This window comes from Pavona decussata, unplaced genomic scaffold, assembly GCF_977016875.1.
Source record: "Pavona decussata unplaced genomic scaffold, jaPavDecu1.1 SCAFFOLD_384, whole genome shotgun sequence".
NCBI lineage: Eukaryota > Metazoa > Cnidaria > Anthozoa > Scleractinia > Agariciidae > Pavona > Pavona decussata.
The window spans coordinates 174682-236363 of record NW_028145757.1 but is presented as its reverse complement, the minus strand read 5'-3'; the positions used below and the strand labels follow the sequence as shown (position 1 = coordinate 236363).

Genomic DNA, 61682 nt, shown 5'->3' with positions numbered 1-61682 from the left:
CTCGAGCTTCGCTCTCGGAAAACTGTTCGCTTCTCGGAACAGATAATGTCCGCGGACAAATATCTGAGCATATTTGTTGGCTTCACCGGCTACAAGCTAAGTTAGTTTCAAGTAAGCACTTGATACAAGTGCACTTGAAAATCTCAAGTCGCACTTTAGAAAACTTGGCTTCACACCTGGTGACAAAGTATACACTTGAAGCACAAGCTGTCAATCATCGTTCGCGGTAAAATCAGAAATGCAACTGCTCGCCGGAAAATCATGAAGCCTAGGCCTTTACAACGGAAAAACGTTTTGTGTTGTTTACTATTTATTTTGTCTTTAATTTTAACTCAGAGAGTTTTAACATTACAGGAAATGCATAGGTACTTCATTGTTTACGAGTACTTGGCGACAAAACAAAAGAACTGGCGACATCTTCTGAACTGAAAATTGATGGTTCAGGCTGTCCGTAAAGATGAAATTCAAATAAGATCGTAAGTTTAAATCGGCTTTTCCTTCTTTTTTATGTTTACTTACAAAAAAGACTGTTCCATGGAGTCCTCAAACTGCGAGGCGTATCTCCAACCATCCATTTTGATTTTTTTTTTAATTAATTTTAGTTCACGGCAAAATGTTTATCTGTCCTGGCACTGCAGCACGTGGCTTTCAATTGGTTTCCCTTTCCCTATTGGTCAAGTACGTTCTCAAGTGTGGTGTTGGCCTTACTTGGCGGCGTACTTCGGCTTCTTTGAACTGCGAAAGTTTCGATGGTCACTTAGTAAAGTTCAAGTTGGTAGGTTTTACCCCTTCACACTCAAAGTAGGTTTCAAGTGCACTTAGATTATACTTACAAGCTCTAGTGTGAAGCCCCCTATTTTCGCGCCAAATGGAGGCTATTGTTTATATATACCATGGCCGCTAAACCAATCAAATCCCTGGAATTGCATTATACAATGATCCAGTTTTTAATAATACTTATTATCAGTCTTAAATTGCAATTCGTGCTTTTAATTGTGCCTTTAGTAGTGGCCAACTCGAAAGTTTTGCTTCTTTAGCTGCTCCGCACTTTACAAATGCAATGCATAATTCAACATGGTATAAAGCTAGCTCTATTTCAATTCTATTCTTACTTACCATTGTTGTTTTTATGGTAATTTGAATAAGTGTGAATAAATGAACTTCGACTTGAACTTGAACTTAATTCTCTATCAAGTTAGCTTATACCTTCAAAAGATACTTTTCTGTTTCCAGCTTGGCACTTGTCCTCCAAAATGTCGTTCAGTTCCCTCTCGGACATTTTCTCCTCCAGCCTTCCGAACGCCTGCCTATGTTCGGAGGTGAGTACGTAACCGCGGTTATCTGGATCGAATATTCGGAAAGCTTCTTTTGCCTCGTTTGCATCCATTCCAAACTGAGTTTTCTTCGACATTAGCTGGACGAATTCCTGGAAATCCATCTTCCCATTTCCTGTTAAAAAGTCAAAACGAAAAAAAAAAAATTGGCACTAAAGTAGATCAATTCCTCGGCCTCGTTTTTTAAATAGCCAGATGGTCCGCCTCCTGCCAGCTGGGATTCTTAACCATGTTATGTTGTATTTGAAATATTTGTATTTTAGTTCCCATTTCGCCTGTCATTCTCAATTAATTCTGCAATGGGAATTTTAGTGGCACATCCACAGAGTGGCTATTCGTCCGCTGCTTCCTGATCGAAATGGAATTGGAAAATGTTGTTTATTTTGTGGAGGGAGGAAAACCGGACTACCCGGAGAAAACCCTCTTGGAAGAAGAACCAGAATTAACAACAAACTCAACCTATCTACCAACTCGAACACGGGCCACATTGGTGGGAAGAGAGTGCTCTCACCACTGCGACATCCCTGCTTCCCTCTTAATTACTCGTGTTTTATATCCAAGCATTTCGTCTAAGTTAAACAAGGAGATGACCAACAAACGTCCATGCCTGTCAACAAAACCGGCCAAAAGAGCGATATTTCAACTCGCAGGTGACAGGAAAAGGAGCGATGTCAAAGTATGAATACACATTCCACTCCCGCACGCGCTTTCCAAACTAGTTACCTCCACGCACACACACACGCATGACTATCAAGGTAGAAGGCGCGTATGATCCCCGCGCATGCGCATTCAAACGAGCGACCCACAGCATGCTTTCGAGACTTACCATCGATATCCACCTCGTTAATGATCTGTTGCAGATAGTATTCGGTAGGGTTCTCGCCGAGTGATCTCACAAGTTTCCCAAGCTCCTTGCTGGTAATAAAACTACTGTTGTCCCTATCATAATATCGAAAAGCGTCGAAATACTCTACATAAGAGTACAAAAAAAATTGATTTATGTTTTGCGATTAAAATATGTTACTGTAAAATGACTTCATGATTTATTCACAAAAACGGGTTGATTTCATCTTTTATCTTTTACCATTTTATTGCATAAATAAGTAATCGTTAAAATTGGATCACAACATGCCAACAATAGTTGATACAAACGCGAGGGCAATTGTCAGAATTGTGCACTACTGACCTTAACGTTTAATTTTGCTTACTATGGGTTAACTTTTGAATTTGTGTATGACATTCCAAAAAGTAAAACCGTTTAAAAACATTTAGCCTGAACATTTTTCTGTGGTGCTGTACAGGGAAGTTCTAGCTTTTAAATTTGTGAATTGAATCGGTGACAGTACGAAAGCTATCTATATATTGGTTATTACTTTAGGCCCGGTTCATACGTCGAACTTTACATGAGCGGAACCTAATACCTATTAAGGTCGACCCAAATAATTAAGTTCGGCAGTTGGTCGAACTTAATTAAAGCTCAAGTCAATCTCGTACCCAGAGTCTTCAGGCTTTTTGGTCAGCGGGGCAACGCCGGGAAGACTCTGGGGACATCGAAAAAATTCAATTTTTTTGATTGGCTGTTCCGTAACGGTTTCCATTGTTTTACCGCAGAAATCCTGCGGTGATAAAATTTGATGTCCCCAGAGTCTTCCCGGCGTTGCCCCGCTGACCAAAAAGCCTGAAGACTCTGGGTACGAGATTGAGCTCAAGTGAGAAAGTAGATTTTCGTGGTCAGCGGCTGTTGTTTTTTCTCAACAAGATTCAAAATGGCGGGAAAGATGAGTTGTGACATGGAAAAGCTTGTTTAGTAAAATGGAATTGGGGGTGGACAATAGTTTATTTTAATTTATTGATATTTCTTATAATTCTTTATAGTTATTATATTTTTATATAAAATTTTTAAATTCATGTAAAGCGCTTTTGATCATTTTAATGTTAAAAGGCGCTATATTAAATGAATAAATTATTATTATTATTATTATTATTATTATTAAGACAGGCCAAACATGGCTCCTATTGGTCGAATGAAGTCCTTTGCGCATGCCAAGTCGATGGAACGCGCAGACCTCTGGGATAGATATAATTTACATAATTTATACGTAACGTATGCATTTGATTCGGCACATGAAAAGCTAAGTTCAACGTCTGAATCGAAGTCGAACTTTTGCCGGTCTATTCGACTGGCGCAGTCGAATAGAACGGCGGGTCGACCCAAATACAAATCTGTCGATCCTAACTGCTTCATACGTCGATCTTTACATGCGCCGAACCAAATGATTAGGTTCGGCTCATGTAAAGTTCGACGTATGAATCGGGCCTTATACGCCCTCTGATTGAGTTTATAGTGAATATATTCAAGTGGATTTGTTTTTTGTTTCTTAAATGGCACGCTGGCCGATCTGGTCAAGGCAAGCTAGCCGTGACTGTGACACTGTCACTCGCCGTTTTCGAGTAGGCTCGATTACCAGCCGCTGTTCGGGAAAATGAGCCAGCGCTCATCCCCCCGAAGCGGCGGAAATCGAGGCTAGCATCTCCTGTTCGTGTTGGGCATTGTGCGACTTGCGAGGTGATCAATTACCAGGCAGGAAAAGGTGAGTTGAAATATTGATTTTATTCACTCCTGAGCGTTGTCTTCTTGCGTGCATTTTAATTAAGTGTTTTTGGATCCAGAGTGTCGCAAATCTAGCAACTAGCAGACTGAAAAATCGCCCAGCGAGGCAGTTATCGAGATCAGCTCTTCGGGGGGATGAGCGCGGGCTCATTTTCCCGAACAGCGGCTGGTAATCGAGCCTACGTTCCGGCGCGAAGAATTTTTTTTGCACTCTCGTCATGTGATCTCCTTGCGGGGGAGGGGAGCATTGCGCATATATAAACAGCAGCCCTGTTTCTAGACTTTCTCAAAGTCGCTCGTTCGCTTCTCGCGCTGCGCGCTCTCTAAGCTCGACTTATAAGCAAGTCTACCCTTTTTCATAAACCTTCTTCCAAATTACTACCATTTTTCAAATTAGCCCTTCCTGCATTGTTCAAGGTAAATAGGAAATTTGCAGAATAAGCGATCTCGTTGCTTTTTCGGGTATTTTTTGCCATTGCTAAAGAAAACATGAAAGATACTTCGAGTCTGCAGGTACAGCCTTAGCCTTCGTGTAGCCGTACCCACCCCCCGAAGAAAAACGTTTTCCTTCGGGGGTTGGGTACGGCTACACGTGGGCTAGTACAGCCTGCGTTGTGTCCTTTTGCACAGTGATGAGCTTGTGACTCCGCTCGTGACCTTAAGCAGGAAGAAGGAGGTTCCTTTGTAATGCTGTATTTGGATTTCCTCATGATGAAGTATAGACGAAAAGAAAATCAAAGAGATAACCAAAAATACTTAATCCAAGGTTTTGGCAATAAGCTTGTGGATGTAAAGGCCGAACTGATTTATCGACCTTGGGCGAGTACAAAACGTGGTCCCCCCCCTCCCCCCCGCCCATTTGGACCCCATCTGGACCCTCAGTTTTTTATAGAAAATGGGTAAAAATGAAGTATAAAGTAAAGGAAAAAAAATCGAAAACAGGGGAGCCTATTTTTAAATCCCTTCCAGCTCCCGCGGCACTCGTGACTCGCGGCTCGTACCCGATGTTTTTTTCGTTTTTCCAGGCGGATTTTCTAACAAAAGAGACACAGCTCGCAGTCCGGCTATACAGGTATGTGCGGCCCCAAAGGGTAAGGTTTTTCAGCCGTTTTGGTCATAAATAGGGTATCAATTCTAGCCATTTTGCTAATAAATAGGGTATCGATTTTTGCACTCTAGTCTTGAATTCGGTTTTTTTTTTTTTAAGAGGAAGCTACTTCTCCAGGTTCATCATGATGTTTACGGCAACTGTGTACGCGCCGCAACGGCTTGTAGACTGCAAGCAGTACCTTTCTGGTCGAGAGGTCGAGCGAAATAGCCGACCGCGAAAAAACTGTAGCAAACGAGCGGAGGGGGGCTTAGGGAGAGGCAGGAAAAAGAGGAAAGGAAAAGAAACTATCCAGTGGAGGAAATGTGCTCAAACCAATGCCTTTGCCAAGCTTTCCACATAATCCCATTCTTAAATTTGACATATGCTTCTACTCTATTGTCAAATTATAGGACTATCGGGAAAATCTTGGACATATATTAAAATTAATTTTATCTGCTGGATAGCGAACTATCCAGTGGACAAAATTATCCACCCTTTGAACTACTGAGGCCTGGATTCCAAGTATGCCAAGTAATCTATTTCTATCACTGTGGATCTGTGGTGCTGCTGTTAGGTTTTCATACATTCCTGGTGAAAACTTTTATTATTTTAATTAGTAAGTTGGAGGTTTATTTTTAAATTTTGTATTCACAGGTTCTGGAAGCTAAGTTTGCTTTGTGTCAGCACATTGCAAGAACAGTCTCTTCTCGTTTATTTCTCCTCGCTCCAGTCTCGCTGCGCTGTGAGCGCACCATCCCGACTGACCAGAAAGGGACTGCTTGCAGTCTAAACGGCTTGTCACGCGCTCCTCTCACGCGCCGGGCTCCAGGGATTTTAAACTGAAGTTGACTGACGGCCTCAGCTGGCTGCAATATTTCTCATAATGCCATGTGCCGAAGTAATTATCTATTATAATTATTGATCCCCATGAACTTCTGTTGTTGTGTGTCTGTGTTGGATCTTCGATTTTAGTCCCACGTATGTGCGAGTTTAGTCACAGGTATGTGTGATAATGGTAATGGTCATTGCTATTGTTCCTTGTTTGTGATGAATATATCTTCGATTTTAATGGTGCCGGGGGTTGTTATTAGGGGGCTTCACACTAGAGCTTGTAAGTATAATCTAAGTGCACTTGAAACCTACTTTGAGTGTGAAGGGGTAAAACCTACCAACTTGAACTTTACTTAGTGACCATGGAAACTTTCGCAGTTCAAAGAAGCCGAAGTACGCCGCCAAGTATGGCCAACACCACACTTGAGAACGTACTTGACCAATAGGGAAAGGGAAACCAATTGAAAGCCACGTGCTGCGGTGCCAGGACAGATAAACATTTTGCCGTGAACTAAAATTATTAAAAAAAAAAAAATCAAAATGGATGGTTGGAGATACGCCTCGCAGTTTGAGGACTACATGGAACAGTATTTTTTGTAAGTAAACATAAAAAAGAAGGAAAAGCCGATTTAAACTTACGATCTTATTTGAATTTCATCTTTACGGACAGCCTGAACCATCGATTTTCAGTTCAGAAGATGTCGCCTGTTCTTTTGTTTTGTCGCCAAGTACTCGTAAACAATGGAGTACCTATGCATTTCCTGTAATGTTAAAACTCTCTGAGTTAAAACTAAAGACAAAATAAAGAGTAAACAACACAAAACGTTTTTCCGTTGTAAAGGCTTCATGATTTTTCGGCGAGCAGTCGCATTTCTGATTTTACCGCGAACGATGATTGACAGCTTGTGCTTCAAGTGTATACTTTGTCACCAGGTGTGAAGCCAAGTTTTCTAAAGTGCGACTTGAGATTTTCAAGTGCACTTGAATCAAGTGCTTACTTGAAACTAACTTAGCTTGTAGTGTGAAGCCAACAATTGAAGCTCGCTGTTATAGTTGTTCAAAACAATTCTAACGATGGAATTAATTCGTGCAAGGCGTGCATACATACTTGCATACTTGCATACATACATACATACATACATACATACATACATACATACATACATACATACATACATACATACATACATACATACATACATACATACATACATACATACATACATACATACATACATACATACATACATACATATATACTCAGGGGCGTAGCGTGGGATTTTGAAGATGTACGCACAAGAATAAATTTTTCGTAAGCGCCAATGTCGCTTACAATTAGGGGGGTCTGGGGGTATGCTCCTGCAGAAAATTTTGAAATTTAGGGTCTCGGAAATGTTATCTCCTGGTTTTTGCGCGGGGCCTTTTCAATAAATAATGCAGCAAAAATGCAGTAAAAAGTTGTTTATTTTAACCATTTTCCTAGTGTTTTCTGTAAGCTACAGTGTCTCGAAAAGGAAAAAAAAAATACAAAAGCAATGAAGACAGGTCACAAGCAAAGGGCGAGGTGTCACCCTTAAGACGGGCAAATTCCGTTACCAACCTGCCAATATCCACGTTCTTATGTCTATGTATATGAAGGATTGCTAAGGAGCTTATTTTTCGTTCGTCATCGTACTTCGCAGAGGAGATTTTAGTCTCTTCATGCTACTGAAGCTACATTCGGCAGTGCATGTAGACGCAGAATAAGTAAACAATGTTACGAGAGCAACATATTCACCGGATTGAAATTGGGAGTTTGCGTGGTCAAGAGTCTCAACCAAAGTCTGTGGCGTCACATTCGGATCCATGCCACTCCATTTGTGCTTCCATCTTGTGAGGCGTTTTTCCTATTTTTGCTTAACACTCAAATGCACTTTGCAATTATTGTGTAATGTGAAAATATGAAATATAATGTGAAAATGTGAAATTATTACCCAGCAAATTTAATGAGAAAATTTTTCAGATCTCAGCTGTACGCACGGGCGCACGTGCGTGTATGGACGCTACGCCCCTGCATACATACATACTTGCATACAAACTTACTTACATACTTTGCCGACATACTTGCATACATACTTGCATATGCGTTGCATACTTTATAAGCCAGAGAATAGCCCTTTTCACGGTTGATTTTTCTCATTTACATTACAATGTTATCCAAGGTGGATGCGAGGCAATTTCGGGCTAAAACTACAAAATAGCCCGAAATTGCCTCACATACATGCTAGATTTCATTGTAATTCAAATGAGCACAGTTAACCGTGAAAAGGGCTATTCAGTCATTTTACTCAGTGGCAACGTGGGTTAGAAAGACGATGGATTCGTCGGAAGGAGAAAGATTATTTATTACACAGAGCTCTACCAAGGGAGATATTTCTGCAGAAATCGAAGGTAATGTCGTGTAACGTTTGGACGTTTCTGTCAGAGCTTAAATTCTTTATCGACTTCTAAAGGCGGAGTTTTCATTTTCTTTTTTTTAAATAGAGCAAAGATTTAGAACGCCAATTACAGCTTTAGAATGCGAGAAGTGGCACTTCGAAACAAAAAATTAAGTCGCAATGAACGAGAGTTAAACCCAAACGGTACTGTTGATAATGTTGTAAGCTATCAGTTTTTGTGCACTTTATACATTAAATTTCCTAAAACAAGCTGCAATATTTTTAATAATTGTAGCCTGCACACTGCAATATTTTTAATATTGCAGCCTGCACACTGCAATATTTCAGCATGCTTATTTAGCGCGTTTAATTATATTACCCCTGATATTTTCCCTGCTGACAAAAAGGACCGCCTCCGTTTTCCCCAGACAGTTGTTGGAGACTTTAAGCATCGACGACGGGAACGGCGACGTGAGATTGTGAGGGAAAACTCAAATGTCACATTGCGCATGTCTGGCGGGAAATATCTAGGCGTTCTGCTCCGGGGCCCGACGTAGAAAGCTTCGTTTGGCGTTGCCCGAAAACGTGAGTAACATTTCACACATTTTACCTCCGTTTCGCCCCGAAAAAATGATATTTTTAATATCGCTTGGCACTTAAGGATACCGTAGGAAAAGTACACGTTGAGTTTTTGTTTTATTTTTTCCGAAACTATAATAACTTCATCAGTCGGCTGTTTCAAAACAGAAAGCTAGTGACGAGATGCCTGCAAAATTAGAAATGACTTGCAAGTCTGACACTAAATATCGATGTTTCTCTCTAACATCAGTGTATTAAACATTACTTTTCTTATTCAAAAAAAGACACACTGGAACTTTTAATTTACATTTAAGCTGGAGAAACATAAACAGTCTATGTTGCTCAAAAATAGCATCCAAACCACAAACCACTGTGTCATATCGTAGTTTTCAGTTCAAATTTTTAGATGTACAGATAACGAAATTCTCGCGCGTGCTCGCACTGCTATAAAAGCGTTTCTTGAAATCCCAGCCTTCGATGCAGAACATTTGAAGTAAATTAATGTTAATCTAGTTGCTATTCCTAGTTATATCGGTGATTTTTATTACGACCTAAAAATATATCAAATAGTCTGAATTGTTTACATCGGAAAACTGCAACTCCGACAAACACGTTCTCGTTAACAGCAGTAAAAATTCTTTATCGGTTATTTCATTATTAAAATCGATTTCTGACTTCTTTTAACGAAGACTTGATGGGTGCTTTCAATTCGACGAAATTTTCGAAAATATCGGGAGGGGAATCGAATGGAACAGCATCTTTTCCGGAAAAGATTTTCGAAAATTTAGGACAACCTTTTCAGCTGTTCCCGAAAAGTGGAAACCGACCGAGAATAAGCCCGTTCCATTCGAGAACGAAATTTCCGGAAATTCAAATCGAAAATTTTTGGTGAATGGTAAGCGCCCTCCCTATTTAATCCTCTTCGAGGAAAGTTGTCGTCGTATTGCGCCGGCTTAACTGCTTCCAATAGGCCATTTTCATGACGGCGTCGGTTTCTCCGTCGCCGTTGCCGTTGCCGTTGCCGTCGTCGATGCTTAAAGTGTTTTGTCATCTTAAAGCCTACAATCGTTGATCTAATGCAGAGAGAGAACAATAGAATTTCATGGGGATTAGTAATAATATTAAAACTGAAGTAGTTAGTAAATGATCTGAGGAAATACAGTGAAACATTTTTATTAACCGAACATTGCATTACAGTGAAATCGAGAACAAAATAGTTGTTTAAAGGATAATGCTTAACCTACATGTCAACCCGGGCATGTTTATAACAATCGATTCACCGGAAAGTCGCTACAAGCAGGTTTACTTTTAAAAGTTGTAAAAATAATAACATATAAACATTACCTGAACTAGGGATTTAATTGTAAGGCAGTTCTGAAACAGGCTATTGATTAAATAGGGTAGGGGAAATCGAAGATTTTGGTTATAAATGGGATAAGGGTTTTGGGAAGCGGGCCGCACACCTCTACCCAATTTTTTTGGGAGTACCCCCCCTCCCCCCTCGGGCTCGTAGTCTACCTTTGAAACGGCTCCATCGGCCCATCCACAGTAGAAAATGGAGGATGAGCACACGAAAAGTCTGCGAAGGAGCGCTGTACCCAACGGAATAGTTCAGCTCGCTCACCAATGATTGATCATGATTCGTTTGCGCTGCCCCTATTACCCTATTAGAGGTGAGCCAATGTTCGACAAAAAGTAAACGAAACGAAATGTAAGTAAGTGAACTTTATTAAGACAGGGTGGCCCAATCAGCTTCGGGGCTGTTATCCTGAGGGGCCCTGTATACACCTAAAATCATTATAGCAAAGTAATGAATTACAATGAACGCTTGTAGTCTAAAAAAATTACAATATATATGATTCTAATAAACACTTTTAGGCTAAAATATTACATGATAGAAAAAATAAATAAAACATTTGCAAACTAAGAAAAATCTATGCAAAATCGTGTTTCATCATAAGTCGCTTAAAAGCCTCCAAGGACGCTGCCCGTTTGTGTGTTTCAGGTAACTGACGAGTTAAAAAAAATCGCTCTGGAGTATCTAAAAGTTCTCTTTCCGAGGCTAAGTTTGGGTCTTGAAGGATGAATGTCTTCACGCCGACGTGTATTGTTACTATGGAAACTGTGGTTTCTATTAATAATCAGAAAGATACTAGGGCACTAAATCATTAAGACATTTGTAGACTAAGATAGATTTGTTCCTTTTCCTGAAAGTTTCTAAGTTAGGCCATCCTAGTGTCTTGAGAGCTTCGCTGGTGCTATCTCGTCTGACAATTATACGTGCAGCTCGATTTTGTAGGCGCTGTAATCTACTCTTGCACTCAACAGACAATTCGTCGGTGTAGCACAGGACTGGTAATACGAGACAGTTGCATACGCATTTCGCTGCCTTAAGCGTTAAACATGATCGGATGCGGCCGAGTAGACTTAAGCGCTTGTTAACCTTGGTAGACACTTTACTAACATGCTCTTTACATGAGAGGTATTCGTCAAGGGTGACCCCTAAATAGCAAAAATTTCTCACCCTTTCGATGTCACTGCCATGAAGCTGGGTATTAAAAGAGGCATTTGCAAGTTTCTGTTTAGTACCAAAGAGCATACATTTGGTCTTTGTGAGATTTAGAACGACCTTTCTGTTTTTCATCTACTGTTCAACTCTGTGGAGGTCTTCTTGGACTTCCGTCATGATGCACTCTGACTCCGAGCCAGTGGTATATATAAGACGGTATCATCTGCATACATGCTGACATTGGATCGCAGTAAGCACTGTGGGAGGTCGTTGATATAAAGCACAAAGAGTCAGGGGCCTACTAGTGAACCCTGAGGTACACCATAATCCAGGGGGGGGGGGGGGGGGGCTAAATGATAATTCCTTCCCAAATTTTACTCTCTGTGAGCGGGTGCAGAGATAATCCAGGAACCAGTTATAGCTCAATGGGCCTCGAACTCCATAATGTTCTAATTTATGACGAAGGCACTTGTGATCCACGAGGCCGAGGGCCTTTTTTAGTTTTTTTTTTAGAAATTGGATGAAGGAATGAATAACAATTTATTACAATATTATTACAGTAAAGACTGAAGTTTCCCTTATTGCAGGTATTGTTTCTTTCCCCATTTTGCCGAGATCTCGTTATCTCGTTGCTACCATCTTGTTTCGTGTTTTATTTGGCATGCTCGTAATTCGGTGACTTTTAGGAATTCTTACCTTCCTCCACGTGCTATTGTTAACACAATTATTAAGGATATTCAACTTCGAATTCGCGGTGAGCCTATTGATCATGTTAGGTATTTCTGGTCGGTTAATAGTGTTTTTTGTCAAGTTGGCACGAATGACAAGATTTATTTTCTGTTTTAATTTTATTTTTATTTTTAATTTTTCGGCCTGGTCGCCTTAATTGGTTTTACTGGGTCGTTTCCCGTTTCCTGTTTCATTTGTAACTCTCCTTTTTCTTGACCTGATCGCCTTCATTGGTTGTACTGGGTCTTGACTATTGCATATAGTGTATAAATGTGTTTGTTAGCGCGGGAGAGGCTTGGCTGTGGCCATGTCTCACGGGGCCTCTTTCGCTTGCTTTGTAATTAGTTCAGTTTGTTGTAGTTTTTGAATTTACTTGTCTTGTGACAATATTGTATATACTCTGCTTGTAAATAGCATTTTGCATCTTTGAATTTTTGTATATAGTAATTCACTTTTGTAATCTACTTTTTGTAATTTAACTTTGTACTTTACTTCTCGTAGTTTTTGTATAGCTTCCTAATCTACTTCTCGTATAGAGATCATTAGCTTTCGTTATTTAGTTACGCAGTCATTGATTTTTTCTTGGTCATTAGCATTTTTCCCGCTCTTTTTGCGTTTTGCATTTTGCATTCCGTTTCGCGCCTTTTTCGCTGTATGACTGTTTTTTCATATTTTACATGCCTTTTTGTGTACCTGTATTTTGCATATTATTCGCGTTTGACTTGTGCTTGCTTAAGTTTAGGCTCCTTTGTAACACTTGCAATCAGTATTGTAATAAGGGCTTAGTTTTCTTTTTCTTTACTTGTACTTGATTGTAATAGTTGATCTTTTTATCAGTGGGCCCTTTGGCTCACTGTGGAAATAAACTTTTATCACAAAAAAATATGGTCTAGGGGCCGACTTTTCCCTCCCTCACTGTCTTGTCGTGAGACAAGTTATCGGACTAAGGAGCAAGATTGATCTCCACTGAAATAAGAGATCTGCGATGTCAGAGGTTTCTTTTGTCAGCTGTTGTATTATTTCAGCATAAAAAGTAGCGAGATTAAAACATGACGTCTCGGCGACGACATGTCACCATTATTTTGTTTTAAGTATGCCATGTGAAAGACAGGAACAACATTTTAGGAACAGGATGATCACATTGTCCTTAAGCTGAAAACCTAGTTGGCTTTCGCTGATGACCGCGTTAGCCCTGAAACGAATTCGTTCAACCACGTGACTAAGTGACGAAGACATAACCGCCATTTCGGAGAAGCGAGCAAGTGAAGCGAGCGTATTCGAAGCTGTACCTGTTGGTTTACTTTTTTGGTTGAAATATTTTGGGCCGTCTGGTGATGGAAGGGCATCATTAAGCCTGGAAATCTGCAAATCACTAGCATCCCTCAAAGAAGCGAGGCATGTTCTGCTTTTTGACTGATAAATAGTGCTTTTTTTAGCGCTAAAGGTGACAATTTACAGGGAAGGCAAGCCGAGCCAGACGGAAGTCTATTATTACCTCTTCTCTAAAAGCAGACGGTATCAATATAGAAATGGTACCAACGTGAGATGTGGCTCATTTGCCAAAGGGTGCGGTGGTCAAAGTCTGCAAATGAAGAGGTGATTTTAGACTTATAATATTTTTGAATGAATTCGAGGTATGGCATTCCCCACAAAAAATTGTCAAAGCTACCCATAATGCATTGCGATATAACTATATAGTTTTTAACATCAGGCAGAAACGAAGTGCAAAAGAACGAAGGAATTGAAAGACAACTAGCGAAAAGACGTGGGGTTCTTAACCTGTATAGAAAAAACAGTGTTTCAGGCCTTCTTTGCGAAGAGAAATAAGCGCGCGGTCAGTGGATCAGCGATTCAGGTGATCGACGGAACGGCCGGTATTGGTTGTGACTTTGCTGGGGAGCGAATGGACCTGACAGGAAAACACTTAAAGATCTCAGTAAGTCTTGAACAATCATGTCTTATTTTATGTTGTTTCTTTTAATTTCACTGTCGTGTTTGCTTTAGATCAAGAACGAAATATTTTCGAATTAGCGATGTCATTGATTATTCTAGCTGTGAAGTTGTTCGTTTCAAGAACCATCGCTTAACTTGTGTTGTTATTTTCGCACTTCTTTGTGAGAAAACTGCCTTTCAGTTAAATACCGTAAGTTTACCTAGCTAATCAACACAATCAGACTTTCGGCGAATGCCTTAAGGTGGAGTTCCACTGTCGCGTAAATTTTACGTGCGTACAGACGTGAATTGAGCTGGCTTTAGGTACGTAAATAAAATAAGAAGCGATGTATGAGCGGCGTGCGTAAACGTAAAAAGTTGAATGCTGTTCAACTTTTTACGTTTACGTACGCGACTCATACATCGCTTCTTTTTTTATTTACGTACCTAAAGCCAGCTCAATGCACGTCTGTACGCACGTAAAATTTACGCGACAGTGGAAATCCACCTTTAAGAAGTTGAACAGAGTAGTTAGATATATGAGGGTATCAACCCACGTTTCAAAAAATGATAAAAAATCCCATACAAATCCTTATAAATCCAATATTTTACCCAACCCCATACAAATCCTTATAAATCCAATTCTTGCATAAATTAACTAACACAGCCTTTGAATTTAACCCTAACTCCTGCAACGGAGACGTCAAAAACCTAAAAACCTAAAAACCTAAATTTAGCTTTTGACCTAAAACCTAAAAACCTAAATTTAGCTTTTGACCTAAAACCTAAAAACCTAAATCCTCGGTTTTTCATAAATGACACCAACTCACAAACAATCATCGATTAAATCCAACCAACTCATCAATCGCTGATTTGAATGATGAATACAATATTTTTGAACACCAATTTGGATAAAAAAATAATCATTATGGTTGTTGTGTGACTGGATGCCGTTACTGTAACGCGTGACGTTGTGTGACTTGTCACGAAAATGGACAAAACCCTGAATGTGGGGTGCTCGGTTGGCTGTTTACTTGCCTGGCCCCAGCCAGGTCTTTTTCCCGCCGCTGACAAGGCGGCTGTCCATTTCCCAGTTTACCTCTGGGACAGAGGTTGAGTTCGGGAAAGAACTCTGAGCACCCCGCTGTAAACCAGTAGGGCCTGAGCGGGCTCACCCTGGAGGTACCGTCCACTGGAAGACATCCCACACTACTCAGTAATTCACCATCTGCACAAGCCGTTAAACAGGTTTCAGTCAGGGGCCAGCTGACACCACCCTAAAGCTTCACCAAAGTTTGTGAACAAATATAATAATGGCCCGATTACCTATATATTACACTCAGTTCTGAAATTTTTACACTTGTGGTGCTATTTTTCTGTATATTGCGTAATATTGCTTGATTTGGATTAACACGCATGCGCTTTCATGCACACAACCCAAAGCGGACTGGACACTAGTTTGTTTAACACACGTGTCGGCCATTTTGTTGCCATTTTGCGAAGAGGTTGTATTTTAATGTTTATGGCTCCTGTTTTGGGATTTTTGAACATTTATTTCTCCACTTTCATCGTTCTGATGTTTGTAGACGCTTTTTGAGGTAAGAATATCATTTATCTTGCACACAACAATAGATTTTTTTATTGAATCGACTCGCTATCGAATACTCGTGAAACCGTGAAATGATTTTACACATCGACTAAATCCTTGATTGGAATCCAAGTATTAAAGGTATCACTGTATCCTTTCCACTTTACCAAAGCTTGTTTCTTCTTGTAATCTCTCCTGATAACTTTATCGATTCTGAATATCTCCTGATTAGCTTTCAATAATTCTGGTTCATAAAAACTACCTTTTATCTGTTCGTTGTTAAGATCTTTCAGTTTGTATGTGATTGGATTAGTGTATTGTATTTTATCGATAAAGAAAACCTCTTCTGTGAAATTGGGTGTATAACCCCGATCGAACACTTTTCTTTTGTACTTTGATATTCGAACCTTGTCACCAATTCGGAATTTTGGCTTGTTTGATACTGGTTTCAAATTGCCAAATAGATTGAAGTAAACAGTTCCTTCATTCTTTTTCTTAGATGCCTCTGTCGGTGTCATTTTTATTGAACTGTGTTTAGTGTTATTATACTGCTTCAATATTTTAGGCAAAATATCCAGATACATTGTATTGCCTTGGGCAGTGAATCGTTTCCACATTTTATTTTTAATCGTCCGGTTCCACCTTTCCACCACTGAGGACTTTTCTTCATTTTCAGTCGAATACAGTTTAATGTTATGTTTATTGAGCAAGTCTTTGAAATGTTTGTTGTAGAACTCTGAGCCTTTATCAGTCCACAGATACTTTGGTTTTCGACCCTCTTTGAATATGCTTTGAAATGCTTTCGTTATGGTCTCACCTTTTTTATCTTTTAATGGAACAATCCAGCCGTATTTACTAAAAACATCTATAGTCGTGAGAAGATACCTATTACCTTTATTCCATTTACTGAATTGTTGCATTTCAACAAGATCAGCAGCCCATATTTCATCAATATTATTTACAATAACACGCCGCCGAGTAAAGTTACGTCTTATGGGTTTATGCAGCTCATTAGCTAATTCTTCTTGCCAGTTTTCCTCTTTACCCGACGGCTTTTGACGTTTTTTGGAACCCCAAGACCCAGTTTCTGTTTTGTATTTATTGTATTTCTTGCCAACCAATGTCCCCATTGTTGTTCGGAATATGGAACAGCATCCAATGACTTTACCATCTTTTTGTCAGCTTTTAATTTACATTTTTTATCATCTTTGCAAACTGAATAATCAACATCATGTTGCATGGCTATTGCATCTGTTTTGCCTGTTGGTTTATCGTATATTTCCAATATTTGCCCTGTTTTGGGGTTATATTTGACTTGATTTTCCAAATCATTGTATGGACCAGTGTATTTGTGTCCAGGTAATACCCATCCAGATTTTGGACGCGGTAATTTACCAATCATTTTGTGTATATCAATTGATCCACCACTTTTGGGACGACCCTTCATGCCTCTTTCATATTCATCCCAATTTGGTGGGTGCCAACCAATTGCATCATAACTTGAGCATTTCGGTGTGTTGTGAAATTTGCTCCCAATTTTTACCATGCTTTCACATGGATAATTTTTGTATTTTTCTAATGTCTTTTTTCCAGCCTTGCCAGACCAAAATTGACTCGACAATATACCAGTATCTGTGCTAAATGCACTTTTGGCAATGTCACCGGATTTGTATCTATCAAAGACTTCCTTTGTTGATGGAATTAATGTTCCAACAACATCCATCGACTTCGATGCAACCTTACCTGGTGTGCCAAATTGTTCTAAAATTGTATCTAAATTACCACCATCAAGTTCTTTTCGGTCAGTTTTGTACCTTCTTTTTGGCCTTACTTTGGTTGATAATTTATCAAACATCTCTGATCCAGTCTTTTGAACAAAAGGTGTTGCTTTAGAGATAGCATAATCAATAGCTTTTTTCTGCAATTTAGGGTTTCTAAGTGCTTCAGAACCATAATATCGACCCATTTCAACTGCTTTCTTTCCCATCCATGGTAATGCATGTTGAATTAACATATCAGCACCAGTTGATGCTAAAGTATCCATTATGCCCCCCCCTTCAGAGGGGCTATTTAGTTTCCCTGTTTTTTAACAAATTTGGTTTTAGTTATCCCACATTCAGCACATGTACAGAAGAACATAAGCCGACCATTTTTGGCTTGCTTGTAACCTGAAGGCTGAACACATTCAGTTTCTTTTCTCTGTTTAACACAATATGATTTCACCATTTTATATCACTATATTAGATTAATTATCATCAGAGTCAGACTCAGAATCTGTTACCAATGTACACCATAAACATAATTTTCCTGAAAATTCTGTGTATTCATCACACTCTTCACAATATCTTATATCAACCATTATACAAACTAATTAGATAATTTTTTAAAATATTGGATTATAAAATTATGATTGACACTTTGATTGTTCATGTCAAAATGTGCATTGTGGATTGTTTTCAATATACTTGTACCCTTTTGTCTCTCAAATAAATAATACAAACACCAATAGCCACACAATACTGAATCTCTTTCCTGGATTTCATCACCTGAATACATTAATCGTTTGCCACTTGTTGACATGAATTGCATAATTTCTTTTGGCATAATTAACCCAAAACTATCAAAATATTCTACATATTTGTCTCCGTTTCGATACGCAACCCAATGTGTACCTGGTCCAATCTGTGAATCCAGGTTAATGATACCAACTTCATCTTTTTTCATCTTTTGTGGTAGATTATCTCTGCTGTAAATGCCTCTGAAGTGTTTTATTTTGAGTTTTTTGACCCAGTCAATGAGTTCAAAGTTACTGAGTGGTTTATTTATGAATTTCACAGAATGTCTCCGATTAATGGAATCCCCTTGAATGGACTGTTTTTGCCTAACAACAGACCTTTTCCTTTTTTGGTTTTTTTTTTCCCTTTACCATACTGATCCCATGTACCGAAAAATGGAGGGGGTCTATAATTAAGTGGTAGGACCAAACCACCATCTTTTTTGGTTGTGTTTGGAACAAAAACTGGGACCGATCTTCTGGATCTACTTCTATCCACCTGCAAGCCTTTACCCATTAATGCATTCAAAACCATTGGAATGCCAATTGAAGCCAGTAAAGTACCCAAAAAACCTCCTGATTGTGTCTTAGTTGGTTTAATTACAATCTGTCCACCAGTATGTATTGCATTGACAATTTGCTTCTTTTGTGCTTCAGTGAGCCAATCTTTGTATTTTATTAATTGATCAATTTTATTTTGAGGAATGAGGAAACCACCAACTTGTCCTCTACCAAATATTTTATTGACTCCAACATTTGCAAGCCCAGAAAGTGCTCCAGTAGCTAATGGTCCAACTGCTTTTGCTGCCATTGGTAGTAATTTTGTGCCAATTTTGAATAATGATGACCAAAGACTGCCTCCTTGTTGTACAGCTTTTCGTATCTGTGTTTTGCTTATTTTAATATCTGCTCCAGTTTTGTTTTGCATTGCCTTTTTCAGCCTATTTATTTGTGTTTTGGTTAACATCAGCTGATCCGGACCAGTTAATTCAGAACTGGATAATCTTATTGTTATTGCTGAATTGTTTTTTAATGCTTTTGCTAGTCTATCTTTTTGCCCAATTGATAGTGTTACTCCATGTGAATGATAAGTTGTCATATCTTTTATATAACTAACGTTACATTAATTATCGAAACAATAGTTTGCCATCTTTTTGAATGAGCTCCGCGTCTTGCTCGTATAATGTCAATGCATAAACTGAATATGCAGTTGTAGTTGTACCAGATAATTCATAATGAAATGTCAGCTTTGTGGTACCATCTTTGATATCCATTTTTTGTTTTGTTAAATCGAAATACAAGAATGGGAATAGTGTTTTGAAATTGTTGATATTCAACAAAGTCCCCTGACTGTATTCATTATTTGCATGCACATATTTGAGGACATCTCTGTAAACTCGAGTCAAATCAGCCTCTGGAGTGTAATGTACATCAGGATATTCATTGCCATTAGCCACAGATAAATGACAATTTAGCAATGTTCTGGGATCTGTTGATACACTAAATGTATTGTACAAAAATGGATTTACTGTTTGTGCAGCAAGATTTGCATCATTGATAATGAAAACAAATACATGCCTTGGCTTTGAAATCCCACTTGTTATCTGAAAATTACCACTTCTTTGTGTTGAAGAATTACTTCTCTCAATATTTTCTCGCAAATAAACCCATTTATGTGGCTTCAAAAACTGACTCATATACAGTGATTGTCCTTCTGAATTGAAAGTGATTCGTGGCACAATAAGCTCCATTCTGGTAATAATTACACGACATTCAGCCCCAGCTTGCCATATTAGAATAGTATCAGATTCAATCTGCAAATTTAATTCCAATCTTGTTGATGGCAATAACTCATCCATCAATGCTTCAAAGAATGAGTATCGATTCAATGGTATTTCTGTATTGACAACCACTGATAAACCCAAAAGTGCTTTTCTTACAGCAAATCCTTTATTGTAGTTATCTTCAGCCGATCGTTCTTCAGCGTGTCGGTTTGTATCCAGATAGAAAAACTCATTTGTTGCTGTCGATTGAGCATATCCTGGACTATATTCCAATAGATTCTTGATATTAACACAATGATTTGCATCATTACAATCATATACCATTTTACCATTCAATCTTACATCGAAATCATGTATAAGACTGTGTGAACCATTAACAATACCATTATGGTCTTCAGCTGCTATATTTGCATTCTGCATTGTTTGGACTTTAAAACCAACTGATATTCTTGCATTATACCAATCAAATGGGGTCACTTCTCCTGTGTTGTCAACAACAAAACGATAACCATCTTTCTTTTGTGACCTATTATTTCCTGGATTACCAGTATTCAATGGTGTCTCCAATTGGAAGAAGACATCTTCGTATCTCTCAATGTATTTTGGATTTCTGAATGATTTCATTTATACAGATATGTTACATTATTTTCATTTCCTCCTTCTTTTGAGTTTTCCACCGGATATCATCCTATTAACTCTCTCAGCTATTTGAAAATCAGTCAGTGGCTGCTCCATTTTTGGTTGGCTCATTGTCACTGATTTTGTTTTGGAAGGTTGTTTTTTGCTCAATAATTGAATTATTTTATCACCTGCTTTATTACCAGCAAACTCACCAGTTTTGGTGACTGCTTTTTCAGCTGCAGTTTTGGCTCCTTTTTTAGCTAATTCTTTTGCTGTTTTTCCGAAAAGTTTTGATCCAACTGATCTGAAAACATCCATAATTCCTTCACCATGGATATGTTTCATCGCATAACGACCCAATTCTGGGTCAAAACGTGGCTTAAATTCACTTTGTCGTACCATATATTGATATATTATATTAAACTAGACCTGAGAATCAAGCTCATGAACCAGTCAATGCCATTCAAGTCAATTGGCCGACCCAAAGCGTCAGTCACTGTTATCCCCATTTCTGAAATAATTGATTTGGAAACTGGGCTGAATAATGCTCTTTTTGGCTCAAAAGTAAAGGGATAACTCCTTGTTAAATTGTCAGTGGGTATCATTATCAGTGTATTTGTGAATCGTCCATCACTGAGGCTATCAGTTATTATATCACAATTAATGTCCAAAACGTCAATATCATTGGTAATATTTGGCAATTTTGTCCCATGTTCAGTTTGGTTAATTAACTTTGGTTCAAATCCAATAAGCGCCCCAAAATTAGAGTTTCTAATATCAAGATTCCATTGGTTGTCCAGCTCAATGACAACTCTATATGATGAAAGCACAAAATATAGATTAATGCCCTTGCTGGAAGATGGTTTATCTCCATTTTGAATTATTGATTGAGTGATATAATCATCAAGATCATCATATGAATACATTCCATCAACAAATGTGATTGTTTCCCATTTTGTACCATTATCTGGGCTGTATTTTATTGTATTATTGTTGTATCCTGCATTGACATTATGCCACGAGTATGTCATTGAAACTCGATCAACAGCTAGCTCATGTCTCATTGTTGTGTCAAGCTTCAATGGGGGATCAAATTTGATAATAAAGTCTTCAGGCCGACTTCGACCTATTTTTTGACGGTTAACAGATGAAATATGTATCGCCCTTTCTTGCATATATATACTTCAGTTATATAATTAATTATGTAACTGATTACGCGACCTAGCTAATTATATATTGTTGCAATAAATCAATGAGTTGTTTGTTGTTTATCAAGCCAAGTTGATTCAATTTATGGGCTATTTGTGAAAATTCCTCTTTGACTCCATTATTGCCAGCCAAAATGGATCCACCAAGCAATTCCATTCTGTCAATCAAATCATTAGCATCATTGAAATAAACAACACCAGAGCCCAATTTCTTGAATTTTTTGCTGGATTTCTTCTTTGGTTGAGTATAACCAGAACCTTTTTTGATGGTTTTCATTCCTTCTGGGATTATTTTAATGCGCCCTTTGTATTTTTGCAATAATTTTATATCTTCATCTATTTTATCAATTTTGTCTTTATTCTTGGTCTTTCCTTGGCCCTTGGATAAAGGACCCTTCTTTGTTCCAAGTTTTTTCAACATTTTGCCAATATTAGCATCGTAATCCTTGATGTCAATATCTCCTTGCATAGAAGCTTGGAGAACAGAACTCGGAGGTGCAAGATCGTATTGCATCAATTTTTGGATTTCATCAATATCAAAACCAGCATCAAAATTTGATTCAACATCAGGTGACATCATTAATGGTTTATAGCCAATTGGTAGCTTTGCTTCTGGTGATTGTGTTTCAGGCTGATAAGTTAACATAGCAATGTCTTCCAAACCTGAAGTCAACGCTTTTTGGTTTTTCTCCAATTGTTCAATCAGTTTGTCTTGTTTTTCATCAATTGTTTGTTTTGTTTCCTCTTGAGCTTTAATAATTGGTTTGAAAGTTTCTGATAAACCTTGTTGTAAATCTTGTTTATCATGCTTGTACTCCTTCAATGTATCTCTAACTTGTTTGGTTATTGTTCCAGCCTTAATCTTGGCTTCAGATAATTGTTTTAATCTTTGTAGATCCATTATATTATTAACTTATATAATGTATTGATATACATGGAAATCCCAAATTATGATAGACATGATAAAAACACTAATTTCAAAAGATTGTATGGTTACATGCCAAGTGACACGTTTCGGATGTTAATATGTGGTAATTCAGGATCTGGAAAGACAAATTTATTGTACCATATGCTGATGAAACCACTTTTGTATTATGATAGAATACATTTGTATGCCAAAAATTTGGAGCAACAAAAATACAAGGATATGCTACAAACATTGACTGATATATCAAATAGTGTCGGGTATAATGTCCTTGTTTGTAGCAATGATGATATAATTCCAGTGGAGGAATTGAAGGATGAAGATGCCCAGAAGATAGTCATATTTGATGACTTTATTTGTGAAAAAAACCAGAAACCATTGATTGATTATTTTATTCGTGGCAGACACAAGAACTGCTCTGTTATTTATCTGAGCCAATCGTTCTACAAAACACCAAAAGATATTCGACTCAATTGCTCTCATTTCTGTGTCTATGACTTTCCTAGCAGCAATGAAAGAGGTCTGATATCCCGTGAGTTGGGTGTCGAAAAGGATAAATACATTAAAGCAACCAAAGAGCCATTTTCATTTCTATATGTTGATAAGCCCATGAAGAGAATTAACAGGAATTTTTATGGAACAATATAACCAAATGATATAAATGGGAATATTCAACGAACATAGTTCATCGTCTTCTTTCACAACGGTTCCTCTTCAAGGAGCCGCTGGGCCTCAAGGAATAGGGTTTAAATTAACCCCAAATGGAAATTATGATATACAAAACAAAAAACTTGTTAATGTTAAACAAGGAGCTGATCCCAATGATGTTGTCACAAAGAGCCAAATACAATTGTTGGATAATGCTCCTGGTGATGTGCGAGCTAATAAAGCAGTAATTTACAGCAACAGTGGAAGTGTTCATACCAATAGTATTTATCTACAAGACACGCCAGACGGTGCTGGCAGCTTCAATGATGTTCGATTATTGACTGAGCATCAGTCTTATGAAAACATTCATCTTAATATACCAGATTTGAAAAACTTTGATGGCCATGGTGGACGAGCTAAAAGTGAAATAATGGTTACATCAACAGAACAACATATTACTGGACGGAAAACATTTTTTGATATTAGTGTTTTAAAACCTGATAATAACGATCAAGCGGCGAATAAAAAATATGTTGATGATGAGATTAAAAAAATACCATCACCTGATTTGTCTACATATTTGAAAAAAGATGGCACTGTTGAAATGACTGGAAATCTGGATATGGGTAATCAACAAATTACTCATCTTGGAGCCAATATACAAAATACATATGATGTCGTTAATTTAGGTTTCTGTGATACTAAATATTTACAAAAAGTCTCCAATAGTGACCTCGATATGGACAATCATAAAATCAAAGATATGGCTCAACCAACTGATGATAACGATGCTGTTAATAAACACTACGTTGATCATAACTTTCTCAACAGGTTAACACCCAATGCTCTTGGTGGTGAATTAGATATGAGAGGTCATAAAATAATCGTTCTTGGAAATCCTTCCGATCCCAATGATGCTTCCACTAAAGCATATGTTGATACAGAAATAGCTAAAATACCATCTGTTGGAAGTGATTTGAGTGTATATTTGAAAAAAGATGGAAGTGTTGCAATGACTGGAAACCTTGATATGAATAATAAACAAATCAAAGATATGGCTCAACCAACTGATGATAATGATGCTACTACCAAAAAATATTTTGATGACAAATTGGAGCAAAGTCATCTTGTCAGCAGCCATAAAACAAATGAATTCAAATATCTTACAGATACTGATGAAAGCAGTTCAGAATATAATATAACAGTGTATGGAATAGCTGCTTTCAATCAATCCCCACATCAGAATAAAAAAGCTTATGATATCACATTGATTAAAGACAGTGGAAGTAATGATTACAGATCAAGGATAGGTTTCAATATTTATACTCTTGCTATTGGAACATACACAATTGTGTTTGAATTCTACCCACCAGAAATGACTAATATTCAATTAACATGTACTGCTTCTGAAGCATACATCCACAAAGCTGTACAGCGTGATTTCACTGCTTATAGCAAGCTATTGGTTCAATTCAATAACAACAGCAAACAAACTCCAAATTACATCTATTTGACGATGCATGGAACAGCTACAGCGACTCCAGTACAATGTCATCTGGTTGTTTACGGTGTCAAAGATTGGTCAGATAGCGTTTATCCAGGAGTGTATGATGGCTTGGACAATGTCATGTTTGAATATAAAAATGGAGATATGGAGATGAAAGTCAATATGGATATGAATAATAAGATTATTTCTGGTTTATTAAATCCGATATTTGATTCTGAAGCAATGAATTTGGGTTATTTTACCAACTTATTCAAAACGAAATACACTGGAACTATTGCCAGTGGTGTTTTTCACAATTTCAGTATTCCTGTCTCAGGAAATATTTATTTCAATTTGTATTCAGTTGTTTTGGTAAGCAATATTCAAGTTGCAAATGCACAAATATTAATACGTGGAAAAAAACAAGGGCAAACATCAAACACTGACACATATCACAGAATTGGAAACATAATAAGTGGAAGCAAGACATTTGATTTGCCAAAATCAACAACATTTGTTAGTATTGATTCTATGTCAATATTGGATAATATTGGAGCAGGAACTGCTGTTAATGGAACTTTTGAATTGAAAGTATTATACTCTGATTATTTTGAAAGATATCATGCTGTCAATAAAAGTTGGTTGTCAAATATTGAAACAACAAGCGTTATTTTTGGAAACATTGAAAATGGAGTTTTTGAAAATGTTCATGGTTTCCAATTTGGAACATTAGGCCCGGTTAAAATAAAAAATATTGTAATTAATACAAAAAATCATTACCAAGTTTCTTTTGTCGCCATTGCTAACAGTAAAACTTTATTTTCCCATTTAATACAATTTAATATGAAAATTGGGAGAAATTTTATAACTACAAATACAACAATCAAACCCATGATAATTCAAATGGGGATTTATAAAAGAAGACCAGGGTTTACTTCTCCAACTATAAACCAAGAAGTCACAGGAACTTTTGAAATTTATTTATCAACACTATTAATATAATGCCATACGTTGAAGATGAAAATGGAAACCATATTCTTGATGAAAATGGAGATAAAATAGAATACACAGTCACTTATGAAAATTTACCAGTTGGATTCAAACAGAGAGAATCTATCCATGTGAATGATGATGGTCATTTGGATACAGAAAACAGACATTTAGTTATCAAAGATGGAGTTAATTCAAATCATGCAATTTCACTCCAACAATTAATAAACAACAATGAAGACATCATCAAACCATATATTGAAACACAAATACAACAAGCTCTGGCTCAGTTTAAAGCTCAACAAGCTCAGGAAGCTGTAACGTTTCTCAACAATCAAGTTGCAATGAGAATAGGAAGAAAAAGTGGTACAATACCAAAAACAAATTACAAATGGATAAAATTATTGAGTAAAGATGACATTAAAGGAATCAATACATTGCAAGAGATTATTGTGACAAACACATATATCAGGAGAAATGACAGATATCATCATTCTAAATCCGGTTTGGTGTCATCATCATTTGATCAATTGGAATTCTTCTTTGATGTGTCATTTGAAAACTATTATTGCTACTTCAACAATCATCCATCTGATTGGACAATGAAGTATTTTGTTGAATATATTAGGATACAATTACCTGACAATAACCACTAGGTCGTGGACTCCGTTACTTTATTTCATAAAATAACTAAATAAAAATATTGTAATCAAATTGTATAATGAAAGAATTGTCAGAATTGCAAGAACACATTCGAACATCGATGATAGATTTTCACCGTAAATTGAGTCTTCCAATATTACCCAGACAGGAATGCATGATAAAAAGTATCGTAATATTCACATATTTGTATGAAAAACATTACAACACAGGTTTACCTGATGAAGTTTACAAAGAGTTAATTCATGATGGAATTGGATTAATTGGACCAGGAGATGGATGTTTAACAGCTATTCTCCATCGATTATTTGGTTGGCAACCATATATCAGGTCTCATGGAATACTACATGATGCTTATGGCCAATTTTACAACAGATATCATCGTGACAAAGGATACATGTACACCATTAATGAGAAAAAAACATATCCTTGGATGAAAAAATGCATGTTTTTGGGTCAAATAACTGGTCTCTATTATTGCATCAAAAATAAGATAACCATATAATATATGCAAAAGAAGAGATTAATAATTGATTTCAATCATATTTCAAATCAATTATCAACAGAAGAAATTGATGAATTGAAAGCTTATTACATGACATATCACAAAAAGATGTGGATGTACAAAAGTGCATACAAAAGATTCAAAAAATGGGAATTCGCTGGTAATATTTCATCCATTGTATTTGCAACTGGTGGTATTGCATCATCGGTTGCAACCAGTGGAGCTTCATTATTGGCAATATCATCGGTGTCTGTCATAATTCAAGCTTATATGAAGCATAAAAAAGTTGAAATCAAACTTTATCAATGCCAATATGCTTTTCAAACTTACGGACATTTATTAAATGAAATAAAAGAAATAATGAGAAATGGACATTTTGATAGAGATGATTTGACAAACAAGCTTACTCAAAATGATGATTTCATTTTGGATAATTCGCCGATTGTCGATAAATGGGGTAACAAATATGATAAAAAATATCAGATATTCACTTATGTTTGATTAATAATGTGCATGATTTGGGGGCCAATAATGTCCATAATTTTATCCCAATAAACATTGTATAATTTCATTGTTTTTTTGGATTTTGACAACTCAATTTGGGAAGAATCAATTTTCATTAATTGCAATATTCTATGCAAAAGATATTTCAAACTGATTATTCTCTTTCTTTTACCATTGATTTGTGGCAGTATTTTGTTTATTTCAACGAATATTTTATGAATTTTGAAATTGGTTGAACAACTGATTTCAATTTTGTTTTTCAAAATAATTTTATCTAATGTATGCGACAAATGGTATTTTCTATTATACACTGTTTTCTTGTATATTTTGAACAAATTGGCATGAAAATTGATATATTCTGTTTTGTATTCTTCACCAACAACCTGTCCACAAGCAACACACGTTAATTGACATTCCATGTTTTTCAAATTCTGTGATCCACAACAATCAGGCATTGATGGTTGTGTTTCAACTTTGGATTCATCATGATATCCACAAAATTCACATTCATCTTTGCAATGCAGGAATTGGCACAGAGATGATTCCACCTGCTTGGAAACATCTTTTGGTTTTTTCAAAATGGATTTCATTTTTGTATAAATATAGTATATAATATAATTACACAAAAATGTTTTCAAAAATATTGAAACCACAAAAGATGATACAAAGTCTCGAAATCAAATATTTATCAAAAAACAAATAAAAACCAAGTTTTGTCACAAGTTTTTGTTGCAATGTTTTGATCACAAGTTGATACTATCATTGGATAGCATAATGACCATAGGCCAATGAGTGTATTCCATCAGGATACAAATATCGTTTATCATCAAAACATGACAACGATGTCTTGTTGATGGTGTAACTACCAAGTTCATGATGGTTACTTCTGATTGTTTTCATTTGGTGAAATAATTGTTTCTCATTGAACAACACATCTTTGTAATCAAAATGTTGAATATCATTTTTGATGACATTCTTTTTGATTCCTTTGGCTGTTTTTCCACCATTGTTGTTATCTTTGATATATGAATACATTTTGGATCTCAATCCCACAAATTCAGTAATGGGTACACCAGCGGCTTCATCTTTGAATTTTCCAATAACTTTCTTGTTTGTGGAGTCATAAAATTGATGATTTGATGGATAATCCGAGTTATCAAACATTTCTTTTTTATTCCAAAAATCTTGATACACATCTTCGGCTTCAATTTCATATGTCAAACTGTCTGTATCCGTAAACAGTAACTTAGCTTTGTTACCATATTTGTTTTTAACGAAATTGTAATGGAAATCGTACATCAATGTTTTGCTCAAATCAAGGATACACATACCAACATAGGCTGGTCTGTTGAGTGTCAACGATTCCTTTATTTTATGGACTGCAACCAAGTTTTCATTAAAGATTTTGCTATTGATGAATGTTGGTTTGGAAGTCATTTTCAATAATTGTTTCTCATTAGTCACCAGTTTAATGTCTTCCCGTTTTCTGATATTCTCCATTGTTTTACCGAAGACACTATTGTTCATCAGTTTGAAGAAATCTTTTTCAAAAGCATTTTTTGCATTAGTTCTTTGTCGTGTATTGAAATCAATATATGCCTTCAACCAAGGACTTTGATTAAAGGATAATACACGGTATATTTTAGTCAATTTCAAACCCAATTCACGATACAATTGCAGATTACGATAATGTAATACATATTTTGATTTGTTTGCCACTGTTGGAATCAGTTTTTTGACTTGTCCACTTGTTATTCCAAATTTTTCTGCAATTCTTTGGCAATAATCTGACAGCATATTTGGTGCCACTTTGATTTGTTCAGCGCCACATGGATAATCATTATGCAGGTCATGTAATTCATGAGGATATTCCAAATCAACTTCCAATAAATATCCAGTCTTATTATCTTTGGGAATCGTTTTCCAATTAATGTTTTTTATTTGCTGTTTATTCAACCATTTGAAATTCCCAGTTGGAAGATGTTGTGACATAGCCCATCCATATAGATTGTTTGCATCCAAATACATGATATGTTTACTGGGTTCATTTGGATTCCAATTTTGCATGTATTTGTTGTTAGCTTTGCCGTATCTATTGGCTATGTAACTGATTCCTCCACGCATGCCCTTTTCAACAAATTGATACATATCAATATCCGTGATTAATTCAAGTTTGACTTCAGTCATTTTCAACATTGCATCCCAACTCAATCCTGGAGATGTGAAATAATGACAAGGATCCAATCTATAGTATTCCAAACATGTTTTACGGAAATTTTCAAAAACATCAGCCAACAGCAGTACATCAGATTTGAGATATAAATCATGGTATTCGCCCATGGTTTTCAATTGAAATGTATTCCAAACATTTTGTGCATGACTGTATTCTTCATCAGTGATATTTGTATTATTCATTTGACTGTAAAATTCATCTTTGGTTGGTAATTGAGTATCATTGAATTTATCAAAATTACTCATAAAGTCATATGGATAAACTCCTTTTTGTTTCATTAATTGTAATTTACGACCTTTGAAAACTTCATTGGTATATTTGAAGGCATCTTCTGGTAGATTCTTTACAAGATTTGCCAATGATTGATTCATAAACTGAAGACTGTCGATAAATACTAAATTATAACCCAACATGAATGCCATGTATTGTTCCATGTTATTTGGGATTACATTAATTTTGTGTTGTCTGGTTTCACCTTTTCTATCCACATAAGTATTGGTCTCAATAATTTTACCAATTTCTTGCATTATAAAATGACTATCATATCCTTTCAAATTATGAAATATTACAGGGATTTTGTTAGTTATTGTAAAATCCCTGTTACATTGATTATGGGCTGAGCCACGGAATTTTCCAGTAATATGGCAATGGTCTCTGACACGTCTATCATTTGGTTCATATTTTTTACCACAAATATGACAAGATGTTGATTTTTGGAATTTGTCTTCATCTTCTGGAGACATAACTAATGGTTTATTGAATTTGTATTTAATAGTTTGTCTGCAATATTTGACTTCATCAAGCATTGCTTGCATGAATTTGTAAACAGCTTTTTCTCCACGATAATATTTTATTGGTTTGGAATATTTGTCATCATAGCAGCAAACAACTTTGTAACCATAACCGCAATCAGTGTGTTTTTGATAAGCTTCAGTAAAAGATTGTTGGTTAGATTGATTACAACCATGAATTGGTTCAGTGATTGCTTCAAAATCTGCGTATATCACGAATGGCGCTTGCATTTGTTTATTAAAATTTTTGAATTCTATTTTGGAACCAACTTCGGGCATTTTGATTGATTGTACACCATTGATTTCAATACATACTTCCTTGTGTTTCAACAATATTTCTTCCTTGGAGAAACATTGAAGGCAATGCATACAAAAATGTTTTTTATTTTTATTTCTTGTTTTTCGATACATAAATCTATTAAAATCTTTGATAAGACAGTAATGTTTGTTTTCATCTTCTGAGATTAGCAATAGATTCATCACATTCTCAAACTTTTCTTTGGACACATAAATTGGATAAGTTTGTTTGTTTTCATAACCAAAAACATTGATGTTGATACTGTTTTGGATTTCAATTTTGTTGTATTGTTTGATGGAAACTGGGAATTCAATTCCTTGGTAATTCAATTGTGGCATAAATGCTTTGTCAGTTTTTTGGATTCGTTGTGGATTATTTTCTCGTGGATTCAAATGTCTAACGTGACACCAACGAAAGCATTCATTGTCTTTATTCTTGAGATTAATCAATCCACTTTTGTTATGTTGTAGTTCAGTTGGAAGTTTAATGCAAGAACTTCCAGTAAGAGGCTGATATTTGATAATATTAATGTAATGTCCATTGATTGATTTAATTATCCAAGCTGAACCTTCACTAATCCATTTGTGAATATCATTCATAATTTGTTCAACATTAACATCCAAAGATTCTTGAAAATCATTGGCATTAGTTATTGTTTTTGGTTTACTATTAAAATATCCAATTCTGGAGACAGTTTGGTTTCCTTTTTGTTGTTCAAAATAAATTGTCAAAGTTTCAATAAATTTAATTCCTTTCATTTGAGTTAATAATTGTTTCATAAAATGAGCTATCGCTAATCTGGTTGAACTCATTTGAATCAAAGGATCTGTTTCATTTTTAATTCCAACTTCATAAGATTTGTTATATCCCTTGAATGCTCTTGCAACTTCTGTGATTTGAGTTCTTTGTGTTGGAACTGGAGCCATTTTCTTCATTCTTGGTGCTGCTTTGGGTTTATCAGCAAATTGTTTTGGAGGTGGAATAATGTTGTTTCTCGGCATAGGTTGAGGTCCATCTCTAAATTGCATTGGCGGCTTGATGATTGTATTCTCGTAATCTTTTACCATTTGTTTGACAGATTTTCGTGGATAGGGTATTGGTTTCACTTTCTTGGTTCTCGGCATTGGAACCGGTTTTTGTTTAGCTATTAATAATTCAATTAATTGATTTTTCGTTAATTTGGATAGATTATTTTTGTTCATAATATTATATGTTATATTATTTTTATTTTGTGATTCCAGATTTGCTAATGGATGAAGACTGGAGGCAACATCCATGTCAGTCATCTGTTGAAGGACTGACGGCTTCGTTGATTTGTTTCTGTTTTGTGGCAACATGGCCTCAAATTCCATTTATTTTTCATGAAATCTAAGGGCACTAACTACAAACTAAACTACAAAAATCACCAAAATTCTATGTTTGGTAAATGTTCTTGAAGTTGTTTTTTGTATGGAAATTTACCCATTTTGATTTTTTCAATAATTGTATTGTATTTTTTATCAATTTTTTGTTTTTCATCTTCTGTAAACTCGTCTTCTGATTCCTCCAATTTAATTTCCATTTTGATTGATTCAATGGGCTTAACAGTTGTAATTTCAATCTTTGTTTTATATTTCTTGGCTTCATGAGCGTGTTTCAAATTTTCTGACGGAGTAACTAATTCAAGGTTGTTGATGCAATTATTTTGTTTATTGGAGTCAATATGATTAATTTGCATTCCATCAGGAATTGGACCATTGAATATTTCATAAACAAATCGATGAATATAAAAATGTTTTGGTGGTAATCCAATTTGTGATAACCGAATATGTCTATATCCAGATGGAAGTAAATTTCCAATTGAACATCTCTTGGTTTTTTTATTAAATATTTGACCATATTTATTGGCTCCGAAGTTAGTATAAATAGGGTGATAATTAAATACATCACATTTTATTTCAACATTTTGTGTTGATTTGTATTTCATTCCTTTGCATTCATTTCCCTTGTATATCATGTTTTGTTGTCTAGTCACAAGCGCCAAATTTTCAATTGAATTGTCTTGTTTATCATTATTGATGTGATGTATTTGATAACCATCTGGAATTATTTGTTGGTTTACAGCTTCATAAACAAATCTGTGAGATGTGTAGCATTTTTTGTTATTCATATTTAAATTAAAATAACCAGAAGCCATCATTTGACCTTTCCTCGCTTTTAATCTTTTGCGATTAATGATGTATCCATCTTCTGATCCCGCGTAATTAATGTATATTGGATGACAAAAATATGTTTTTCCATTATGAATAATAGTCTTTGCGGCTGGATTTGACTCAGATGAATTCTCACCAGCAGAAGAATCCACATATGCGTTTTCTGATTTTTTTGTTCCACTCATTTCGGATACCCTATGGGACTCGTTTTGTCTTTAAGCCATTTTGGTTTTCAAATTCATGTCCAAATTACCCTCCAAAAAGACATCAACCATTGTTGAATTCAAAACATAGCCAAACAACCCTTGTATTCATTGATGATTAATCCCTGTAAAATGGAAAATCTTTGTCATCCAAATCGTTACACATTCTGTAAAACATCTTATTGATTATTTTATTTTCTGTGCGTGTAAACTCACAATCATTGTCTTCCATTGGTGGAAATTCCATTAATCTATTGACTGTTTGCAATTCTTCTTCAGAGTATGAACTGTTAAAAAATTCTTTTCTGGCTTTGTGCATGTGTTTCATATTTTCAGAGGCTGTAACCAATTGCAAATTTTCAATGAAATTGTCTTGACGGTTGGAATTGATGTGATTAACTTGCAATCCAGGTGGAATTATTGTTTGATTTACGGCCTCATAGACGAATCGATGAGCGGGGCATGTATTGTTACGTCCCGGAGAAATTATATAATAGCCATTCTCAGACAAATATCCTTTTCTAGGTTCTAATCTTTTTCGATTGATTATATAACCATCAACTGAGGCTCCGTAATTTTCAAATGTTGGATGAATAAAATATGTTTTATCATTGTGATCAAATTGGTTGTTCATATAAATTAGATTACATAAAATTGAATAACCGGTTTAAACCAGTTTTGAAAAAAGCAAGGAAAATTTAGGTTTTTAGGTCAAAAGCTAAATTTAGGTTTTTAGGTTTTAGGTCAAAAGCTAAATTTAGGTTTTTAGGTTTTAGGTCAAAAGCTAAATTTAGGTTTTAGGTCAAAAGCTAAATTTAGGTTTTTAGGTTTTTAGGTTTTTGACGTCTCCGTTGCAGGAGTTAGGGTTAAATTCAAAGGCTGTGTTAGTTAATTTATGCAAGAATTGGATTTATAAGGATTTGTATGGGGTTGGGTAAAATATTGGATTTATAAGGATTTGTATGGGATTTTTTATCATTTTTTGAAACGTGGGTTGATACCCTCATATATCTAACTACTGAACAGCACTCAACTTTTTGCTCATACATCACTTCTTATTCTATTTACGTACGTAAAAACCAGCTAAATTCACTTCTATAAGCACGTAAAATTTACGCGACAGTGGAAATCCAGCTTTAGTTACTTTCTAGAATAGGCCTTATCACGGTTTTCGACGCCATTTTGACGGGGAGGCAAACAGGCTTGAAATAACAGTGTTTGTATGGAAATCCAATGTCAAATAATAGGCCTTATCACGGTTTTCGACGCCATTTTGACGAGTAGGCAAACCCGCTTGAAATAACAGTGTTTGTATGGAAATCCGATGTCAAATAATTTTAGTAAAACATCGCTTCTGAAAAATTCATGAATTGTAAACTTTTGGCACTAGGAAAAGGATTTTAAGAAAAAAAATTAGAGGATGTAGCTGTGCCAGAAAGCGTCCAGTCGTGTTTTGAACTTTCCATACATTTGTCTGTAAGCGAACCAGCCGTGAACTGCTACTAAAAATAGTTCGCGGGAAAAAAATACAGACAAATGTATGGAAAGTTCAAAACACGACTGGACGCTTTCTGGCACAGCTACATCCCTCCAATTTTTTTTCTTAAAATTCTTTTCCTAGCGCCAACAGTTTCCAATTCACGAATTTTTCAGAAGCGATGTTTTATGAAAATCATTTGACATCGGATTTCCATACAAACACTGTTATTTCGAGCGTGTTTGCCTACTCGTCAAAATGTCGTCGAAAACCGTGATAACGCCTATTTTCATAAAACATCGCTTCTGAAAAATAACAGGCTTGAAATAACAGTGTTTGTATGGAAATCCGATGTCAAATAATTTCCATAAAACATCGCTTCTGAAAAATTGATGAATTGGAAACTTTAGGCACTAGAAAAAGGATTTTGAGAACAAAATTGGAGGGACGTAGCTGTGACAGAAAGTGTCCAATCGTGTTTTGAACTTTCCATACATTTCCCTGTATTTTTCCCGCGGACTATTTTTAGTAGCAGCTACGTTAGCTTTTATGCATAAGCTGTTCACTAGGTAATATAAAATGGCATTTTCACCGTGTTCTGACCTGTATTTTGCACAACCTGTATTAAGCGGTCACTTAGCCATTCCCCGCAGTCTATGCACTGCTGTAAACAAAGGGAGAAAATCACTGAGCCTCCACAATCCAAACGCACTATATCAGTGGAGCGAAGCATTTGCAAAAACACAGTCGTTAGTTAAATACAATTCAAGCCTTTTCAGTATTACTGTGACACGTTGCATAGCTCTATAACACGCTACAACGATTACTAGGGAACTAAAAAACCAAATAGCCGTGCCAAGAAACACAACTTCTTGTGAGAAACACTAATATCCGGGCCCGGCATTGCAGCAATTACAGAATGAAGCTCGTTGCACGATACAAGCAATGATTAATTCCTGTCCTAAACTTATACAAATCTCAACAAGAAAGGCAGTTAAAATTATCACGCACTTGAAAGAGCCAAGCCAAACCCAGCTGAAATGCCCTATGTGGCATAAAAACAACGTCGTTGAACACACGGAATAAGAGGTCATATTCAAAACGAAGAGAATTCAAAAGAGGAAACTGAAAAATCATTAGGTGCAAATGACCTGTCGGATGATGAACATATGATGGTTAAATCCAAACCCGCTACAAATACTTGCGAGCAGCGCAGGCTTTTAAAACCAATTTATCCCTTAAGGTGGGCCGGGGCTCACCTGAAAGCCGTTTTCACGCCGCTTAAAATTGGTCAAATGGAAATATCTTGTTTGCATTTCAAGCAATACAAAACCCTCCATTCATAACACAAATCAATGATTTGGGGTGTTTTATGAATTTTTGGGTGATTTTTAGGTATATTTGGAAGGAAATAATTTTTTCTTGAAGGATTGGTAAAATTAAAAGAAATAGAAAATGTTGAAGATTTAGTGAAGTTTTAAAATTAGAATTTGTAGTTAATAATTAATAGACGGATACCAAGTTAGTCCACTAGCAACCTGGGGTGCTCTTGCGTGGTTATCGATTGTCTGTTAGCGTTCCAAAAATCATTTTCTTTCTTCTATCCATTCTTAAAACCTCTTCAAATTTCACTCAAATTCAGGTAGAGCCCCACCTTAACAAAAAAAACATACTTGTATAAGCTAGATTTAAAAAGACTAAAACACGCGCCAGAAAGTGACGTAGGCTTGTCAGTCTTTATTTACACACCGAATTCTAAACCATAGGCAGCCCAAACTGACAAAATCATTATTTTCATAAGAAAACTGGTGAATGGTACTGGCTTTTGCTTCAAAAGATTTTCCAAAATAGTCATTTGGAATTCACATTGAAGGAATATTTTTTCAGTCAATTAGTCGATTTTCTTGTGATCAGTGTGATGTTAGAAACAAATTGAGTTTTCCTGGAGGGGGCAGCTGCTCCCTCTGCCCCCGCGCTATGTACGGCCCTGTAAATCTCCACAGTACTTTTTATAAGAAAAGTAACGGGACAAGATAGGAGAATTTGTTCTTTGATATTACAGGTCTTGTATTAAGCGGTCAACCTGTATTAAGCGGTCACTTAGCCATTCCCCGAGGGTGACCGTTCAATACAGGTTCGACTGTATTTTAATAACTTCTCCACAGTACTTTTATAAGAAAAGTAACGGGACAAGATGGGAGAATTTGTTCTTTGATATTAGAGGTTAAAGGGTTAACTGAGATGAAAAACTGAACTACAACGTCGATCTGTACGGATGCCAAGCCTTGGGTAGAATGAACAATCATAATCATACATTGAGCGTTTTTCTTTTATAAAACAAAATTAAAATAATGAAAAGATTCTCTTGTCGTTAAAGGGAGAGTTTCACGGTTCGGCGCATGTGCGAGCGATAGCGTAAGCGCTGTCAAGCAATTGTTTTTGGACCAATTAGAAGCGAGTACACAACACCGGCGGGATACGGCGGGCAAGTCTTATAACTTGCTGGCATAAGAATAAAACTGACATGACCGGCCAGTGTTTCGGTCACGTTTAAGAAAGAAACAAAAAGGCTGTCCATGTAAAACACGTGGGGATTTTTGCAGCGCCGCTTCGTGAATGTCCCATGACATTCAAGAAACGCCAGAACTTATGCGAACGTATACGGTTTTATTTTAGTACAATGTCGATATCTCGCGGCATCGACCTATTTTTATTACGCGCGATTCGAAAAGCCGAGAAGCTCTTTAAATCCAGTATTTCATCAGCATTCAGTGATAAACTTACTATATAGTGTGTACGCTCGATAACCTGATTTTATTAGACCAGCAAGAAGGCGAAGAACGAGAAATCCGCAAGCTTCAAGAAGCGATGCGACTGGTTAGTACGGCAACAATACTGAGCGTCCTTCCGAGATGCTGGAATGCATTTGAGAAAAGTCTGCCATAGTGGCAAATCAAAACTGCGTTTGCCATTCGCAATGACCATAATTGTATAGATAAATGAATACCAGATAGATTTTGTAGTTTGCCGCAAATCGTTTGGATTTTTTTCTACTGCCCGCTATTCGAGCCCGCTAATAGGCTACAACTAACTCGCTTATTTGATCTCATATTTATTCGTTTCTGTTTCCATCCAAAGCAAAACACTGATGTTTGATGCTGTTTGTCCGTCGAATTGTCCGTTTTTGACAGTTGAATTCCATATGAACAAACAGTACGATTGAAATCTAGAGAATCCTCGCGAGTTCATCCAAAGCCAGTTGGTGACCTTTGCCATTTCCAGCGAAAGCAGATGTGCAGCGAAATCGTTGTCTATTTTAAACAGACTTATCCCTTTACCAATTTTCCACGTTTGGTGGACGTATCTTGTTAACCACACAGGATTTCTACATCCACTCCACTCTGTCCGCTTAACTTCTGTGTTTCCAGAGAGTCCACAGAACGTCCCGTCGCCGGTCGGCCGCGCCATCGACAAAAATGTCGTTTTCGGATGCTAAAACACTTTTAACCTTACAAAAATCGAACTTATATTTACAACAGGAAACAAAGATTATAAAAAGTGAAGAACGAAGAGCGGATGATCCAAATTCGGGCGCGATTTCAAGAGCTTGTTCCACCACAAGCTCACATCGAATTTAGTGTCGACCCGTACAATTTATTTTTTAGCCGGTCTGCTCGCGCATGCGCTTGACCGTGAACTAATCACATATGTGTTTTTCCCCCTAGTTTTTCATACTTTTGATCATTGCCTGATCATTTTGTTGAAATAAACAACGAGGTATTTCTCTATTCATTTTGTGAGTTTTAGCATGTACCTCAAGACGTACCACTTGGAAGACAGCTGTTCATGTTATATATAGATGCAACTCAATTTTAGACAGTCAGATGTGAGCGCTAGCCGAAAGGGGTCTGCCTAATATGGTCTAGGAACCGGCTTTCCTCTCCCTCTTTGTCGGACTGAGCACAAGACCATCTCCGCTGGCATAAGAGACCTGCGGTGTCAGAGGTTTCTTTTGCCAGGACTGTTGTATTATTTCAGAATAAAAAGTAGCGAGATTAAAACATGACGTTTCGGCGACAACATGTAACATGATGATCACATTGACAGGATGATTACATTGACTTTCAGGCCTTCTTTGCGAAGAGAAATAAGCGCGCGGTCAGTGGATCAGCGATTCAGGTGATCGACGGAACGGCCGGTATTGGTTGTGACTTTGCTGGGGAGCGAATGGACCTGACAGGAAAACACTTAAAGATCTCAGTAAGTCTTGAACAATCATGTCTTATTTTATGTTGTTTCTTTTAATTTCACTGTCGTGTTTGCTTTAGATCAAGAACGAAATATTTTCGAATTAGCGATGTCATTGATTATTCTAGCTGTGAAGTTGTTCGTTTCAAGAACCATCGCTTAACTTGTGTTGTTATTTTCGCACTTCTTTGTGAGAAAACTGCCTTTCAGTTAAATACCGTAAGTTTACCTAGCTAATCAACACAATCAGACTTTCGGCGAATGCCTTAAGGTGGAGTTCCACTGTCGCGTAAATTTTACGTGCGTACAGACGTGAATTGAGCTGGCTTTAGGTACGTAAATAAAATAAGAAGCGATGTATGAGCGGCGTGCGTAAACGTAAAAAGTTGAATGCTGTTCAACTTTTTACGTTTACGCACGCGACTCATACATCGCTTCTTTTTTTATTTACGTACCTAAAGCCAGCTCAATGCACGTCTGTACGCACGTAAAATTTACGCGACAGTGGAAATCCACCTTTAAGAAGTTGAACAGCACTCAACTTTTTGCTCATACATCACTTCTTATTCTATTTACGTACGTAAAAACCAGCTAAATTCACTTCTATAAGCACGTAAAATTTACGCGACAGTGGAAATCCAGCTTTAGTTACTTTCTAGAATAGGCCTTATCACGGTTTTCGACGCCATTTTGACGGGTAGGCAAACAGGCTTGAAATAACAGTGTTTGTATGGAAATCCAATGTCAAATAATAGGCCTTATCACGGTTTTCGACGACATTTTGACGAGTAGGCAAACCCGCTTGAAATAACAGTGTTTGTATGGAAATCCGATGTCAAATAATTTTAGTAAAACATCGCTTCTGAAAAATTCATGAATTGTAAACTTTTGGCACTAGGAAAAGGATTTTAAGAAAAAAAATTAGAGGATGTAGCTGTGCCAGAAAGCGTCCAGTCGTGTTTTGAACTTTCCATACATTTGTCTGTAAGCGAACCAGCGGTGAACTGCTACTAAAAATAGTTCGCGGGAAAAAAATACAGACAAATGTATGGAAAGTTCAAAACACGACTGGACGCTTTCTGGCACAGCTACATCCCTCCAATTTTTTTTCTTAAAATTCTTTTCCTAGCGCCAACAGTTTCCAATTCACGAATTTTTCAGAAGCGATGTTTTATGAAAATCATTTGACATCGGATTTCCATACAAACACTGTTATTTCGAGCGTGTTTGCCTACTCGTCAAAATGTCGTCGAAAACCGTGATAACGCCTATTTTCATAAAACATCGCTTCTGAAAAATAACAGGCTTGAAATAACAGTGTTTGTATGGAAATCCGATGTCAAATAATTTCCATAAAACATCGCTTCTGAAAAATTGATGAATTGGAAACTTTAGACACTAGAAAAAGGATTTTGAGAACAAAATTGGAGGGACGTAGCTGTGACAGAAAGTGTCCAATCGTGTTTTGAACTTTCCATACATTTCCCTGTATTTTTCCCGCGGACTATTTTTAGTAGCAGCTACGTTAGCTTTTATGCATAAGCTGTTCACTAGGTAATATAAAATGGCATTTTCACCGTGTTCTGACCTGTATTTTGCACAACCTGTATTAAGCGGTCACTTAGCCATTCCCCGCAGTCTATGCACTGCTGTAAACAAAGGGAGAAAATCACTGAGCCTCCACAATCCAAACGCACTATATCAGTGGAGCGAAGCATTTGCAAAAACACAGTCGTTAGTTAAATACAATTCAAGCCTTTTCAGTATTACTGTGACACGTTGCATAGCTCTATAACACGCTACAACGATTACTAGGGAACTAAAAAACCAAATAGCCGTGCCAAGAAACACAACTTCTTGTGAGAAACACTAATATCCGGGCCCGGCATTGCAGCAATTACAGAATGAAGCTCGTTGCACGATACAAGCAATGATTAATTCCTGTCCTAAACTTATACAAATCTCAACAAGAAAGGCAGTTAAAATTATCACGCACTTGAAAGAGCCAAGCCAAACCCAGCTGAAATGCCCTATGTGGCATAAAAACAACGTCGTTGAACACACGGAATAAGAGGTCATATTCAAAACGAAGAGAATTCAAAAGAGGAAACTGAAAAATCATTAGGTGCAAATGACCTGTCGGATGATGAACATATGATGGTTAAATCCAAACCCGCTACAAATACTTGCGAGCAGCGCAGGCTTTTAAAACTAATTTATCCCTTAAGGTGGGCGGGGTTCACCTGAAAGCCGTTTTCACGCCGCTTAAAATTGGTCAAATGGAAATATCTTGTTTGCATTTCAAGCAATACAAAACCCTCCATTCATAACACAAATCAATGATTTGGGGTGTTTTATGAATTTTTGGGTGATTTTTAGGTATATTTGGAAGGAAATAATTTTTTCTTGAAGGATTGGTAAAATTAAAAGAAATAGAAAATGTTGAAGATTTGGTGAAGTTTTAAAATTAGAATTTGTAGTTAATAATTAATAGACGGATACCAAGTTAGTCCACTAGCAACCTGGGGTGCTCTTGCGTGGTTATCGATTGTCTGTTAGTGTTCCAAAAATCATTTTCTTTCTTCTATCCATTCTTTAAACCTCTTCAAATTTCACTCAAATTCAGGTAGAGCCCCACCTTAAAAAAAAACATACTTGTATAAGCTAGATTTAAAAAGGCTAAAACACGCGCCAGAAAGTGACGTAGGCTTGTCAGTCTTTATTTACACACCGAATTCTAAACCATAGGCAGCCCAAACTGACAAAATCATTATTTTCATAAGAAAACTGGTGAATGGTACTGGCTTTTGCTTCAAAAGATTTTCCAAAATAGTCATTTGGAATTCACATTGAAGGAATATTTTTTCAGTCAATTAGTCGATTTTCTTGTGATCAGTGTGATGTTAGAAACAAATTGAGTTTTCCTGGAGGGGGCAGCTGCTCCCTCTGCCCCCGCGCTATGTACGGCCCTGTAAATCTCCACAGTACTTTTTATAAGAAAAGTAACGGGACAAGATAGGAGAATTTGTTCTTTGATATTACAGGTCTTGTATTAAGCGGTCAACCTGTATTAAGCGGTCACTCAGCCATTCCCCGAGGGTGACCGTTCAATACAGGTTCGACTGTATTTTAATAACTTCTCCACAGTACTTTTATAAGAAAAGTAACGGGACAAGATGGGAGAATTTGTTCTTTGATATTAGAGGTTAAAGGGTTAACTGAGATGAAAAACTGAACTACAACGTCGATCTGTACGGATGCCAAGCCTTGGGTAGAATGAACAATCATAATCATACATTGAGCGTTTTTCTTTTATAAAACAAAATTAAACTAATGAAAAGATTCTCTTGTCGTTAAAGGGGGAGTTTCACGGTTCGGCGCATGTGCGAGCGATAGCGTAAGCGCTGTCAAGCCAATTGTTTTTGGACCAATTAGAAGCGAGTACACAACACCGGCGGGATACGGCGGGCAAGTCTTATAACTTGCTGGCATAAGAATAAAACTGACATGACCGGCCAGTGTTTCGGTCACGTTTAAGAAAGAAACAAAAAGGCTGTCCATGTAAAACACGTGGGGATTTTTGCAGCGCCGCTTCGTGAATGTCCCATGACATTCAAGAAACGCCAGAACTTATGCGAACGTATACGGTTTTATTTTAGTACAATGTCGATATCTCGCGGCATCGACCTATTTTTATTACGCGCGATTCGAAAAGCCGAGAAGCTCTTTAAATCCAGTATTTCATCAGCATTCAGTGATAAACTTACTATATAGTGTGTACGCTCGATAACCTGATTTTATTAGACCAGCAAGAAGGCGAAGAACGAGAAATCCGCAAGCTTCAAGAAGCGATGCGACTGGTTAGTACGGCAACAATACTGAGCGTCCTTCCGAGATGCTGGAATGCATTTGAGAAAAGTCTGCCATAGTGGCAAATCAAAACTGCGTTTGCCATTCGCAATGACCATAATTGTATAGATAAATGAATACAAGATAGATTTTGTAGTTTGCCGCAAATCGTTTGGATTTTTTTCTACTGCCCGCTATTCGAGCCCGCTAATAGGCTACAACTAACTCGCTTATTTGATCTCATATTTATTCGCTTCTGTTTCCATCCAAAGCAAAACACTGATGTTTGATGCTGTTTGTCCGTCGAATTGTCCGTTTTTGACAGTTGAATTCCATATGAACAAACAGTACGATTGAAATCTAGAGAATCCTCGCGAGTTCATCCAAAGCCAGTTGGTGACCTTTGCCATTTCCAGCGAAAGCAGATGTGCAGCGAAATCGTTGTCTATTTTAAACAGACTTATCCCTTTACCAATTTTCCACGTTTGGTGGACGTATCTTGTTAACCGCACAGGATTTCTACATCCACTCCACTCTGTCCGCTTAACTTCTGTGTTTCCAGAGAGTCCACAGAACGTCCCGTCGCCGGTCGGCCGCGCCATCGACAAAAATGTCGTTTTCGGATGCTAAAACACTTTTAACCTAACAAAAATCGAACTTATATTTACAACAGGAAACAAAGATTATAAAAAGTGAAGAACGAAGAGCGGATGATCCAAATTCGGGCGCGATTTCAAGAGATTGTTCCACCACAAGCTCACATCGAATTTAGTGTCGACCCGTACAATTTATTTTTTAGCCGGTCTGCTCGCGCATGCGCTTGACCGTGAACTAATCACATATGTGTTTTTCCCCCTAGTTTTTCATACTTTTGATCATTGCCTGATCATTTTGTTGAAATAAACAACGAGGTATTTCTCTATTCATTTTGTGAGTTTTAGCATGTACCTCAAGACGTACCACTTGGAAGACAGCTGTTCATGTTATATATAGATGCAACTCAATTTTAGACAGTCAGATGTGAGCGCTAGCCGAAAGGGGTCTGCCTAATATGGTCTAGGGGCCGGCTTTCCTCTCCCTCTTTGTCGGACTGAGCACAAGACCATCTCCGCTGGCATAAGAGACCTGCGGTGTCAGAGGTTTCTTTTGCCAGGACTGTTGTATTATTTCAGAATAAAAAGTAGCGAGATTAAAACATGACGTTTCGGCGACAACATGTAACATGATGATCACATTGACAGGATGATTACATTGACTTTCAGGCCTTCTTTGCGAAGAGAAATAAGCGAGCGGTCAGTGGATCAGCGATTCAGGTGATCGACGGAACGGCCGGTATTGGTTGTGACTTTGCTGGGGAGCGAATGGACCTGACAGGAAAACACTTAAAGATCTCAGTAAGTCTTGAACAATCATGTCTTATTTTATGTTGTTTCTTTTAATTTCACTGTCGTGTTTGCTTTAGATCAAGAACGAAATATTTTCGAATTAGCGATGTCATTGATTATTCTAGCTGTGAAGTTGTTCGTTTCAAGAACCATCGCTTAACTTGTGTTGTTATTTTCGCACTTCTTTGTGAGAAAACTGCCTTTCAGTTAAATACCGTAAGTTTACCTAGCTAATCAACACAATCAGACTTTCGGCGAATGCCTTAAGGTGGAGTTCCACTGTCGCGTAAATTTTACGTGCGTACAGACGTGAATTGAGCTGGCTTTAGGTACGTAAATAAAATAAGAAGCGATGTATGAGCGGCGTGCGTAAACGTAAAAAGTTGAATGCTGTTCAACTTTTTACGTTTACGCACGCGACTCATACATCGCTTCTTTTTTTATTTACGTACCTAAAGCCAGCTCAATGCACGTCTGTACGCACGTAAAATTTACGCGACAGTGGAAATCCACCTTTAAGAAGTTGAACAGCACTCAACTTTTTGCTCATACATCACTTCTTATTCTATTTACGTACGTAAAAACCAGCTAAATTCACTTCTATAAGCACGTAAAATTTACGCGACAGTGGAAATCCAGCTTTAGTTACTTTCTAGAATAGGCCTTATCACGGTTTTCGACGCCATTTTGACGGGTAGGCAAACAGGCTTGAAATAACAGTGTTTGTATGGAAATCCAATGTCAAATAATAGGCCTTATCACGGTTTTCGACGACATTTTGACGAGTAGGCAAACCCGCTTGAAATAACAGTGTTTGTATGGAAATCCGATGTCAAATAATTTTAGTAAAACATCGCTTCTGAAAAATTCATGAATTGTAAACTTTTGGCACTAGGAAAAGGATTTTAAGAAAAAAAATTAGAGGATGTAGCTGTGCCAGAAAGCGTCCAGTCGTGTTTTGAACTTTCCATACATTTGTCTGTAAGCGAACCAGCGGTGAACTGCTACTAAAAATAGTTCGCGGGAAAAAAATACAGACAAATGTATGGAAAGTTCAAAACACGACTGGACGCTTTCTGGCACAGCTACATCCCTCCAATTTTTTTTCTTAAAATTCTTTTCCTAGCGCCAACAGTTTCCAATTCACGAATTTTTCAGAAGCGATGTTTTATGAAAATCATTTGACATCGGATTTCCATACAAACACTGTTATTTCGAGCGTGTTTGCCTACTCGTCAAAATGTCGTCGAAAACCGTGATAACGCCTATTTTCATAAAACATCGCTTCTGAAAAATAACAGGCTTGAAATAACAGTGTTTGTATGGAAATCCGATGTCAAATAATTTCCATAAAACATCGCTTCTGAAAAATTGATGAATTGGAAACTTTAGACACTAGAAAAAGGATTTTGAGAACAAAATTGGAGGGACGTAGCTGTGACAGAAAGTGTCCAATCGTGTTTTGAACTTTCCATACATTTCCCTGTATTTTTCCCGCGGACTATTTTTAGTAGCAGCTACGTTAGCTTTTATGCATAAGCTGTTCACTAGGTAATATAAAATGGCATTTTCACCGTGTTCTGACCTGTATTTTGCACAACCTGTATTAAGCGGTCACTTAGCCATTCCCCGCAGTCTATGCACTGCTGTAAACAAAGGGAGAAAATCACTGAGCCTCCACAATCCAAACGCACTATATCAGTGGAGCGAAGCATTTGCAAAAACACAGTCGTTAGTTAAATACAATTCAAGCCTTTTCAGTATTACTGTGACACGTTGCATAGCTCTATAACACGCTACAACGATTACTAGGGAACTAAAAAACCAAATAGCCGTGCCAAGAAACACAACTTCTTGTGAGAAACACTAATATCCGGGCCCGGCATTGCAGCAATTACAGAATGAAGCTCGTTGCACGATACAAGCAATGATTAATTCCTGTCCTAAACTTATACAAATCTCAACAAGAAAGGCAGTTAAAATTATCACGCACTTGAAAGAGCCAAGCCAAACCCAGCTGAAATGCCCTATGTGGCATAAAAACAACGTCGTTGAACACACGGAATAAGAGGTCATATTCAAAACGAAGAGAATTCAAAAGAGGAAACTGAAAAATCATTAGGTGCAAATGACCTGTCGGATGATGAACATATGATGGTTAAATCCAAACCCGCTACAAATACTTGCGAGCAGCGCAGGCTTTTAAAACTAATTTATCCCTTAAGGTGGGCGGGGTTCACCTGAAAGCCGTTTTCACGCCGCTTAAAATTGGTCAAATGGAAATATCTTGTTTGCATTTCAAGCAATACAAAACCCTCCATTCATAACACAAATCAATGATTTGGGGTGTTTTATGAATTTTTGGGTGATTTTTAGGTATATTTGGAAGGAAATAATTTTTTCTTGAAGGATTGGTAAAATTAAAAGAAATAGAAAATGTTGAAGATTTGGTGAAGTTTTAAAATTAGAATTTGTAGTTAATAATTAATAGACGGATACCAAGTTAGTCCACTAGCAACCTGGGGTGCTCTTGCGTGGTTATCGATTGTCTGTTAGTGTTCCAAAAATCATTTTCTTTCTTCTATCCATTCTTTAAACCTCTTCAAATTTCACTCAAATTCAGGTAGAGCCCCACCTTAAAAAAAAACATACTTGTATAAGCTAGATTTAAAAAGGCTAAAACACGCGCCAGAAAGTGACGTAGGCTTGTCAGTCTTTATTTACACACCGAATTCTAAACCATAGGCAGCCCAAACTGACAAAATCATTATTTTCATAAGAAAACTGGTGAATGGTACTGGCTTTTGCTTCAAAAGATTTTCCAAAATAGTCATTTGGAATTCACATTGAAGGAATATTTTTTCAGTCAATTAGTCGATTTTCTTGTGATCAGTGTGATGTTAGAAACAAATTGAGTTTTCCTGGAGGGGGCAGCTGCTCCCTCTGCCCCCGCGCTATGTACGGCCCTGTAAATCTCCACAGTACTTTTTATAAGAAAAGTAACGGGACAAGATAGGAGAATTTGTTCTTTGATATTACAGGTCTTGTATTAAGCGGTCAACCTGTATTAAGCGGTCACTCAGCCATTCCCCGAGGGTGACCGTTCAATACAGGTTCGACTGTATTTTAATAACTTCTCCACAGTACTTTTATAAGAAAAGTAACGGGACAAGATGGGAGAATTTGTTCTTTGATATTAGAGGTTAAAGGGTTAACTGAGATGAAAAACTGAACTACAGCGTCGATCTGTACGGATGCCAAGCCTTGGGTAAAATGAACAATCATAATCATACATTGAGCGTTTTTCTTTTATAAAACAAAATAAAAATAATGAAAAGATTCTCTTGTCGTTAAAGGGAGAGTTTCACGGTTCGGCGCATGTGCGAGCGATAGCGTAAGCGCTGTCAAGCCAATTGTTTTTGGACCAATTAGAAGCGAGTACACAACACCGGCGGGATACGGCGGGCAAGTCTTATAACTTGCTGGCATAAGAATAAAACTGACATGACCGGCCAGTGTTTCGGTCACGTTTAAGAAAGAAACAAAAAGGCTGTCCATGTAAAACACGTGGGGATTTTTGCAGCGCCGCTTCGTGAATGTCCCATGACATTCAAGAAACGCCAGAACTTATGCGAACGTATACGGTTTTATTTTAGTACAATGTCGATATCTCGCGGCATCGACCTATTTTTATTACGCGCGATTCGAAAAGCCGAGAAGCTCTTTAAATCCAGTATTTCATCAGCATTCAGTGATAAACTTACTATATAGTGTGTACGCTCGATAACCTGATTTTATTAGACCAGCAAGAAGGCGAAGAACGAGAAATCCGCAAGCTTCAAGAAGCGATGCGACTGGTTAGTACGGCAACAATACTGAGCGTCCTTCCGAGATGCCAGAATGCATTTGAGAAAAGTCTGACATAGTGGCAAATCAAAACTGCGTTTGCCATTCGCAATGACCATAATTGTATAGATAAATGAATACAAGATAGATTTTGTAGTTTGCCGCAAATCGTTTGGATTTTTTTCTACTGCCCGCTATTCGAGCCCGCTAATAGGCTACAACTAACTCGCTTATTTGATCTCATATTTATTCGCTTCTGTTTCCATCCAAAGCAAAACACTGATGTTTGATGCTGTTTGTCCGTCGAATTGTCCGTTTTTTGACAGTTGAATTCCATATGAACAAACAGTACGATTGAAATCTAGAGAATCCTCGCGAGTTCATCCAAAGCCAGTTGGTGACCTTTGCCATTTCCAGCGAAAGCAGATGTGCAGCGAAATCGTTGTCTATTTTAAACAGACTTATCCCTTTACCAATTTTCCACGTTTGGTGGACGTATCTTGTTAACCACACAGGATTTCTACATCCACTCCACTCTGTCCGCTTAACTTCTGTGTTTCCAGAGAGTCCACAGAACGTCCCGTCGCCGGTCGGCCGCGCCATCGACAAAAATGTCGTTTTCGGATGCTAAAACACTTTTAACCTTACAAAAATCGAACTTATATTTACAACAGGAAACAAAGATTATAAAAAGTGAAGAACGAAGAGCGGATGATCCAAATTCGGGCGCGATTTCAAGAGATTGTTCCACCACAAGCTCACATCGAATTTAGTGTCGACCCGTACAATTTATTTTTTAGCCGGTCTGCTCGCGCATGCGCTTGACCGTGAACTAATCACATATGTGTTTTTCCCCCTAGTTTTTCATACTTTTGATCATTGCCTGATCATTTTGTTGAAATAAACAACGAGGTATTTCTCTATTCATTTTGTGAGTTTTAGCATGTACCTCAAGACGTACCACTTGGAAGACAGCTGTTCATGTTATATATAGATGCAACTCAATTTTAGACAGTCAGATGTGAGCGCTAGCCGAAAGGGGTCTGCCTAATATGGTCTAGGGGCCGGCTTTCCTCTCCCTCTTTGTCGGACTGAGCACAAGACCATCTCCGCTGGCATAAGAGACCTGCGGTGTCAGAGGTTTCTTTTGCCAGGACTGTTGTATTATTTCAGAATAAAAAGTAGCGAGATTAAAACATGACGTTTCGGCGACAACATGTAACATGATGATCACATTGACAGGATGATTACATTGACTTTCAGGCCTTCTTTGCGAAGAGAAATAAGCGCGCGGTCAGTGGATCAGCGATTCAGGTGATCGACGGAACGGCCGGTATTGGTTGTGACTTTGCTGGGGGAGCGAATGGACCTGACAGGAAAACACTTAAAGATCTCAGTAAGTCTTGAACAATCATGTCTTATTTTATGTTGTTTCTTTTAATTTCACTGTCGTGTTTGCTTTAGATCAAGAACGAAATATTTTCGAATTAGCGATGTCATTGATTATTCTAGCTGTGAAGTTGTTCGTTTCAAGAACCATCGCTTAACTTGTGTTGTTATTTTCGCACTTCTTTGTGAGAAAACTGCCTTTCAGTTAAATACCGTAAGTTTACCTAGCTAATCAACACAATCAGACTTTCGGCGAATGCCTTAAGGTGGAGTTCCACTGTCGCGTAAATTTTACGTGCGTACAGACGTGAATTGAGCTGGCTTTAGGTACGTAAATAAAATAAGAAGCGATGTATGAGCGGCGTGCGTAAACGTAAAAAGTTGAATGCTGTTCAACTTTTTACGTTTACGCACGCGACTCATACATCGCTTCTTTTTTTATTTACGTACCTAAAGCCAGCTCAATGCACGTCTGTACGCACGTAAAATTTACGCGACAGTGGAAATCCACCTTTAAGAAGTTGAACAGCACTCAACTTTTTGCTCATACCTCACTTCTTATTCTATTTACGTACGTAAAAACCAGCTAAATTCACTTCTATAAGCACGTAAAATTTACGCGACAGTGGAAATCCACCTTTAGTTACTTTCTAGAATAGGCCTTATCACGGTTTTCGACGCCATTTTGACGGGTAGGCAAACAGGCTTGAAATAACAGTGTTTGTATGGAAATCCGATGTCAAATAATTTTAGTAAAACATCGCTTCTGAAAAATTCATGAATTGTAAACTTTTGGCACTAGGAAAAGGATTTTAAGAAAAAAAATTAGAGGATGTAGCTGTGCCAGAAAGCGTCCAGTCGTGTTTTGAACTTTCCATACATTTGTCTGTAAGCGAACCAGCGGTGAACTGCTACTAAAAATAGTTCGCGGGAAAAAAATACAGACAAATGTATGGAAAGTTCAAAACACGACTGGACGCTTTCTGGCACAGCTACATCCCTCCAATTTTTTTTCTTAAAATTCTTTTCCTAGCGCCAACAGTTTCCAATTCACGAATTTTTCAGAAGCGATGTTTTATGAAAATCATTTGGCATCGGATTTCCATACAAACACTGTTATTTCGAGCGTGTTTGCCTACTCGTCAAAATGTCGTCGAAAACCGTGATAACGCCTATTTTCATAAAACATCGCTTCTGAAAAATAACAGGCTTGAAATAACAGTGTTTGTATGGAAATCCGATGTCAAATAATTTCCATAAAACATCGCTTCTGAAAAATTGATGAATTGGAAACTTTAGACACTAGAAAAAGGATTTTGAGAACAAAATTGGAGGGACGTAGCTGTGACAGAAAGTGTCCAATCGTGTTTTGAACTTTCCATACATTTTCCTGTATTTTTCCCGCGGACTAGTTTTAGTAGCAGCTACGTTAGCTTTTATGCATAAGCTGTTCACTAGGTAATATAAAATGGCATTTTCACCGTGTTCTGACCTGTATTTTGCACAACCTGTATTAAGCGGTCACTTAGCCATTCCCCGCAGTCTATGCACTGCTGTAAACAAAGGGAGAAAATCACTGAGCCTCCACAATCCAAACGCACTATATCAGTGGAGCGAAGCATTTGCAAAAACACAGTCGTTAGTTAAATACAATTCAAGCCTTTTCAGTATTACTGTGACACGTTGCATAGCTCTATAACACGCTACAACGATTACTAGGGAACTAAAAAACCAAAGAAACACAACTTCTTGTGACAAACACTAATATCCGGGCCCGGCATTGCAGCAATTACAGAATGAAGCTCGTTGCACGATACAAGCAATGATTAATTCCTGTCCTAAACTTACACAAATCTCAACAAGAAAGGCAGTTAAAACTATCACGCACTTGAAAGAGCCAAGCCAAACCCAGCTGAAATGCCCTATGTGGCATAAAAACAACGTCGTTGAACACACGGAATAAGAGGTCATATTCAAAACGAAGAGAATTCAAAAGAGGAAACTGAAAAATCATTAGGTGCAAATGACCTGTCGGATGATGAACATATGATGGTTAAATCCAAACCCGCTACAAATACTTGCGAGCAGCGCAGGCTTTTAAAACCAATTTATCCCTTAAGGTGGGCCGGGGTTCACCTGAAAGCCGTTTTCACGCCGCTTAAAATTGGTCAAATGGAAATATCTTGTTTGCATTTCAAGCAATACAAAACCCTCCATTCATAACACAAATCAATGATTTGGGGTGTTTTATGAATTTTTGGGTGATTTTTAGGTATATTTGGAAGGAAATAATTTTTTCTTGAAGGATTGGTAAAATTAAAAGAAATAGAAAATGTTGAAGATTTAGTGAAGTTTTAAAATTAGAATTTGTAGTTAATAATTAATAGACGGATACCAAGTTAGTCCACTAGCAACCTGGGGTGCTCTTGCGTGGTTATCGATTGTCTGTTAGTGTTCCAAAAATCATTTTCTTTCTTCTATCCATTCTTAAAACCTCTTCAAATTTCACTCAAATTCAGGTAGAGCCCCACCTTAAAAAAAAACATACTTGTATAAGCTAGATTTAAAAAGGCTAAAACACGCGCCAGAAAGTGACGTAGGCTTGTCAGTCTTTATTTACACACCGAATTCTAAACCATAGGCAGCCCAAACTGACAAAATCATTATTTTCATAAGAAAACTGGTGAATGGTACTGGCTTTTGCTTCAAAAGATTTTCCAAAATAGTCATTTGGAATTCACATAGAAGGAATATTTTTTCAGTCAATTAGTCGATTTTCTTGTGATCAGTGTGATGTTAGAAACAAATTGAGTTTTCCTGGAGGGGGCAGCTGCTCCCTCTGCCCCCGCGCTATGTACGGCCCTGTAAATCTCCACAGTACTTTTTATAAGAAAAGTAACGGGACAAGATAGGAGAATTTGTTCTTTGATATTACAGGTCTTGTATTAAGCGGTCAACCTGTATTAAGCGGTCACTTAGCCATTCCCCGAGGGTGACCGTTCAATACAGGTTCGACTGTATTTTAATAAATTCTCCACAGTACTTTTATAAGAAAAGTAACGGGACAAGATGGGAGAATTTGTTCTTTGATATTAGAGGTTAAAGGGTTAACTGAGATGAAAAACTGAACTACAACGTCGATCTGTACGGATGCCAAGCCTTGGGTAGAATGAACAATCATAATCATACATTGAGCGTTTTTCTTTTATAAAACAAAATTAAACTAATGAAAAGATTCTCTTGTCGTTAAAGGGGGAGTTTCACGGTTCGGCGCATGTGCGAGCGATAGCGTAAGCGCTGTCAAGCCAATTGTTTTTGGACCAATTAGAAGCGAGTACACAACACCGGCGGGATACGGCGGGCAAGTCTTATAACTTGCTGGCATAAGAATAAAACTGACATGACCGGCCAGTGTTTCGGTCACGTTTAAGAAAGAAACAAAAAGGCTGTCCATGTAAAACACGTGGGGATTTTTGCAGCGCCGCTTCGTGAATGTCCCATGACATTCAAGAAACGCCAGAACTTATGCGAACGTATACGGTTTTATTTTAGTACAATGTCGATATCTCGCGGCATCGACCTATTTTTATTACGCGCGATTCGAAAAGCCGAGAAGCTCTTTAAATCCAGTATTTCATCAGCATTCAGTGATAAACTTACTATATAGTGTGTACGCTCGATAACCTGATTTTATTAGACCAGCAAGAAGGCGAAGAACGAGAAATCCGCAAGCTTCAAGAAGCGATGCGACTGGTTAGTACGGCAACAATACTGAGCGTCCTTCCGAGATGCTGGAATGCATTTGAGAAAAGTCTGCCATAGTGGCAAATCAAAACTGCGTTTGCCATTCGCAATGACCATAATTGTATAGATAAATGAATACAAGATAGATTTTGTAGTTTGCCGCAAATCGTTTGGATTTTTTTCTACTGCCCGCTATTCGAGCCCGCTAATAGGCTACAACTAACTCGCTTATTTGATCTCATATTTATTCGCTTCTGTTTCCATCCAAAGCAAAACACTGATGTTTGATGCTGTTTGTCCGTCGAATTGTCCGTTTTTGACAGTTGAATTCCATATGAACAAACAGTACGATTGAAATCTAGAGAATCCTCGCGAGTTCATCCAAAGCCAGTTGGTGACCTTTGCCATTTCCAGCGAAAGCAGATGTGCAGCGAAATCGTTGTCTATTTTAAACAGACTTATCCCTTTACCAATTTTCCACGTTTGGTGGACGTATCTTGTTAACCGCACAGGATTTCTACATCCACTCCACTCTGTCCGCTTAACTTCTGTGTTTCCAGAGAGTCCACAGAACGTCCCGTCGCCGGTCGGCCGCGCCATCGACAAAAATGTCGTTTTCGGATGCTAAAACACTTTTAACCTAACAAAAATCGAACTTATATTTACAACAGGAAACAAAGATTATAAAAAGTGAAGAACGAAGAGCGGATGATCCAAATTCGGGCGCGATTTCAAGAGATTGTTCCACCACAAGCTCACATCGAATTTAGTGTCGACCCGTACAATTTATTTTTTAGCCGGTCTGCTCGCGCATGCGCTTGACCGTGAACTAATCACATATGTGTTTTTCCCCCTAGTTTTTCATACTTTTGATCATTGCCTGATCATTTTGTTGAAATAAACAACGAGGTATTTCTCTATTCATTTTGTGAGTTTTAGCATGTACCTCAAGACGTACCACTTGGAAGACAGCTGTTCATGTTATATATAGATGCAACTCAATTTTAGACAGTCAGATGTGAGCGCTAGCCGAAAGGGGTCTGCCTAATATGGTCTAGGGGCCGGCTTTCCTCTCCCTCTTTGTCGGACTGAGCACAAGACCATCTCCGCTGGCATAAGAGACCTGCGGTGTCAGAGGTTTCTTTTGCCAGGACTGTTGTATTATTTCAGAATAAAAAGTAGCGAGATTAAAACATGACGTTTCGGCGACAACATGTAACATGATGATCACATTGACAGGATGATTACATTGACTTTCAGGCCTTCTTTGCGAAGAGAAATAAGCGAGCGGTCAGTGGATCAGCGATTCAGGTGATCGACGGAACGGCCGGTATTGGTTGTGACTTTGCTGGGGAGCGAATGGACCTGACAGGAAAACACTTAAAGATCTCAGTAAGTCTTGAACAATCATGTCTTATTTTATGTTGTTTCTTTTAATTTCACTGTCGTGTTTGCTTTAGATCAAGAACGAAATATTTTCGAATTAGCGATGTCATTGATTATTCTAGCTGTGAAGTTGTTCGTTTCAAGAACCATCGCTTAACTTGTGTTGTTATTTTCGCACTTCTTTGTGAGAAAACTGCCTTTCAGTTAAATACCGTAAGTTTACCTAGCTAATCAACACAATCAGACTTTCGGCGAATGCCTTAAGGTGGAGTTCCACTGTCGCGTAAATTTTACGTGCGTACAGACGTGAATTGAGCTGGCTTTAGGTACGTAAATAAAATAAGAAGCGATGTATGAGCGGCGTGCGTAAACGTAAAAAGTTGAATGCTGTTCAACTTTTTACGTTTACGCACGCGACTCATACATCGCTTCTTTTTTTATTTACGTACCTAAAGCCAGCTCAATGCACGTCTGTACGCACGTAAAATTTACGCGACAGTGGAAATCCACCTTTAAGAAGTTGAACAGCACTCAACTTTTTGCTCATACATCACTTCTTATTCTATTTACGTACGTAAAAACCAGCTAAATTCACTTCTATAAGCACGTAAAATTTACGCGACAGTGGAAATCCAGCTTTAGTTACTTTCTAGAATAGGCCTTATCACGGTTTTCGACGCCATTTTGACGGGTAGGCAAACAGGCTTGAAATAACAGTGTTTGTATGGAAATCCAATGTCAAATAATAGGCCTTATCACGGTTTTCGACGACATTTTGACGAGTAGGCAAACCCGCTTGAAATAACAGTGTTTGTATGGAAATCCGATGTCAAATAATTTTAGTAAAACATCGCTTCTGAAAAATTCATGAATTGTAAACTTTTGGCACTAGGAAAAGGATTTTAAGAAAAAAAATTAGAGGATGTAGCTGTGCCAGAAAGCGTCCAGTCGTGTTTTGAACTTTCCATACATTTGTCTGTAAGCGAACCAGCGGTGAACTGCTACTAAAAATAGTTCGCGGGAAAAAAATACAGACAAATGTATGGAAAGTTCAAAACACGACTGGACGCTTTCTGGCACAGCTACATCCCTCCAATTTTTTTTCTTAAAATTCTTTTCCTAGCGCCAACAGTTTCCAATTCACGAATTTTTCAGAAGCGATGTTTTATGAAAATCATTTGACATCGGATTTCCATACAAACACTGTTATTTCGAGCGTGTTTGCCTACTCGTCAAAATGTCGTCGAAAACCGTGATAACGCCTATTTTCATAAAACATCGCTTCTGAAAAATAACAGGCTTGAAATAACAGTGTTTGTATGGAAATCCGATGTCAAATAATTTCCATAAAACATCGCTTCTGAAAAATTGATGAATTGGAAACTTTAGGCACTAGAAAAAGGATTTTGAGAACAAAATTGGAGGGACGTAGCTGTGACAGAAAGTGTCCAATCGTGTTTTGAACTTTCCATACATTTCCCTGTATTTTTCCCGCGGACTATTTTTAGTAGCAGCTACGTTAGCTTTTATGCATAAGCTGTTCACTAGGTAATATAAAATGGCATTTTCACCGTGTTCTGACCTGTATTTTGCACAACCTGTATTAAGCGGTCACTTAGCCATTCCCCGCAGTCTATGCACTGCTGTAAACAAAGGGAGAAAATCACTGAGCCTCCACAATCCAAACGCACTATATCAGTGGAGCGAAGCATTTGCAAAAACACAGTCGTTAGTTAAATACAATTCAAGCCTTTTCAGTATTACTGTGACACGTTGCATAGCTCTATAACACGCTACAACGATTACTAGGGAACTAAAAAACCAAAGAAACACAACTTCTTGTGACAAACACTAATATCCGGGCCCGGCATTGCAGCAATTACAGAATGAAGCTCGTTGCACGATACAAGCAATGATTAATTCCTGTCCTAAACTTACACAAATCTCAACAAGAAAGGCAGTTAAAACTATCACGCACTTGAAAGAGCCAAGCCAAACCCAGCTGAAATGCCCTATGTGGCATAAAAACAACGTCGTTGAACACACGGAATAAGAGGTCATATTCAAAACGAAGAGAATTCAAAAGAGGAAACTGAAAAATCATTAGGTGCAAATGACCTGTCGGATGATGAACATATGATGGTTAAATCCAAACCCGCTACAAATACTTGCGAGCAGCGCAGGCTTTTAAAACCAATTTATCCCTTAAGGTGGGCCGGGGTTCACCTGAAAGCCGTTTTCACGCCGCTTAAAATTGGTCAAATGGAAATATCTTGTTTGCATTTCAAGCAATACAAAACCCTCCATTCATAACACAAATCAATGATTTGGGGTGTTTTATGAATTTTTGGGTGATTTTTAGGTATATTTGGAAGGAAATAATTTTTTCTTGAAGGATTGGTAAAATTAAAAGAAATAGAAAATGTTGAAGATTTAGTGAAGTTTTAAAATTAGAATTTGTAGTTAATAATTAATAGACGGATACCAAGTTAGTCCACTAGCAACCTGGGGTGCTCTTGCGTGGTTATCGATTGTCTGTTAGTGTTCCAAAAATCATTTTCTTTCTTCTATCCATTCTTAAAACCTCTTCAAATTTCACTCAAATTCAGGTAGAGCCCCACCTTAAAAAAAAAACATACTTGTATAAGCTAGATTTAAAAAGGCTAAAACACGCGCCAGAAAGTGACGTAGGCTTGTCAGTCTTTATTTACACACCGAATTCTAAACCATAGGCAGCCCAAACTGACAAAATCATTATTTTCATAAGAAAACTGGTGAATGGTACTGGCTTTTGCTTCAAAAGATTTTCCAAAATAGTCATTTGGAATTCACATAGAAGGAATATTTTTTCAGTCAATTAGTCGATTTTCTTGTGATCAGTGTGATGTTAGAAACAAATTGAGTTTTCCTGGAGGGGGCAGCTGCTCCCTCTGCCCCCGCGCTATGTACGGCCCTGTAAATCTCCACAGTACTTTTTATAAGAAAAGTAACGGGACAAGATAGGAGAATTTGTTCTTTGATATTACAGGTCTTGTATTAAGCGGTCAACCTGTATTAAGCGGTCACTTAGCCATTCCCCGAGGGTGACCGTTCAATACAGGTTCGACTGTATTTTAATAACTTCTCCACAGTACTTTTATAAGAAAAGTAACGGGACAAGATGGGAGAATTTGTTCTTTGATATTAGAGGTTAAAGGGTTAACTGAGATGAAAAACTGAACTACAACGTCGATCTGTACGGATGCCAAGCCTTGGGTAGAATGAACAATCATAATCATACATTGAGCGTTTTTCTTTTATAAAACAAAATTAAAATAATGAAAAGATTCTCTTGTCGTTAAAGGGAGAGTTTCACGGTTCGGCGCATGTGCGAGCGATAGCGTAAGCGCTGTCAAGCCAATTGTTTTTGGACCAATTAGAAGCGAGTACACAACACCGGCGGGATACGGCGGGCAAGTCTTATAACTTGCTGGCATAAGAATAAAACTGACATGACCGGCCAGTGTTTCGGTCACGTTTAAGAAAGAAACAAAAAGGCTGTCCATGTAAAACACGTGGGGATTTTTGCAGCGCCGCTTCGTGAATGTCCCATGACATTCAAGAAACGCCAGAACTTATGCGAACGTATACGGTTTTATTTTAGTACAATGTCGATATCTCGCGGTATCGACCTATTTTTATTACGCGCGATTCGAAAAGCCGAGAAGCTCTTTAAATCCAGTATTTCATCAGCATTCAGTGATAAACTTACTATATAGTGTGTACGCTCGATAACCTGATTTTATTAGACCAGCAAGAAGACGAAGAACGAGAAATCCGCAAGCTTCAAGAAGCGATGCGACTGGTTAGTACGGCAACAATACTGAGCGTCCTTCCGAGATGCTGGAATGCATTTGAGAAAAGTCTGCCATAGTGGCAAATCAAAACTGCGTTTGCCATTCGCAATGACCATAATTGTATAGATAAATGAATACAAGATAGATTTTGTAGTTTGCCGCAAATCGTTTGGATTTTTTTCTACTGCCCGCTATTCGAGCCCGCTAATAGGCTACAACTAACTCGCTTATTTGATCTCATATTTATTCGCTTCTGTTTCCATCCAAAGCAAAACACTGATGTTTGATGCTGTTTGTCCGTCGAATTGTCCGTTTTTGACAGTTGAATTCCATATGAACAAACAGTACGATTGAAATCTAGAGAATCCTCGCGAGTTCATCCAAAGCCAGTTGGTGACCTTTGCCATTTCCAGCGAAAGCAGATGTGCAGCGAAATCGTTGTCTATTTTAAACAGACTTATCCCTTTACCAATTTTCCACGTTTGGTGGACGTATCTTGTTAACCGCACAGGATTTCTACATCCACTCCACTCTGTCTGCTTAACCTCTGTGCTTCCAGAGAGTGCACAGAACGTCCCGTCGCCACAGGAAACAAAGATTATAAAAAGTGAAGAACGAAGAGCTAAAACACTGTTAACCTTACAAAAATCGAACTTATATTTACAACAGGAAACAAAGATTATTAAAGTCTTGAATGTTAGATACAGTTAAATGCTGTTTACATGAAAAATTTCAATATAGGTTGCCGAGAAAACTTTCGAGATAAATTGATCCAAACTTTGTCTTTTTACTTCCGGTTCGAGCGATTCTTTCGGCCGTTATCATTTCCGGTCACGCTCTGCATATCACCGCTGACCGTACTCGCGCTAGTGGATTGGATTCCTTCTGTCAATCGAGCGATTGTGCCAAGTCATCAATGGAAGAAACCGAAGGAACATAAAGGAATGAAAAGGCTAAGGGCGTATTAATTTGAAACAAAGCGAATGGTCGTGTTTATAATCGTGGAAGAGAAATTTCTCGACTTGCTTATCAACGGTATCCTCTAACTGTAAATTGATGCATTACTTGTGGTGCGCCCACTCTTCAGTTTTCACTCAGTTTCGGGAAGAATGCTATTCTTTGTTTTCAGGGTTTGAAGTTGCTGATACCGTACCGGATTGTGCCTGTGATGGTTTTAGAGATATGTAAATAAAAACAAGGAAGGATAAAACAACGCGGAAGGCAAGGTCTCTGTTGAAAGTTGAGGAGAGTTCATTTTCCGTTCGGACTTATTTCGCGGGTTTCGGTCCGACGAACCTAACTAGCCAAGTAATACGGGCAACATTTTCTTACAACTTGTCGCCCAACAATGTTGCATTGCAAGTTGCGGTTGTCTGTTGCCCGTATTACCACCTACATGCGCAGCAAATTTTCATGCTGCAAAAAGGAGAAAGAGCGTCTACTTTCTGCAAGATGAAAATTTGTTGCGCGCGGAGGTGGTATTAATATTGCCACCATTGTCCGTATTACTTGGTCTTTAACTGAGGAAACCTCAGTAGAGACTACTTCTGTCACAATTTTTAGGCGATACAAAAACAAAAATATATTTTAAAAAAACGTAGAACCCGGAAAGCCGTGAAAATGCGATAAACTGAGACAAGTGACACATAGAATTTCATCTTGAGATTTGGTAAATAAATATTCTTTTAGTTTTAAAAGAATTCATTACAAATGAAAATGTTTGATTATCAGGTATCCTAATTCCTCCTTCTGGTCACGTTAAGACTTAACCCACGTGATCGAAAAGAAAGAAAATTTAACTTTACTTTCCTGTTCATTGATTTTTTTTTCTAGTTACTTATGTCACTCACGTCTTTTTGAGACTGAATGTTTGTATAGTTTTCTCAGCTTTGGTACGTGTGCACTTGACGTCATCGAATATCGCTCAAATTTTTCCGCGAAATTGTTACCGCGAGATTTTGCTCTAACTTCGAGAATTCGAAACCTCAGCTAAACTGAAAAACATTCGACACTTTTTAAAGTTGATGATGCTCAAAGACAGCAGCACGTAGAATCAGTATTCAAAACAAGATTTCATGAATTTTACAAAGTTATGTACCGGCTATGAAAATAGTTCAAGTCACGATGATACATATTCCATACATCGTAATACACTATCTATAAGTGATTATGAGTTTTTCTCGCGATGTGCGCGGAGATATATGATATGAATATTGTTTTTTATTATAAGCAAATACTGAGAAACAGTGAATGACATCCCGATCGATCGTAAACTCAGAGCACTTTATATGGGGATCACGTTTCTTATGTCCGTACATGCCTCATTGTACACTGTAAGATGAGTTGTTTATTTTTCCAAAGCTAATACAAAATATCGCCAAATTTTAAAATAAATTATCTGCACGGTCAGGCCTTAAATTCTTACTGAATGATGAATGATTATCAACACGTTGGATAAAATGGATTTCGTTTATAGCCGCCCGTTAATTAACCGCCCATCAGCATTCCGTATCAATATGGTCATCTTTCTCATCCATGTCAAGGTCAAATCTCACAATTTTGCTATTAACGCTAGCACAGCGTACATTAGATTTTTTATTACTGACTTCAAAACAAATTCGAAATAATATTTGAAAGGGTCTTTGTTAGCAGGTGGTTCTACGAAACTCTCCAGATTTTTATTATTATTTGGGAGGGTGTTGGGCGCTCTCTGGACCGTATTTTCAGGTTTAGAAATTTCCTCTAAAATTCAAATACAGTTTTCAGACTTGACGTTTGCGTCAACTCAAAAAGTAAAACGCATCGCACTTTATGATTTGACTTTTGAAGACGTCTCTCTCTTTTTGATCTCACGGACTGACGAAAAGAAATCAATACGCTTATTCTGACTGACGCCCGGGTAGTTCCATTCAAAACCATAACCTTCAGACTTAAATCAGCGAAAACTGTAAAAATTTTTAGAGCACTGACACAGCTGAAATCTGAAAGCCAAACTCTTTTGAATTCTTTTCATCGTCACGTTCCCTCGGGGCTTCGTTACCACTAAAGCGTAGTTTACACGCACCAAAATTGACCTCCCACGACCATATTTATTGTTACTAATGAGCCCCCTTGTTACTAATATTGGCTGTTATAACACACCGTTACAATAGAAGTCCACGAGGTTGATTTACGCGTGGTAAAACTTAGCGGAAATAAAGATACTATTAATGCAAGCGAGGGTGTTCCTTGATTGCGAATTGTGGTGCAAACAAAACTGAATGAACGGTAGTCGCCGTAAAGCGGAATTGAAAACTGGAA

At 37.5% G+C, this 61682-nt stretch overlaps 1 protein-coding gene and 1 long non-coding RNA gene across 2 annotated transcripts; one reads left to right on the top strand and one right to left on the bottom strand.

Annotated features, from left to right (window-relative positions):
* Positions 1-1195: 1195 nt before the first annotated feature.
* Positions 1196-7967, bottom strand: LOC146451771 (neo-calmodulin-like). Its single transcript, XM_085098670.1, has 3 exons — positions 7949-7967; positions 2161-2304; positions 1196-1449 (listed from the first exon to the last, which is right to left on the bottom strand). Exons 1-3 carry the CDS (start codon positions 7965-7967, stop codon positions 1196-1198), a joined length of 417 nt encoding a protein of 138 aa, XP_084954796.1.
* Positions 7968-15350: 7383 nt separating this feature from the next.
* LOC146451770 (uncharacterized) lies at positions 15351-33002 on the top strand. The gene is made up of 2 exons (XR_014859947.1): positions 15351-15630; positions 32069-33002. It is a non-coding gene; the product is annotated as an uncharacterized LOC146451770 (long non-coding RNA).
* The last annotated feature ends 28680 nt before the right edge of the window (positions 33003-61682 follow it).

Coding starts and splice junctions, on each gene's coding strand:
- LOC146451771 (XM_085098670.1), bottom strand. Junction 1,450..2,160: donor TAACGAGGTGGATATCGATG/GTAAGTCTCGAA, acceptor ACTTTTTAACAG/GAAATGGGAAGATGGATTTC.